The sequence below is a fragment of the Felis catus genome, chromosome B1 (genome assembly GCF_018350175.1).
Source record: "Felis catus isolate Fca126 chromosome B1, F.catus_Fca126_mat1.0, whole genome shotgun sequence".
Classification (NCBI taxonomy): Eukaryota; Metazoa; Chordata; class Mammalia; order Carnivora; family Felidae; genus Felis; species Felis catus.
In genome coordinates this window covers 92711850-92783938 of record NC_058371.1, presented here as the reverse complement: position 1 = coordinate 92783938, position 72089 = coordinate 92711850, and positions in this window count along the sequence as shown.

Below are 72089 nucleotides of genomic sequence, written 5' to 3'. Positions count from 1 at the left end.
TGCTACCTTTTTGTCTCTATCTTTCAGGTTAGAGGGTTTCCATAGATAATCTTCAGTTGCCTGATCATAATTAAGAGTTACAGGCTTGGAAGATCCATTAGGAGATATGGTTTGCCAAATGTACAACATATTCTAGAATATCCAGATAAGTGTTCTTTGGAGAATATATGTTGATATCATCTCTTTTGCAATTGTATCAGGATTGTTGGATTTTCTAATAAAGACTTCCTCCCTCTCACCTGGATGTTAATATCCTGTAATCCAGAATACTGGGATCTGAATAGCAAAAGTAGTCTGCAGTGCTCAGCATCTAGGCCACTAATTCTCTTACGATCAGGAAAAACAAACAAATGGGAGACACGATTTTTGCCCACATAATGTTAGAAAGAGCACCTAGAGAATCCTTTTGCTCTATAAACACGATCTGCCTTATTTTAGTGACACTCTACTAAGCCCTTACTTTTTCCTTTGCCTCATTTTTGTGGGCTCGTGATTTAAAAATCTACTCAATGTTCTTTAGTATGGGTTTCAGAAGGAAGAAAAATAGGTGTGTTCAGTATGTCATTTTAACCCAATTTTTTTCCACTTTATTCTGGATGTTCTCTAAACCAAATTAAAAAAAACTTTGGGAAATATATATTACCAGGCTTGTGATCACCTATAAACTATCATTGATTTAAAAGTGAATATGGTTTCTTCCAATATTACCCAAATTTTTGTGAATTTAAGATTATAACAAGTATACGATATCACAAATATATTAAAATTAATTATAGCTATATTGAAGTGTTACTACAAGGCAGAATAGGAATGCAGATTCATTTTCACTGCATTTATACTTCTTGGGGCCTAAATAATGTGCTTCATAATTAAATATAAATATTTTGAGAATTGACTTGATTCTATACATGTTTTAAATTTTCATTTACATTTTATGTAAAGTCAATATGCACAATTATACTTCAAGTCAAGATAAAATTGTAAGAGTAATGAGCTTATAGATTCAAAAAGACAAACCTCTGTGAATTCTGCATTAATTTGCTTTTATTTAAATATAAAATTATTTCACTGCCTAATTCAAGATTTTCTAGAAAGGTAGATAAAAAATAGTGGATTCTCAACCCAATTAACATTTTTTTTTTTTCTAGAAAGTAAAGTCTCTTCTGGTTTGCATAAGTGTTCTACTTCAATTGCTGTTCAAACACTAGAATGGTTGCATTTGAGTTTAAAGACAACGGGATTAATCTCCAAGTATTTAAAGTTTAAGGTTTTTTTTTTTTTTTTTTTTTTTTTTAAAGCTGAGTGGGTTTTAGTATCGTAAGGGAATTAAGTGGCTTTTGAGAGTGATTTTTATATCAACATGCTTCAAAGCTTCTGTAGGTTTCAGGCAACCATTTTAAAGATATTTTGTTCAAATAATGGATTTGTTTTATTCTCAGATAAGTCACCCAGTAATCCCTTGCTTTGCAGCTTACAGCAGCTGTAGCCAAGGTTAATTAATTAGAAATATTAAAGCTTGGATTAACACTTGGACCTGATTCACAAATCATTTGCTTGAAAATATCTAAGTTGCCCAGTAAATTTATTTTTTAAAACTTAATGCCAGGCTAGAAAAAATTAGATTAAAAAAAAAAAGAAGAAAAAAGAAAAGAACAACTTTTGTAGTGTACTAGGTAAGCTATAAGAAAATAAAAAGAGAGTTTTTTTATCTAGTTTTCCACTAGCCAAACTGTCATAAACTATACTTACTTGCAGCTATTTCCAGAAATGGCTTTCAAAGCATTTTTAAATATATGGCTTATTTTTTTTGGAAATAAAAAAATCAATTTCTAAACAACATAAAAACAAGTATATGTGTTCAAATAGGCATGGGATTTTATACTGAAACGTAACACATATAATTCCTAATGTATTTTAAAAGATCTGTTATATATCCTTGTAATATAAAATAAATACATTCTAGGAACCTAAGAAAATCAATGAGCTGGAGTTGGCATGTCAACACAGCTTCTGAAGATAGTGTTTTCTACAAATTAGAAACTCAAGATTTATTAGAGGTTACCCCCCAGGGATGTTATTTACACAGTGATAATTTGTAAAGTGCCATTATCAACGTATAGACAAAGAAAATCAAAATTAAGTTATGCCTTCTGAATTATTGGTAAGAGAAAATCAAAGTATAGAACATTTCATCAAACAGGTTTGCAAAATAAAGATATTTTTGTATGCTAAATAGGAAAAACAAGTTCCAAAATATAACCCATGTTGGGGTGCCTGCGTGGTTCAGTTGATTAAGCATCTGACTTTGATCTTCGCTCAGGTCACGATTCCTTGGTCATGAGACTGAGACCCACATCGGACTCTGCTCTGAGCATGGAACCTGCTTAAGATCCTCTCTCTCCCTCTGTCTTCTCCCCATTTATACTCTCTTTCTAAAATGAAAGGAACTTATTTACATTTATATTTCTATTTCTGTTTATGTTTACATTTTAAAATATAATCCATGTTGTCATGCTGTTTTGGGTCAAACAAACAATCAATGACTCAATAAGAGGTCAGCAATGGGCTACATTGTAAATATTTTAAGCTTTCAATGTCAGATGATTTCTATCACTCAATTCTGCCACTGTACTGTAAAGGCAGCAATAGCAAAATGTGGGAATAAATGAGTGTGACTACATTTCAATAAAACTTTATTTATGGTCATTGAAATTTGAATTTCATGTTATTTTCATATGTCACAATTCTTTTTTTTTATTATGTTTTGAAATATTTAAAAATGTCGAAACCATTTTTAGTTCATGTCTAATGCTAAATCAGGTGGAAGGCTAAATATTTTCCATACCTACTCCAGTACTATGTAAAGTATTGTACTTAATTCTGAGCTATCAGAGTACAAGGTTAGTGAACATTGTGCCAAGTCTAACTCATTGCAATTTCTCAAATATTTGCTCAATAAATTCATGATTTAGATTGCTTACTTCTCGAGGTCAATTTCTTCAATAGGCATTATTTACAGAGGGAAATATATATCAAAATTCATGGATGCTTAATATCTATTCTATTATGACATTTATACTGGAAAGTTTAAATTTTACATTATTTACAAGAGTAGAGTTAAAGCTTTTATGCTTAGAAGAATACATTTTCATTTCCTTTTCCAGTGATGGAAAGCTATTTTATTGTTAATTAATCTGCAAAGGAGAACTTAAAATGTTTCTTTTTCTCTCTCTCTCCCTCTCTAATGACACTGTTGTCTGGAAATTAGTTTGAAGAAATTGAAAAGCTGCCAAGGTACTAATATCTTGAGAAAAGGAAATCCTACAAAGAAGAGAAGGCAGAAAGTGAGTCTGACATTCGGTACTACTTTCTCTTTAAATCATGTCCTAATTCAAGAAAAGAATGTGGGAAGCAATAAACTTGAGTAAAAACTCCTTCTGAGATACTGAGGAGTTGAATAGAACTTATGTCAGTGTGTTAGGCTTAAGTGTAAATATTGGAGTTTAGAGTTCCCTAAAGAATGGAAACACTATTACACAGTAGTTTTTTACTTGAAACACAAGGAAAGTTGCTACTATTGAAAAAAGAATCATTAAAATAAAAACCTGGTCTTAAATATATTAACGATCTAATATGCTGTCTTCTCCTTCGAGCTTCCTTCCCAAAAGCAAATCCAAATTATATCTAAAAACGTAATAACATTATTAATAGCCTCCATTTTTTTCTGCACATAATAGCTGGTATTTTATTGTAAAATCGAATAAAATAATCAGACATACCAACAATTGGCACAATTTAAAATCAAGAAAAAAGAATAAGGAATAGAAACAATGATGAGAGAATACAGTAAAACCAAATACGGAATTTTCAGAGTAGAGATTTTTAAATAACTGATCAGTGAGATAATGTAATGAAATAAGAGAGATTTTCAGGAGATAATTAAGTACTAAAAATCAATAAAATTTCCTATTTGACAAAAACAAGTAAAATTATAAAATCAAAATATTTGCTTAAGGACAAATCACAACCTAACAGAGGTATAAAATATTCCACCAGTAAGCACAGAGATTGCAACAGATAGAAACTACATAAAAGAGCATTATCCACAGGACAGAAAACGTAGGACCCAAAGTTCTAACATATGGGTAAATGGAGTCTTATAAAAGCATAAAAGAACATGAGGCAAAGGTAAAATGTGTCGTGTTAATTACTGAGAATTTTCAAAGTTAAAAAATGACATCAGTATACGTTATTAAGAAGCACTATGAATGTGTCATTGCAGTAAAACACATCTAGGTATAATAGAACTCGTGGTTTCAAACCACAGAACACTAAAGGGAAGGAGAAAATATTTAAAGGAATCAGAAGAACATTCATTGCCTTCAAAGAAGAAACAGTAAGAGATTTAGAGGTGACTTCTGAACAGAAATGGTGGGAACTAGGAACCAAATGGAACAATGTCGTCAAAATGCACAAGGAAAGTAACGAACGAACCAGATTGTGAATCCTAATAAAAATATTGCTCAAGAGCCAAGAAGAAATTAAGACATTTTCTGAAAAATAGTGATTGAAAAAAAATTATTCTCAGAAGTCCTGTGCTAAAATAAAATTCATAACAAAGGAAAACTGCATGTAGATGAAATTGAGGCATTGCAGGAAATGCTACAGAAGAAAGAGAATGCTAAAATGAAGGCAAGTATAAATTCATAGCCTCCTTTGAATCAAAATATATAGAAATGAATTACATATGTACATAATTCATACATATTATTACAATACCGCCAAGTATTTCATTGTCTAAAAGTGGAATACTTTTATTGTTTATTGTTTATTGACACAGTAAATCGCAGATACACTGTATAATCTTTAAGATAATCAAGATGGAATAATGAAAGGAAATGAAAGTGTGTATTAGTTTTCTGTGGTTATTCTAACACATTACCACTTACCTGATGATGAAGTCTACAGGAATTTATTTTCTTACAATCCTAGAGAATAGAGGTCCAAAATCAGTGTCAATGGGCTAAAATAAAGATGTTAGTAGGGTCACACTCCCTCCAGAGTTTTAGGATAAACCTATTCTTGTTTCCTCCAGTTTCTGGAGGCTGCCAGCATTTCTGGCTTGTGGCTGCATCCCTCTGCCTCTGTGGTCACATCAAAAATGAATGTGAAATCTTATAAAATATCATTTTAACATATTTTTAAAAAGAACATTTCTAATGAAGTAACTATACCTAAGATATTTGCTGACAAATTTAAAACATTCTATTATCCAGAGATCTCTGCCAGGTAAACATTTTGGATTGAATTCATGTGAATAATACAAAAAGCAATAAAATATGAAATGATGTGCATAAAATCTGTGCATTCAAAGTAACATCACACCAACCTCAAGATGTTTACTTTGACTTAGAATTTTGAGTGAAATTTACATAATATACGGAAGAACAGGTAGAAAATCAGGGAAGCTTGACACAGCTTCAGGGATAAGAAGTATTTTTTGTAATGTTTATTTATTTATTTATTTTGAGAGACAGAGACAGAGCACGAGCAGGGGAGGAGCAGAGAGAGAGGGAGACACAGAATCTGAAGCAGACTCCAGGCTCTGAGCTGTCAGCACAGAGCCCGACGCGGGGCTCGAACTCATGGACCGCGAGATCATGGCCTGAGCCGAAGCCAGACGCTCAACCGATTGAGCCACCCAGGCGCCCCAAGAAGCATTAAGAAATTAGTAGCTGGCAGTAAGTTGGGTGACACTAACGTAGAAAAGAAGAAATTCCAAAAGTGAAATCTAATTGTATATAGAGAGCAGAGAGAAAAATATGACATGTTTTAACATTTTCTGACATTACCACAGTATTCTAATGGTGATTATTACTTTGTAGGGTGTATTAGTGATGAGTCCAGAGTATAAACTCAAATTTGCTTCAAAGACCCATGCTCTTTTTACCTCCAAAGAGGTACTATTAGCTCTGTTTTCTTGTATGTAAAATGAGAATGATAATGATACCTACCTCAACGTTACAAAATTACAAAAAATTACCTCAAATTACAACCTCAAATTACAAAAAAATATTAAAGGTAAGTGCACTTAAAGTGACCTCCATGTATGTAATAAATGCTACCATTTTTATTACTCCAATAATATTTTAAGCAGTGATGCTATGGCATCAAATAAGAATCAGAATAGTATACTTCCCTTTCAAAAAAATGGTAAGTTAGTAGGAAACATACCTATAATGTATAATAGAATTTAGAAATTTTTAATCTTTCAAGAGCCAAATTTCAATTATTTGGCAATATCATATGTCCAAAAAAATCCTTAATAAACTTCAACAAAATATGTATGTTTAAAAATATTTTTTGATAGTGATGATCCACAGGATTTAATCTTTCTGTTTTTAAGCACTAGAGAAAATATCACTCTGCAATCTGCAACTATTCATATGAACAGTAAACAAAATCAATGTGGACTCTAAATTTGAAAAACAACAATATACCTTGATCTTCAACAAAGAAATTTGAATTTTCAATATTTAGAACATATTTCTATGCTATTTAGGTACATTTTGTGTTTGGACTCAACCAATATGGGATTCATAGGCTATTTTCTTAATTTTTAAGTTAAAATCATGCAGGTAAGCTGAGTACAGGCCTGAAAATTATAAATTTATAATGCAATACAAATTTAACATATAAAATATTTTTTAAAAATCATAAAATGTAAAACACATTTCCTATTTTGTTTTACTTTTTCCATTTTATTATGATAAAAATATATCAGCAGTACCTTTATAAATTTTTCAGGTATTGCATCAAACTAGTATTTAAATGTGCATATATCTAGCTATGAGATAAAATGCATGAATTAATATAAGAAAATGCTTTAAGATATCACTCATTTTGGGACTATATTCTGGACAAACAGCATAGAAGAAGTATTTGATTTTTGGTATTACAATACCCATAAATGTATCAATTTTGTCTTATTTCTATGTGTCAAATTTGTATTTCCTCCTAGAAAAAGTTAGTTTTTCATATTAATGAAAAGAAGATACTTTGGAAGTTTTCCTCCTTTGAGCTTCCACTCACTTTATAGGTAATTCCAGCCAGGACACTGCTATCCTTCTCCTTTGTGCTGAGAAATAGATTGAATGAAACATTAGAAGAAGTAAGACAGGGACTTTCTGCTCCTGAATGAATGCTTATTCAGTATGGGAGGGATGGACAAAAGAGCTTTTCAGAGTTTTGCATTGGTGCTCATTGAGGATGGTGAAAAGATAAATTGTGATTTCTTATGAGCTATACTGAGAGGCTGCAACACTTCACAGAAGAAAGGATGCACACATTATCAGCTGAAGGGGCCCTAGAATTACAATGCCTCAGAAAGCAGAAAAAAGGATACAGGAGTATTTCCAATCACAGACCATGCAAATGAAAGCAAAAAAACAATGGCAAGATTTCACTGAATATATCAATTTGATTCTTTGATCAATGCAAGAATCTTCCTTCAATAAACATGTACATGTTTAGACAGTATCTTAAGTGTAGATTTGGTTATTAACTGTATTATTTTTACTATGAATAGGAACATATATATACATTCTTGTATGTAAAAATATATACTCCTCTATATAAATGAATATATAATATACATATGCATATATATAATTTTTTGTAGTTCAGACCAGCAAAGTAGGCAACATGGCTTTCTTATTTTTGTATGGAACAAGAAACTATTTTGTCTGCATCCCAGAGATACATAGTAAAAGATTTGAGGTAAAGTAGATGCAGAATATGGAATGGTGACTTACTTAGTTAACCCTTTCCATAACTTCCAGTGGTATTCTCCTGATTAGGGTTTGTATTGAGCCACTTAAGTGGGTCTTAATAGAAATGTTCACATGGTCAGGAAGATAAGGAAAGGGAAAAACAGTATCAAGCCTGAAAATGTGAACTAGGTTTCTTCCTAATAAGAAGTGTAATCTTTATCTAGCAGATAGAACTTTTACCATTAGTATCCAACAATTATTTTGAGCATTCTCTAAATATAGTCTTCAATAATTTCCATAAAATTTCTCTGAAATACTTCACATATTATCATACAACTGGACATTGCAGTTTGCAGATTTGCCTATCAGAAATAATATATTTTCTTTTTGGTATGTCATGGTAAAATACATAATTTTAATTAAAATATTTGGATATTATAAAATCTGTATTTCCTCTTCCTGTCATTAGTAATTTTCATTAACAGATTAATCTGAAAACCTTTTGCAAGTTCCCATAGAAAAGAACAATTGTTCTCATTTTAAATTGGCAGAAACAAAGAATAAAATTATTCTTATATAACCCTTATTCTACCCTAGTTGAGAGTCAAAAGTGGACGTGAAAAGAATAAAATTCATAACGCTCCCTTTTGAGCTTTTCACACTTGAGACTCTTCAGGGATAGAATCATTAATTCAGGATTGTCTCTTTCAATTTCTGTTTCCATCAGGAGGACATAAGGTTATATTCTCTCATAAAGCAATTTACATAATAATTCAAAATAAAGTTTTCAGGCTAAATTTTGAAAATCAGAAAAAAGTTCTAAAGGGATTAAGTAGGTGCCTGAATAGCTAAGCTGCTGATGACATCAGGAAATTAAAAATTATGATAAAGGAACCAACTTCTTACCCTGTCTAGGCCTCCATCTTCCATTCATTTTAAAATCCACACTTACTCCAAGAGGGAAATTGACTTTTCAATACCACATGATGTTAAAAGTGATGTGAAGTTTTAAAAGCCATTTATCTAAATTAGTAAGGGTAAGAATGAACTATTCATTTGTAACTTAATTAAATTCTAACCCCATAGTAGGTCTGTAATAAAAATATTCAGTGAAAAAATTACTTTTAATTTCACGTTAGGTATCAGAGAATAAAATACAAAATTTGTTTTGATTGTACTACTAGAAGAATCACGTTAGACTTCAAAATAATTAAGTGCATCACTAATGTCAATTTTGAACATATTCAACATTCATTTACTTTACGTAGCAGCCTATTTCATTTGACTGCTTGTTAATATTATGGTTTTAAACTTACAGTAACTACCAATTGTTCAAAATTTAAGTACATATCTTATGGCTTCTAGTGCTCAGCTATATTTTTCTCATTTTGTTTGCATTTTCCTGAACTTGTTCAGGACATTGTTTTAAAATCCATGCTTAAAAATTCTATTAACTTGGTTGCTTTTGGGTCTCTTTCTGTTGTGTAGTACTTCTTTTGCTTTTTGGTGATATTTCCTTGATTTATAATATCTATCTATCTATCTAAAGATATACTAATGTATATGCTAATGTACTTGGCATTGTATATGAAAAAATTGTAGTAAAATTTGGGGAATAAGATGATGTTACCTTCCTTCAGAAGTCTTATGTTGGCTTTATGTAAGTGGCCATAGGCACAAGCAATCTTAGATAAACACAGTACAGTTTTCTAAGAATGCATTCATTTGAACTAGACTTCCATTCCTAATTGAACTGGACTATTTTCTGTTCAATTTTTATTTTTTACTTTTTATTTTTTGTTAAAAAAATTTTTTTAACATTTATTTTTGAGACAGAGAGAGAGCATCAACAGGGGAGGGGCAGAGAGAGAGGGAGACACAAAATCTGAAACAGGATCCAGGCTCCAAGCTGTCAGCACAGGGCCGGACGCTGGGCTCGAACTCACAGACCATGAGATCATGACATGAGCCGAAGTCGGACTCTTAACCGACCGAGCCACCCAGGCACCCCTTCTGTTCAATTTTTAATCCTGGATGGTAAACTAAAATATTCTAGATTACTAAAGGTTCATTTTATGTGATAATACTTATATTATCATCAAATCTCTTTAAAAAAAAAAAGTTTTATTTCTCAGGTTTACTTCCCTGGGTTTTATTTATCTTCTATGCATTTGCTGTCTAATGTCATAAAACAGAAGTTGCAGGGGCGCCTGGGTGGCGCAGTCGGTTAAGCGTCCGACTTCAGCCAGGTCATGATCTCGCGGCCCGTGAGTTCCAGCCCCGCGTCGGGCTCTGGGCTGATGGCTCAGATCCTGGAGCCTGTTTCCGATTCTGTGTCTCCCTCTCTCTCTACCCCTCCCCCGTTCATGCTCTGTCTCTCTCTGTCCCAAAAATAAATAAACGTTGAAAAAAAAATTAAAAAAAATAAATAAAAAAAAATAAAAAAGAAGTTGCAAAAGTTAACCCCCCACACACATCCAATTTAATAGTTTTTTCAAGGAAAGTTTTATTTCATATTATGGTCTCCATTAGAAGGTCCCTCACGGTTCCACACCCTTTGATAAACAAAATTTTAAAATTGTATTGTTATGAAATAATCTAATTCTTTGATAAGTGTTTTAAATTTTTAGATTAACTTGAAGAGAATATATATTTTCACATTGTTGCGTTTCCCATTTAGAGTGCAATAGCGTAAAGGGTGAATTGTATTCCTGTGTTTTATCATGTTGGAAGATACATTTTTTAAAAAGTGTCATGTGTATGTATGTGTGTGTGTGTGTGTGTGTGTGTGTATACATATAATGTATTTTTAAAATATATGTATTTTTAAATTAGTCTTCTGGCGTAAGAATTGCCAGAAACTCTGGTTCAAATCTAAAAACTGAAATTGACTAAGTAAGATGAATATTTAGTCCTGAAAATCATTGAGATACACATTTAAACACTTATGCCTTCAATTGAAATGCTACATATGAGGATTTATGAAAAATATATATATGTATATGTGCATATGCATATACATATATGTATGTTTTTTAAAAGTATTTTATTTATTTTTGAGAGAGAGAGAGAGAAAGAGAGAGAGCATGAGTGGGGGAGGAGCAGAGAGAGAGACACAGAATGTAAAACAGGCTCCAGGCTCTGAGCTGTAAACACAGAGACCGATGTGGGGCTCGAAATCTGGAATGAGATTTTGACCTAGGCTGAAGTTGGACGCTCAACCAACTGAGCCACCTAGGCGCCCCTCATCTGTATGTTTTAAATTAGGTCATCTGACATAAGAATTGCCAGAAACTGAAATCAGTGAGAACAACTAAAAAACTTTCACTATTATTCAATTATTTAAGATAAATATCTGAGAGGCAAGAAAAGATAATTTTTGAGATATTTTTGGACATGCCAACAATTACTTTGTTGCCTAGTAGTATATTTTAAATTATTTTTTGAAAACGCCGTTTTTTTAATGTGAAATGTTTGGGGTACACAGCATAAACCACATATATGATTTGTTATGTAGCAGGAATATATCAAGTTATTAACAGAGTTTTTATTCTCATGGCCATAACAGTTTCTGCTGATTGAAAATTAAATGAAATACAAATGTGGATTGCAGTTAGTGGTATGATTTCCTAAGACAACCTGGCAAAGAGTAAAATTCAGCAGATGTCATTAATGGAAGAAAATTTGCACTTAAAAACTGCTATTCCAGTAACATGATGAGTTCAGTATTATTTTTGTTTTAAGACTCATACATAAAGGTAATTATTCTGCTTCAAATCTAAAAACTTAAATGGACTAAATATGGTGAATATTTAGTCCTGAATATCATTGGGATACACACATAAGCATTTATGTCTTCACCTGAAATGCTACATACGAGAGATTTATGAAAAATACTAAGAAATGTATAGTCTCCATTAGTGTGTATGCATTTAAAATGGTAATTGCTTGATCGTGCTTTTTTTAAATTTAATAATACTGATTTTGGCCTTTTGGTCTTCCAGAGTCCATTCAACAGCCTCGACAAAATGTTTATTTCCACCAAAAAGAATAAATAGGTAAGTCTTAGAGCTAGAAATTTTGTTAGGAACATCCATACGTCTGCTTCAATAGAAAACTTCCTTTGACCTTCGAGGGTAAAGAGTATAAACTCCAGACAACTTAGGGAAACTTAATGCAGTTAAAAAAGATGTGGTCGGAACTAGCAACCAAAGCTGCTAAGGAGATGCCGGTGGCTGTGGGGCACCATGGACAGTGCCAGCCAGGCTGCTTCCACTGCATGAAGACGGGCTTTGCGATGCGCCGCTCAGTGGGCAGGCAGCCGAGGCAGTCTTTTCCGAGAGCAGGGTCCAGAGCTGATGGGCGGCATGGAAAAATCATGACTTAGAGTGGCGGCACTTTTGGCACATTCATAACCATTGGGAGGGGTAATCAGGGCAGTGGTTGCCCACTACAGTTCCTCCCTCCCATCAGGCCCAACTCACCTACTATAAAAAAAAAACAAGTCTCTGGAAAAAAAAAAAAAAAAAAAAAAAGCAGTTATTCGTTATGACATTAAACTAGACACATAATTTTAATTTTTTTTTCTTTTTTTTTTTACATTTTCTTTTTTGAGAGACAGAGACAGAGCACAAGTGGGGGAGGGGCAGAGAGAGAATGAGACACAGAATCTGAAGCGGGCTCCAGGCTCTGAGCTGTCGGCAGGCACAGAGCCTGACCGTGGTGAACTCACCAACCCTGAGATCATGACCTGAGCCGGAGTCGCATGCCCAACCAACTGGGCCACCCAGGCACCGCATGTATATTTTATTTTAGAGAGAACACAAGCGGGGGAGGGGCAGCGGGAGACAGACAGAGAATCTTAAACAGGCTCCACCCTCAGCACTGAGCCAATGCCACCAGGCTGGGTTCATGATCTGAACCAAATCAAGAGTCTGAAGCTCAACAAACCAAGTCACCCAGGTGCCAGACATTTTAAAATATAATACAGCTACCTTAAAAAGGCAGACAAAGACAAGTAACCTCTGCCTAAATTAAGCAGAAGAAAAGAAATAATAAAAAGTATAGCAGATATCATTCAAATTGAAAAAAAGGAAAACAATTTTAAAGATCCATAAAATAAAAAGTTAGATCCTTGAACAAATTGAATACAATTGATAAAAAGAACTCTAGCCAAACTAACCGACATAAATAGAGAAGACAAAATTTATCGATAGCAGAAATGAAAGATAGGTCATAATTATTGATCCCACAGGCATTAAAAGGATAATAAAGGAATACGATAAACAACTCTGTGCATACAAGTTTGATAACTTACATGAAATAAACTAATTTCATAAAATACACAACCTATTGAAACTCTAGCAAGGAGAAATAAATTATCTCAGTAAGCCTTATAAGTATTAAAGTAATTTCATCAATCATTTATATAATCTTAAAAAATACATATACAGCCTAGATAGTTTCACTGGTGCATTCTCCAAAACTTTGAAGAAAGAAATCATACCAATTATTCCTTCCAGAAAATAAAATCAGAGTGAATACTTCTCAATTTTGTCTATGAGGCCACGGAAGGAATTTACACAACCGGTTTGAAAATGTATGGCCTTTAAAAACCTTCACATAATTATTTATAACATTTTTATTCATAATTAGCAACAATGGAAAGCAACCAAGAAGTCTTTTAGTAGGTGAATAAATAAACACATGCAATGAAATATTATTCAACAATTTTTAAAAGGCCCATAAAGCAACAGAAAGACAGGAAAAAAATATATAATTATAATGGTAAGTACATATTTTTTTCTCTGTCAGCCAAGAAGTTTTTGAAACAATGATGCCCAGTAGCAGTAAACACATCTGCTCCTCAGCTTTTGGTTTCTAATGCCATTCTCCAATTAAAAAAGAAAAAAAGAAATGAGGATCCCTTGGAGAAATTGTTGATTCTAGAACTCAAGCAAGGAATATGCAAGATGAGACTAGAGTCTCCTATAGTGCCAGAAGGCAAAGAAGTGCTTAAAATCAACCCACAAATGACCAGTCTTACATGGGAGTATGTCAAAGTGGTAAAAGAGCCAAATGAAAGTGGCTTCAAAGTCTAAAGTTGGAATTTAAGCAAGAAAACAAATAACAAACTATTGAATTGTAACTCAAAGTATAAACCACATATCCTTTAGCACATAATGAATCAGTAAATGAGGGAGAGGAGACAAATACCCTATGCAGAAAAAATTTTTTTTTCATTTTTTTAACATTTATTCTTTTTTGAGAGACAGGGAGAGACAGAGCATGAGTGGGGAGGAACAGAGAGAGAGGGAGACACAGAATGTGAAGCAGGATCCAGGCCCTGAGCTGTCAGCACAGAGCCTGATGCAAGGCTCGAACCCACAAACTGTGAGATCGTGACCTGAGCCAAAGTCCTGACACTTAACCGACTGAGCCACCCAGGCACCCCAAGTGCAAAAGAATTCTAAGTTACTTTTGTGAAGAGTCCATTCTAATTGGAGGAAAGCATAATAACTCACTCCTTTAGTGTATCTTGACAGTGATTCCCTTCCAAAGAGTACAGTACAAAAAAGGGAAAAAGTGTATACTAAGCAGTAGAGCCAATGTTATTCCATGTGAATGTGTCATTATATAAATTAAGTACGAAACAAGAAATACACTGCTTCACTGGGGATAGAGGATAGAATGTGCAGTCATGAATTTGAAAACCTTAGTGGCAAAATATCTTAGTCTTTTTGATAGTCTTTGTGAATACACATTGATGCAGCATAGTATGTATTAATTGACTTAAATTAGTTTTCATTAAATAATCAAACAATAATTATTTGAAGTAAGTCAAAAAAAAAAAAAAAAACTCAAGTCTTGTCCCAGAACATGCAGGACAGCTAAACTAATTTGAAATTCACAATGCCACTCATAAAACAAGAACAAAAACAAAAATAAAAAAAACAAAAAACAAAAAACAGGGAGGAGTGTAGGGGATTCTGGATGGCTCAGTCGGTTAAGTGTCTGAATTCGGCTCAGGTCATGACCTCACAATTAATGTGTTTCAGCCCCACATCGGGTCTGTGTTGACAGCTCAGGGCCTGGAGCTTGCCTGCTTCAGATTCTGTGTCTCTCTCTCTCTCTGTCCCTCCCTACCTCATGCTCTGTCTCTCTTTTGCTCTCAAAAATAAACGTTAAAAAAAAAAAGAGAGAGAACAGACTTGAAGAAGAAATTGAAAAATGGAAAACAAATCTTGCAAGAATCAAGTTTCTGCATTTTAAATTAAATTTGAAATTTTTAACAATTAAAATTCAAATTAGAAATCCTATGTTCCTGACAAGACACCTCCTGAACAAACTTTAGTCAGGTTTCTCTGACTGGCCTTTTCAACCAGGCTTCTACCTTTGAACTTCTGTGTTCATCTTTGGATCACCCAATTTTAACAGAAATTCTGCTGAATCAGTTTAGCAAGAATCCCCACCCTGGATATCTGAGCAGATTTCTTGTTCTCCACTCTTAGTATCTGATTACCTTGTCCAGCTTCCAGCATAAATCCTCCTTACATACCCTTGAAGCTCCCCCCGCTTAGTAACTTTCCAATCTCTGACCCCCACCCACCCTGCTCCTTGGCTATAAATCCCCACTTGTTTTTGAAATTGCGTGTGGTTCATCAATGATGTCTCTTTTATCCTTATAGCATTAGTTCTGAACAAATACTCCTGGTTTTACTGATTTAATTATGGTCTAGATATGGTTTTTCATTGATACTGTCAACAAAGAGAAAATGGATATATTTCCGACTATAATAATAATAATAGTACAAAAGTTCTAATTACACCTGGAATAGATAATCTAAAGCTACACACAATCTAAGAAAGCAAAGAAGCACCATGTGGTTTGTCTTTTTTATTGTATTTTAAAAATATATTTCCAGAGAAACTTGCTTCACTAAAGCAAATTGTGATAGTCTTGGAAATGAAATTCAAGGTGTTAAAAGCAAATTCATATCAAACTTGAAAGTGTACCTTATAAGAAATCATCGAAGCTCCCCCAAAAATGAGGCATGTAATTCTTCTAGAACAGTGTTTCTCAACGGATGGATAAAAACATTGCTGTATTTGAGTTACCCGGAATAGTCATTTGAAAGAAATTCTGGATTCCACACTAGTCAACTGATTCAGAACAACTGAGGGCATTTCTTTTTCATCTGGATTAAGAACAACTCACTGTTCAAGGGCCACCAGATTGTGAAAGTAAATAAATACTCCATTAATTCCACAACTATTATTATAAAATGGAGGCGGCCCTGAAATAGGGATATTTGTGCAGAATAGCATGTTTGACTGACTCTACTGATTAAATTCACATGGCAATTATTATTCAGTTTTTTATTTCAAATGTTTTGTGTAAGTACAAAATTTAAGTGGAAATTTCCCAAGTCTGATAGAATGATCTAGCATTCATTTTGATACTTCTTTGCACTTTCTATCCTGGTTTTTCTATATTAACTATCTAGTCATATTTCATGCACTAATAATAGCAATTGAAGACATTTAGGTTTTGAAGCAGTAGCTGTAATTATATTACTTTTCCTATAAATAACATAGGGATTGATGCTTTTATGATGAAAATGAACCCAAGTGATTGAATATTTATGAATTAGAATCTTTTTGGAAGAGAATATGACAGCATTGAAAACATGCAATTACCAGAGATACCTACAGTGATTAAAATGTTAATTAATGACAGTTTCTTTTATTAGCATAAACAAAATCATACTACATATAGGAAAATGAAATTTTTATAATTTTTAAAACTCAAATTTATTCATTCATAGAAGAGAAAATACTTTCAAATCAAATATTTCAAGGAATTGAAATAGTCTGTTTTAATTTCCTTCCAGACATCAAGTAACATAAAACTCACTATCGAATGCTCGTATAACAGACTGACCTCAACACTCACAAATTATTATAAAACATTTTAAAACTACTGAAAATTTGACTCTTGTTATTCCTCACCATTAAAACAAAATACTTGGGAATAATTTAACAGTAACATTCAATACCAATACTAAATTTATTCTAATAATTTGCATGAAAGTCAATCTTCTAAACTAGAAAATATTTTTGTTCCAATTAATTCAATACACTAACTCAATATAATTCCCTATTTATTTTCGTTGTTTCTTGAGTAATGTTTTTCTTTCTCTATCTGCTTATTCAATCACAATTGAAGGTTTTAATGCTTCAACCACTCAAGTGTTTCAAGGATTTGATAGTTGAAAGTATAGGTTTCATTACTCTGATATTCTATGATATGTGTGTTTCTCTTTAGGATACAATAATTTTGATATAGTGGGATTTATTTTAACCTTATAAACCCAAAATGTTATGGGCATATCTGATATAAAACATTTATGGTTCAGGGTGCCTGGATGGCTCAGTCAGTTAAGCATCTGATTCTTTATTTCTGCCCAGGTCATGATCCCAGAGTCATGGGATCATGTCCCACATCAGGCTCTGCACTGAACTTGGAACCTGTTTAAGCTTCTCTCTCTCTCTCTCTCCCCCTCTCTCTCTCTCCCCCTCTCTCTCCCCCCTCCCTCCCCCCTCTCTCTCCCTCTCTCTCTCCCTCTCTCTCTCCCTCTCCTTCTCCCTCTCCCTCTTTCTCTCTCTCCGTCTGCCCCTCCCTCAAAAAAAAAACAAATAAAAAAACACTATGGTTTAATAATCACAATAAATTTGACAAGGTGCTTATTTATTTAGTGGAAGAGATTTTTTTTTTGATACTTCAGGAGTCTCATCTTAGTATAATATGGTTATTTCATGGATTGAGAATCATCATATATATGTGTATATATCACTGTACTTCATTTGAAATGTCATATTCTGATATATAATTCATTTCTTTTAAACTCTAACATGCCTTCACTTGTCTTCTTTTTAAGTTTATATTCCAGTGTCCATCAGAAATAATTCCTGACACATATCCTCAAACTTTTTACTTTTACCTAAAGCCCTACCAGATTTTCTACCTAATGTGCTCACCTCCTCTCTTCTCTTTTCTTCTTTTACTTCACTGCAGCAATAATGGTTTTGTTGCTTTTACTCGAATAAATCCAAGACTTTTACAAACAATATACTTGTCCTTGATCTTCCTTCTGTGTGGAAACATGTTTCCCGATTGATTCACTCATCTCCTTCAGATCTCTGATCAAATGTCACCTTTAAAAGTGAGTTTTTTCTGTTAAATAAACTTTAAAAAAAAGGCAGGGAGCATCTGAGTGGCTCAGTCAGTTGAGCATCCTCATCCAACTCTTGATTTCAGCTCAGGTTGTGATATCATGGTTCATGGGAAGTGTGGAACCTGCTTGAGATACTCTGTCTCTCTCTCTCTGCTTTCCCCCTGCTCACACTCTCTCTGTCTCTATCAAAAATAGATAAACTTCAAAAGTGAGACTTTCTGTGACAATACTGTTTTTTAAAAAATAACCTCAAGCAATGTTCTGTCTTCCCTGACTACCTGATTTTTCTCGAAAGCCCTTATCACCATCTGGTTTACTATTTATTCTTATTCCTACTATTTATTCTTAAAAATGTCTATATTATTGGTCCATTTCTATATGAATATAAGCAAGAATAAGCAAAGTAGATTGTATTTTTTTCACTAAACTATAACACAATGTTTGTATTCAAAAAATATTTGTTGAATGGATTAACCAGATTTTCATGCCGCTCATTAATAAGTTTTCCCTCATGAGACAAATGACTAGAAGATGACTATCAAGATATTTTAGATATAGACTGATAGATGAATGAATGAATAAATAAATAAGTAAATCAATCAATCAATCAATCAATCAGGCAGTCAATCTTTTATGGACTTCCTCTGGTTTTCAATGGTTGAACTACTTTTGTGTTTCAAAACCAAACTATTTGAAATGTTAGCGGAAAACACATATTATTTAGTCTCTTTGAGTCAGATTCTTCTCTTTGGTGCAATAAAAGGCTACATGTTTCTTCAATTTACATCTATATTAAATAGTACTAAATACTATATTTTTAAAAGCTGGTACAATTTTTGTAGGCATTTATTTATCTTTTTAGGAAACTGGATGAAAATCTTGATATTTACTATAATCAGCTTAGATTCAACTTCTTTCAAGGCCCCTTCCTTAGTCTTCGAAGCTGTTTTCTAAGACAACCTCATGTATCCTTTTAGTAATTTTCAGTTTACTTTTCTTTATCTCACCTTAGATATCAGTGTTTTTTCAGAGCAATCAGCATCAATTGTTTAAGTTAATCACTAGCAACTTTCACAGAACACAGGACATAGTAAAAACTCAGTAAGTATGTACTAATTATAGCAAACACTCAGTCTCTTCTATTGGACAGACACTGTTCTAATTGTGTTACATATACAAATTCACTTAACACTTGTAAAACCCTACAATGTTGTTGGATCAACAAGGGGTTTGATAAACTTTTCAATTTATGAAATAAATTGAGAACAAAATTATTTAGTGCGAGACAATGGAAAATTTAAGGTTGAAAGAGGTGAATGAAGTAGAAAGAAAGAGGCTTTGAAACTCACTGTTAAAATAGTGAGTCTAATCTAACTTAAACAAAAAAAACAGGATAATAAGTTAAAAAAAACTTTTTTTTTGTTGTAGTTTGTATGGAGATATAGAACTGGCTAAGGAAAAAAGCAGTTTCCCCATGAAGGAGAACTAAAGGATGTTTGTTACAGTTATAATGGTTTCCAATAATTAAATATACATATGAAAATTCCTAATTATTGCTCTGGAGTTAAATAAATAAAATTTGAGCACTTCCACAATTGTTACACGTTAACACAACAGTGAAATGTCTGATCGTTTAGAAATCACTTGAAAGTCACAACACTTAGTAAAAAGTGTAACTAAAATTGGTGGGTACTTTGCCAGCCATTTTTACAATCTTCACCGTCACTGCCCAGAGAGGTCAAATTTATTGACTGAGGTCATATGATTTTACACAGTGGGGGCTTGAAATCTTATCCATCTGTTTTCTAGTTCTGCGATCTATTAACAATATGCTAGGTCTTATCCATTTTTAAGCAACAGATACTATATTGATATTTATTTATTTATTTATTTATTTGTCTATCTATCTAAGCAAAAAGTGGAAAGGACATCATGTAAGTGAAAGAGCTAAAAACTCATTTACTACTTGTGGAACACCTCAATGGAATCCCTAAGCAACACTCTTCTATCATACTTCCTTTCTTATGAGAGCTCATCTTACTAAAAGACTCCATCCAAAAACATTTCCTAGAAACCTAAAAGTGTTATGTGAAGCTAAATAACAATGCTGTCATTACTTTAGGATAAAAGCAGATGTGATATTAATTAAATATGACATTAATTAAACGAAGACTAGATATATTTTGTGAACACCATATACAGAATCAGCTAACCAATAGCTTCACTACTCCTAGATCTTCATTCTGTTACTTTCCAGAAAAGTTTCTCTGAAAACCACTATAATGCAGGTGACTGCTGAATATTCTCCAGCAGTGGTGTTGAGTTGGTTCCTGTCCATCTGCTTTACACCAGAGGCATCGTGTACATTTCTTCTCTGCTCAGTTTAGTGGCATCACATTGATAGGGAGGAATCAGCCACCATCAGAGACATTACATCATTACAATGGCAAATCCTACAAGCCATCATTGTTTTCATAGAGTGCCAGTTAACATTCGCCAGCACACCAATGAAAGCTGATCCGGTCTTTTAAAAAGAGAGGGAGAGAGAGGTTGAGAAGCAGTGGTATATTAAGTTACTTTATCTCATTTTAGAATATCTCACTTTTTTTTTTTTACTTTTTAAAAATTGTAATTCCGATATTGTTAACATACGGTGTTATATCAGTTTAGGTGTACAATATAGAGATTCAACCATTCTATACTAGAATATCGTACCTTAGAAACATCTCTTGGACATGTGGAAAAAGTCCTGGTGCTGAAAATTGCCATTGCATACAGGTTTGTGACAATGGGCTAATTGGATTCAGCGTTTATTTATATAAATCAAAAAGTTTTTGATTGTAAGGGCATACTTATACTTTATGAACTGACGTGAAATGAGTGTTATATTTCTTTTTCATTAACTTTTCAAAATGATCGATGTAGAATTTTAATGTGTTAATTTACAGAATGAATTCATATTCAAATAGGTATGCTTGTTAAAAAAGTGAAATGGTATGAAGGCAGATTAAATGAATGCCTGAAATAACACTAGACAATCTGAATTACTGGTCTGAATAATATTTGATTTTTCATTGATTCTTGCATTTGTTAAGAAGCCGAAATATTCAAGAGTGAAAATAATCAAACACAATTTAAGGAGCAATTAGTAAAAATAGGTATATGTTTGTGATTAACAGTCTTGGAATATCAGCCTATATGTTAAACCCTCATTTTCTTTTATTTCAATAAGCAGCATTCAAATTTCAAGTTATTTAACTTTCAGCAATATAAGAAGTTAAAACCTTATATTTAAATCTGGAATCCAGAAAACCTTATTGAAATGTGTCAGCTTTCTATTCATACTTCTAGGCAAAGATTTAGGTCAGGGTGAGAGTTTAACATAAGTATTATTCATTGTCTTCACTCAACTTAGTAAAGTACCAATAAATTTTTACCTTCAATAAAAGCTAACCAATTTGAACATTTAGTGTAAGTCAGGTAGTCTTCTAAGCATTTTCATATATTATGACATTTAATACAAAAGTCAAATAAGGCAGGATAGTTTCTCAGTTTTACTGATGGAAAGACAATGACACAGAGCTTATAGAACTTGCCCAAGTTCACATTGCTAGTAGTTGTGAGAACTAAAGTTTTAACTGAAATAATAGTATTGTAATGTTCCTTGTTTTAACTACACCACCATACTGGTTATCAAATCACATGGTAATTCATTTATTTGAAGGAAGATGTGATCATTAATAGCATATATATAATGTAAAGCTATATATTTATTGTTAAATTAATTAGGAATAAATAAAAATTATTAACATTAATGAATTTATTAGCAATACATTTGTCTGGCAACTAAAATCATAGGCATAACAAAGAGGACAGCATGTTACCCAGAGATATTGCTTCTGAAGTTGCTTATACCAACTGGATGGAGCTTTGGATTTCCACATGTTGGAAAGGATGGAAGAAAGTTTCATATACATAGAGACATAGTAAAAGTTTTTATTTAGGGGTGCTTTGGTGGCTCAGTTGGTTAAACCTCCAACTCTTGATTTCAGCTCAGGTCATGATCTCAGGATAACAAGATCAAGCCAGTGTTGGGGGCTTGGGATTCTTTCTCTCCCTCGCTCTCTGCTCCTCCCCCACTCTCACAAAATGAATGAATAAACTTAAAAAAAAAGTTTTTATTTAAGAGGAAAAATGTAAATTAATGGCTTATTGGCCAAAAGATTTAAGGTAGGATTGTTTCCATTGTATCCATTGTATACCCCTTTCCTTTTATATTTGGGTGTATATGTGTATATTGTTATGACAATTCAGAATGTTTTATGTTTTCTGACATTCAGCCAGGTCATGTAGCTTGGAATTTCTTTCTCTGATTGCTTCTGAGAAAGTATACTCTTAGTCATGCATACAGTCTTCTAGATAGCCAGGGAAGTTTGTAATTTTATTTTTAAAACTGGTTTCCTAAAAAAAAAAAAAAAAATCCCTGAAAGACTATAGCTTATCTTTCAGCCAGTATTTGGCTAGAGGTTTCACTTAAATTTCTTGTGCCAATAAGGTTGTATCTTTGGTTGATGGATGTATGTGCAGCTTGGGTAATACTTTCAAGTTGGCCCCTATCCTCCTCGGATTGCTTTTGAATAGGTTCAGTCTAGTGCAAACATAGTATTCCCAAACTCAAGATTGAATGTAATCTCAGAAGGGTTCTCACTGCATGTTGCTTCCCCTGGTTGTCTCTGTTAAACTACTAGATGCTCTGCTTTTATTTGTTCTCCACCACTGTCTCCATTCTTTACAGCAATGCTCTCAGGCATAGAATTCTTCAAGCTGTGGTCCATATAAAGCCAATCTTCTCTAATATTGCTGTGAAGCTTCTTGTCCCTATGGCCTACCTCCCACACTAGGTAGAATTTCTGCACCATTTCATTGGACTGGGGTTAAGGACAGCAGCTGACTTCTCCTACAGTGACACCCACACATGGTCTACCAGCAAGCTCTGGATTGGGTGATAGTTTTTTATCTTGTCAGCTTGCCCCTCTTAGTATGAAAACTTTGCTCCATAAATGGGCTAAGGCTGGAGCAGAGGCAGGGACGACAATCATGGCCCAGTACCTCAACCTGCTGTTCCTAAGGCAAAGCTTCTATTCTAGGTGTACAGTTTGGGTTGGGAGATGGATTATGGTCTTTTCAATTGTACCTGCATGGAATAAAACTTTTCCAACAAAGACCTTATTTTGGATTGGAAACTTTTCACCTGCCATTACTGAGTGAAACTATAGTCCTAGACAAGGAGCTAGTGGGGAGAGAGAGTCCTGGTTTTCTTGATCCTACCCACCTGGAATATAGCACAGGATTAGTTTTCATAATATGGAACTAGATGTCTGCCAGAAGAGAGCACTTAATCTTCAATTCATCTTTAGACATGTATTTTAAAAATTCTGGATTTCAATTTGATGACCTAAATCTCTGTTCTCACTGTGATCAGAACACATCATTTAAATCTCCAGGCTTCAATTATTTATATGGAACAAGAAAAAAATTAGATACAAAAAATTTCTAAAATTACAGATCTAACTACAAATTCTACCATTTTTAGTTGTTAACTAAATGTAATTCATAATCCTCTATTCTATTTCAGAATCATTCATTTACTCATGTGTTCATTCATTCAACCAACAGGTTTTGACTGTTTCTTCTATGGCCATAACACAGCTACAAACACATTTCAACAGCCATTTTAAGAAATCACCTTTGATTTCTGAATTATAACTTTAAATACATAATGAAGCATACACTTAAACTCAAATTATACTTGGATTAATCAAACATGTCTTTAAAATAAAAAACACTAACAGAATAAAATGGAATTATGAGGGGGAAATAATGAGGCAATTTACACCAGGAGTTCCAGAAATTTCACCAAAACTTGGCAAACAGAACATGTTAATTTATCAATTATTTATTCATTTGATTGAACTTCTGAATTATATTAGACAGTCCTTTCACAGTAAGAAGATTACAAAATCCATCATTGTATATAAATGCATATTGAGAAGATTTCAATTCCACTAAAAATAAAAACTGTTTGACCCTCAAAACTTCAAAGTGTTCTTATTATGTTTTACAGATTGAATCCCCATGTAAAATGAATTAATATTAATATTCATGTACACTCCCATGTAAAATTTAGTAGTTTTTATCACAGTTTTAATATACAGCTTAAAATACGTCATACGTTCTTTCTAGTATCCCCATTGTATTTAGCTGCTGAATACTAAAGCCATTTTTGCCCCAATGGGCTGGTCTTACATATTTGCTATTATTGTGAAAGTTTCAAGTAACATATCTTATTTTATATTTGCAATTTTATTTTAGGAAAACATTTTATGATTCAAATGTCTCACATGCCTTGAGTTAGAAAAATAAATGGTTGAGGTGCTTGAGTGGCTTATTCAGTTGAGTGTCCAATTCTTGGTTTCAGCTCAGGTCACAATCTCGCAGGTTGTGGGATGGGGCATCGCATCATGGTTTTCAACTGACAGTGAAGAGCATGCTGGGAATTCTTTCTCTCCCCCTCCGCATTCTCCCCCCTTCTTGTACTCTCTCTGTCTTTGTCAAGGTAAATAAATAAACTACCCCAAAAATCAAGAGCACACTTTACACACTGTATGTTAGCCGATTTGACAATAAATTATATTAAAAATAAATAATAAAAAAATAATAAAAATAAATTTAAAAAGTAAATGGTTTATTATTAAAGGATAAATAAATGAAAAATTACAAACTTCTACAATAGCTTGAATTAATACGTATGCTAGATGCTATAGGCATAAAATTAAAGCACTGTCTACTACCATGAGGTGAGTTCAATATTAAAGACAATCATATGAATTGAGCATAGATATGAATATGAGCATAGATATGAATATATATGAGCATAGATATGAATCAAAAGAAAGAACCCAAACATGGATTTAATTTTTTTAATGGAAATACTAAGGTTTTGGAAAAATAATTCTGGTTGGCCATTATTTATATACTGATTCAATTAAACAAATAATGGAGAGCCCATTTTATGCCAGGCATTTTACTCAGGAGCTGGAGATGACCTTAAAATTGTTGTTTCTTGTAAAACAGAAAAATTTTGAAAACTATATTAAAGAGTAATATCTGATGATTCATTAATATAAAATGTGCTCATGCGGCTTAGAAGATGTAACATTTCAACTCTACTTTGAAGAATGAATTGAAAGATCTCAACTAGTGAACAAATTGAGATGTGTATGCAAAGCAAAAGGAATGGTGTTATCATTGGCAAAGGGTCGCATAAGCTATTTGTAGACTAGTAAAAGAAAATTCCGCCTTATTATGTAGGTTACAGGTCATTGTCAATAATTATGAGACAAATCATTTAAATTAGATAATAATTGCCTCAAACACATTTTCTTTCTTTCTTTTTAAACTAACAAGTGAGAAACAATTTTAAATTTACTTTAGCTATTGACATATTGAGTTGTTGTATGCAATTTTTCCATGTTTTATTTGACAAAACAAAAATAAAATATCACTTTAATAACTCTTTAGAATAATAAAATCGCATTTTTCATTACCTGTTAACAAAATGAAGAAAAACACATCATCATTTAAATTAATGTAGAAAGAACACTAGACGAAATGCAACCCCTTCAATGATAAAATACTTAACAGACTAGAAGAAATAGCCTCACCATAAGGAAAGCCATATATGAAAATACTCAATAATATAAAAGTGAAAACTTTTCCTTTAAGATCAGAAACAAGACAAGGATCCCTACCTTCTCATTTGTATTTAACACAATACTAGAATCATAGACAGAGCAATTACACAAGAAAAAAAATAAAATTCATTAAAATTGGAAAGGAAGCAGTCTCTGTTCACAGAAAATTAGATCTTATGTGAATAAAATCCAAAAGGGTTTACACATGCACATACACAAACACCTATTAGAATGAATAACAGAATTCAGCAAAGTTTCAGGATACCAAATCAACACTCAAAAATCATTTGTGTTTTTATATTTTAACAATGAACAATCCAAATAAGAAATTGAGAAAACAATTCTATTTATGATAGCATCAAAAATAAAATGCAATACTTAGAAATAAATTTTACCAAGCGGGCAAAAGACTTGTACATTGAAAACTATAAAATTTTCCTGAGACATATCGAAGAAGACAAACGCACACACACACACACACACACACACACACACACAGGCATGTCATCTTCATAGATTGGATGATAAAATTGTTAAGACGTCAATACTACCCAAAGTTTCCACATATCCAATGCAATTCTCATCAATATGCCAATGACATTTGTTGGCAAAAGATAAAAATCCATCTTAAAGTCAATATAGAATATCAAGGGAATCCAATTAGCTAAAACAATCTTGAAAAAGAACCAGCTTGGGTGACCACACTTCCTGATTTCAAAACAAATTTCACATTTATAGCAATCAAAAGTGTGATGCTGGCATAAAAATACATATGTAAACAACTGGAGTGGAAGAAAGCTCAGAAATAAAGTTTCCTGCATATGGCCAAATAATTTCTGACAATCGTGTAAGAGGAAAATATGTTTTCAGCAAATAACATTGGGAAAAGTGGATATCCACATGAATAAGAATGAAGTAGCATTTTTACAAATACATCATTCACAAAAAGTAACTGATTATGGATCAGAAACCAAAATAGAGCAAAATCTATAAAACCGTTAGAAGAAAACATAGGGAACAACTATGTTATTGAGTTTGGCAATGATTTATTTGCTTATAACACCAAAACCACAGGCAATAGAAGGAAATAAATAAATAAATTGGATGACACAAAAATTAAGAACTTTTGTGCAACAAAGAACACTATGCACAGAGTTTAAAGGTAACCCATAGAATTGGAAATATTTTAAATCATATATCTGTAATATATGTAATATTTTAAATCATACATATTTTATAAATATTTTTATAAATATTTGTAAATCAAGTATCTGATAATGGTTCATATCAAGAATGTATAAAGAACTTCTACAACTCAATAACTATATCAACAACAAATTAATCTGATTCAAAAAAAGAATAGAACTTGAATAGTCATTCTCAAAAAAATATGCAAATGGCCAATAGGTATATGAAAAGATGCTCAACATTACCAGTCATTCAGGAAATGCAAATCAATGGATACCATTTCACACCCATTAAGATGGCTATTAAATAAAATTAAATAAAACAAAAGAAAATAAGTGTTGGTGAAGATGTAGAGAAATTGGAATGTATGAGTATTGATGTTGGGAATGTACAACTAAACAGCTGCTATGAAAAACATGGCAATGCCTCAAAAATTCAATATAGAATTATCATAAGGCCCTGCATTCCACTTGTGGGTAAATACCCAAAAGTATTGAAAGCAGGGACTGAAACAGCTATTTGTATCTCCATGTTTATACCAATATTACTCACAATAACCACAAAGAGAAAGCAACGCAACTGTCTCTCAATGAATGGATAGACAAAATGTGATCTACACATACAATGGAATACGATTCAGCATTAAAAAAGAAGAAAATTCTGACACATGGAACAACATGGATAAACTTTGAAGACATCATGTTAAGTTAAATATGCCTGTTACAAAAGGACATTCACTGCATTATTCTACTTATGTAAATAATATCTAGGGTAGTCATATCATAGAATGGTGACTGGCAAGGACTGGGGAGAGGAAAATATGGGGAATTAGTGTTTAATGGGTATATGGTTACAATTTGGAAAATGAAAAAGTTTTGGAGATGGATGGTAGTGATGTTTGCAGGACAACATGAATGCATTTTATTCCACAAAATGGTTAATATGACATATTTTATGTTATGTATATTTACCACATTTATTTTTTTAATGTTTTATTTATTTTTGACAGAGAGAGAGAGAGAGAGAGAGAGAGAGAGAGAGAGAGAGAGAGAGAATGAGTGGGGGAGGGGCAGAGAGAGAGGGAGACACAGAATCCGAAGCAGGCTCCAGGCTCTGAGCTGTCAGCACAGAGCCTGACACGGGGCTCGAACTCACAGACCGCGAGATCATGACCTGAGCTGAAGTCAGACGCTCAACTGTCTGAGCCACCCAGGAGCCCCTATTTACCACATTAAAAAAAAAAAAAAAAACTAAACTAAATCTATGGAGTTCACAATATATCTAAGACTATCCACAGTTTCACTTTCCACAGTTTTGATTACCTGTGGTCAATTGCAATCTGGAAGCAGACGGTTCTCCTTCTGATGTATTGTCAGAAGACCTAACGCTACGTTATAAAGCTGACATCATTCACGTCATTTCATCTCATTATGTAGATATTTTATCTCCTCACATCATCACAAGAAGAGTGAGTGTAGTACAATATTTTGAGAGAGAGGGACCACACTCACAAAATGTTATTAGAATATATTGTCATAAGTGTTGTTTTATTATTGGTTATTATTTTTAATTTCTTATTGTGACTAATTTATAAATTAAACTTTCTCACAGACATGTATGTACAGAAAAAAAGTAGTAAAAAATATGGTTGGTATTATCTGTGGTTTCAGGGATCCACCAACTGGTGATCTTGGAATGTATCCACTATGGATAAGGGAGGGACACTACTGCACCTCTAGTTTATTAACTGATCGCCATGACTTATTCAATTTTAAAAGATCATGTTTTATAGTTTCCATTTTCTAAGTAATAAAGCGTTTCTCTTTAGTTGAATTTGTAGCAGATTGATAAAAAAAACAAAACAAAACAGTATTTTGTTGAAGATTTTAAACTCCATTCCCAGTAGTATTAACTCTAGGTCTGAACTTGACTAGTTATACAATGTATATTCAACTGTATGCAAATATACCCTGGAAGCAAATCACTGCATTCATCAATAACCCCTTCTCACAAATACCAAAATATCAGGTTCTGAAAAATTAAAGCCTCATATATTTTGAGATTCCATAAAAACTCTTTTTGTCTGAATTCTAAGTGCAAATACATTATCCCATAATCTGTGTTTAGGGGTTCATCTAGATGCAACTTAATAAAACTAATAAAGAATGTCTATTCTTTTACCACTCAAATATGGAACACATTGTGCCAGAAAAATATCCCAAAGGAGTGATTATCATATGATAACCATATCTTCTCATCTGTCTTACTGCTAATGAAATTAATTAATTAAGTGGTCTTTCCCCAAGTGGACTTGATTTAATGTGCTGCATGTTATGAGCAGCTCAGGAAATGGAAATGAGATGATCTGTTCATGGTTACACAAAGCCATGATCCAAAGGACTTTCTGATAATATAAGTGGAGAAAGAGATTTTGATTCTTTTTTTTTTTTAATAAAAGTGTTTTTTGTTGGAAAAAGATAACACTAGGAGAGAGTTATTTTTGGCCAGAGTCTACTAAACAGATATAATTCATATTTGTATAAAACTGCTTGAAGCAATAGAAGCTGTTCAGAAATACAAAACAGAATTTGTATATTAATATTAATGAAATACACTTTACCCACTAACAGGTAATATAACGATGTTTAGGAGGTCCAATTCTGGAGCCACACCTCTATTATTTCTGAAATAACACCTAATATTTTATGATGTATTTTTTTCAATTACTTCACTATTGTATTATTTTTTGTAGTGCTTATTTAAACTACATTAATCTTTGGCATTTTCTAAGAACTTTCAATTTTTATAAGCTTTTCACAATGTCCAATATTCAACATCGATAGATTAAAAATATATTGAAATAGATTCAACATAAATAGATTTAAAAATTTAATTATTTTTCTTGGGATTTCACTTTATATTATCTTTCTTAAGGATTTTAAAACTTCAACCAGAAACAGGCAAATCCATAGGCATTTTTCTTTTTTAAGATTCTTTGGCAACATAAAAACTTAAATTCATGAAGAATCCATGTAAATTTTCTATATCCTTGAATTATATGTGTTCATGTACACAAATTTTCTGGAAATTACATATTTAATGACATCTTCAAATATGTTGGCATGAAGAAGCACATTTATGCATTAAACATGGTGAAAGTTTTCACTTTTTCCATTGGTTATACCAGCTACTGTTTTCTTCATTTTGATAATTTTTTAAAGAACATTCCACTTTATATTTTTTATTTTATTATTTCTTCCTTTTGATTTTCTTAGGTTCTTTTGATGTTCTTCTAACAATTGTATTACATTTTATACTATTTATCTTTATGTTTCCTGTTGAAAGGTATACCATTTAATTATTCTATAGATATGGTTTTGCACCCATATATTTTAATGCAAATATTATTTTCACAAAATGTATGTTTATAATATTTAATTTCAAAGTGGCCTGAATCTGGAATTTTAATATTTTCTTTAACTCAAGCTATATTATATCAATATAGTATCTTTTCTTTAAGTCTAAGCAGTCAGATTCTGTTTATTTATCTTCATTTTAATATCCAGCTTAATTGAATTTGCCCAGACCTATACTCTCTATCATGTTTTTGAAATCTGTTAAAATTTTTTTTGAAAATTATAAAATGTGTCCATTAAAGAAAGGATCTTGTGTAATTGAAAAGCAAAGGATTATATTCTCTGCATCAATGAAAGATAAAGTATGAAATAAAGGAAACATAATCATCAGCATTTATAAATCCATTAATTTAACATCAAGTTATATGTACAAAGAAAAATTGACAGTGCATATTAACATTGGAATATTAATCTGTCTCTCTCATTTCCTCACAGACCAATTCAGCAAAACATTATTAAAATAACACAGAGAAGTGGATAATGTAATTAATATTGTTGGTTTAATCTATATCAACATTGTATATCAAAATTACTTGCCAGTCAACTTCTTATCTTTCACCTCTTTTTTCTTTGTCTTTGCTTTCAACAATTTGAACTCTTTTACTAACAGAAACAAGGTTTAAAATTTATAAATTTAATATCTGGTTTAGATTATGCTCTTGACTTAGTAAATGCTGTGTTTTTCTTCTTAGTTGAATTATAGAATCTTTCCAAAGGTCACATTTTCTTTTTCGTTCCTGATGTTGTTTTTATACTATTTATTAAAGCTTGAACATTCTTCCTTATTTATTTATTATTCCAACACTGTGAATTAATATTCTCTTATATCCTCTCTGTTCTTTGGAGTGTTTCAGTTCTATAGCTGAAATAGGTATTTACATACGTCTTTTATTTGTTTGTTTTTTGGGAAAGATCTGGAATCTTCAGTAATTTCAGAAACAGGTATTTTTTTTTTTCAACGTTTATTTATTTTTGGGACAGAGAGAGACAGAGCATGAACGGGGGAGGGGCAGAGAGAGAGGGAGACACAGAATCGGAAACAGGCTCCAGGCTCCGAGCCATCAGCCCAGAGCCTGACGCGGGGCTCGAACTCAGGGACCGCGAGATCGTGACCTGGCTGAAGTCGGACGCTTAACCGACTGCGCCACCCAGGCGCCCCAGGTATTTGTTTTTAACAATTTTGTTTTATTTCTGTCTTTTGTTTGTTGTTAATGCCACCATGCTCGCAGCCACCTTTCAGTATCTGTTACTACTCAACCCTCTTCTACTACAAGTGCACTGTGGAACTTGGTCTAAGATGTTTTGGGGGTTTCTTTCTCTTTCTTTCTTTCTTTCTTTCTTTCTTTCTTTCTTTCTTTCTTCTTTCATGTTTTTATTTTTCAGAGAGAGAGAGAGAGAGAGAGAGAGAGAGAGAGAGAGAGAGACTGCGAGCAAGGGAGGGGCAGGGACAGAGAGAGACACAGAATCCAAAGCAGGCTCCAGACACAGCTGACAGCAGAGAGCTGGATGCGGGGCTCAAACTCCTGAACCAGAGATCATGACCTGAGCCCAAGTTGGATGCTTAACTCGCTGAGCCAGCCATGTTCCCTTCCGGTCCTTTTCTTTACTCTCTCCACACCCTACCAAAACATAGAATGTAGATACAAATATTGTATCCCCAAACTACTTAATCAAGAGGTGATTTTTAAGCCATTATTGTATTATTTATCTGTGGCCCTGTGTTATATTTGACAAAGTTTATGACAAAAAAATGATAGTTTTCTCTAATCCTGTACAGTCAAGGCAAGATTTCCCTGGTTAAATATTTCTCTCTATCGTTGAGAGCAGAGATTTGGCGGTGTCCTCAAAGCACCACCCCTCAAGGTCTAGTTCCCTCAAATTCACACTAAAAATCTGCAAGCCCTTTTATTGAACAGTTGTTATGAAGCAGCATCATTGATGTTTTTCCTGTCAGAGTTTAAAGTTTTATTTTGTATCATTTGACTTAATATTTAGTATTACTAACTTTACTTTTGAATTATTTTTCTATTTAAACATAGGGTAGATGACATATTTTCTGCACTCATTCTACTGATGGGATATTTCTCCTTTCCTGGAAGATTCTAAATAAATCTGTTTTTAATTCATGTCTGTGTTGTTTGTATTATATAGGCTGGCCATCTCACCCAGATTTATTTCTGGTATTATATTCTTTTATCTAAATGATCATCAATGCCTTTTGCAATTCTGATTACCCAGAGGATTACTTGTCTCACAACCAAACTGCCTGCCTGGAAGGAAATTATGCTGTAGCTACACCAAGTTAAGATTTATTTTCTTAAAGCCTTACTAGGGTAAAATATGTCCTTATAATCTCAGCCATTATATTAGTAAAATACATGTGGAAATATTGAAATATATATTTATATGATATCTTAATCCCTACAGAACATTCTTACGTCAGCTCCGTATTTAATCCTTTAAACAAATATACAATACTGGCATATGTTCTACCAGAAACTAAATCTGTGCATATGTTAAGTGTTGAACCAGAAATAATATAATTAAAATCCTAAATAAAATATAGGATTTAAAAAAAAATTGTAGCCAACGCACTATCTCAAGACAATAGTGATTTTCTTTCAAATATTGTAAGAAGTACCTTTCTGATCATCAAAGAGACAAGTTCTGGTGGATGACTTCTTATTACTCAACAACATAAAAGCACTAATACAAGCTTTGAAACCACTAACATAAAAATTTCATTCTCTATAATCCATGACTATAAAATTTAGGTAAAACTTCATAGAATTTAAAATATTTCAAGGCAATTCATAGAAAAGTTTTCCCTAATATTAACCTAGTCCATTCTCTTTAAGGAAATACATATGTATGTTCCTTGAAGAAATATACTGGGATATAAGTATATGTTAATTATGTATATCATATATTTAATAAATCTATACTAAATATATTGCCATATTCATTAAGGAAATATATACAATAGTTGTGAATATTATTCCTATTATATTCCACTCAGGGAACATAATAAAGTGTTAGCTTTCCATATTATTTTACACTTTCCAATCCACTAATACTAACAATAAAAATATGCTAAATATATGAATCAGCTGGAAGTCTTTTTAAAACAAGTTCTTGCTCGTAGAAGAGGATATGCAATTGCAATTATATTTCCCATCTGATGAGAACTTTGAAATAAGTGCAGAAGTTTAATGCTGTCATCAGAAAGCCCGATATTTTTTATCCTTCTGCGCTCTGCCTTTTTGGGAATATGCCTATTGTTCTAACTATGTCTTGTCAGTCAGGAAGACCTGGAAGGACCAAAACTTTGCAAGCTATATAGCACATCTGTATCTTCTTCTGCAGTTTGATTTTTTTTTTTCATTTAACTCTACATTTTGGGGTTCTCATTAAATACTCCTAGACCTGTCCCATTCTTTAAAAACACTGCAAAGCATACTGCGACAGGAGTGTGTATCATTTAACATGTTTTATGTTGCCGAACATTCATATTTTTGCCAATCTTTAGCTAATACAAATAGTGTTTTAATGATTACATTTGCATTGTGTTTGACTGTATATATGTACAGATATTCGTGGGGAAATTTCTTAGGATCTGTATTGTTTTGAAATCTAGTGTGTACTGGGTGGTTCAGTCTGTTAAGCATTGGACTCTTGATTTTGGCTCAGGTCATGATCAGGTTTTTGAGTTCCAGCCCTGCATTGGGCTCTGCGCTGATAGCGTGGAGCCTGCTTGGGATTCTGTCTCCTTCTATCTCTGCCCCTCTCGCACTTGGTCTCTGTATCAACTGTATCAACTTGGTGGAAGTTTACATTTCCATCAATAATGTATTAAAGCGTCATCCTACCCACACTCGTAGATTCTATTTACAACACATTTTGACTTTTACCAATCTAGTAAGTGACAAGCAGTGCCCTGTGTGTGCCTTTGTCATTTTTGCCAGAAATAGATTCTTGACTTTCATTTTAATTAAAAAAAAAATTATTTCCTAGTGCAAGAGTGCAAGCAGGGGAGAGTGGCAGAGCGGGAAAGAGAGGGAATCTTAAGCAGGCTCCAAGTTCAGTGCAGAGCCCAGTGGAGTACTCAGTCTCACGACCCTGGGATCATGACCTGAGCCAAGATCAGGAGTCGGATGCTCAACCAACTGAGCCACCCAGGCGCCCTGATTCCTGCCTTTTTCTGAACAAATCCTGAGTACCTCAATCTAAGGTCTATTAAAATTTCTTCCTAAGCTTCCCCTTAGTCGCCCTGTTTTATCTCAATGTCTTTTCTGTTGCCAAATGTTCAACCTCCAAAACCTAGCTTCCAGTTTGACTTCATCACTTGTTGCCATGTGCCATACGGAACCTTTAGAGTAGGTCACTGCTAACTTCGGCAGTGAGAACGTTATGTCACCATTGCTTCTTATTTTATTCGTTGAAAGCTTTTTTTTTAAGTTCGTCAGTCTCAATATATCATTCAGCATTTATAAAATCTCTAAAACCTCAAGCCAGAGTTAAATAAACTGTCAAATCAAACAAAATAATCTTATCAACTTGAGCTGCCAGTATGTGTGTTGTTAGTCTCTCTCTACACTGCTCTCTTGTCCATTGTCCGGAGCTGTCTCCCTTCACTACTTTTGTACTCATAGCCAAAAATATAATAAATTTATCTACTCCGAAACCGACATGGTGAAGGAACCTCAGCTAACTACCAATAAGAAGTCAATTTAGGGGCGCCTGGGTGGCGCAGTCGGTTAAGCGTCTGACTTCAGCCAGGTCACGATCTCGCGGTCCGTGAGTTCGAGCCCCGCGTGGGGCTCTGGGCTGATGGCTCGGAGCCTGGAGCCTGTTTCCGACTCTGTGTCTCCCTCTCTCTCTGCTCCTCCCCCGTTCATGCTCTGTCTCTCTCTGTCCCAAAAATAAATAAACGTTGAAAAAAATAAAAGTCAATTTAAGGCCATTTTCGAGCCAGCTTTTGGAATTTCACCAATTACTTTTCCGCTTCTCGCAGGCAAACCAATTGTGAAAGATCTGTTTCTTAACAGTCTCGCGCTGAAATTCCATCATTCATCCCAACAAAAACTCTGAAGTATGAGTAAAAATTGATTCTAGTATCTGTCTCAAGTGTGCTGGCTCAAATTTTAATTTTGTTCCTGGTCAGATAATCAACCAATGTTACTTTCTCTGCCTCATTAGTTTCACATTTAATGTATAATCCTACAACATCTATTTCCTAATATTTTTGAGACGCTGTCATTTTTATGAGGAAAGAAACTAATACGACTCTGGAAGTGCTACTGAGCGAAAGCAAATGACGATAATTGCCGCAAGCTAAAAAGGTACACTGTCTGAAACTACTTGTCCAAGTTTCTTTTCCTCAGAGTACAACAGCACAACTCTACAGTCACAGGCAAAACGATTAATTGATTCAAAATAAGCAACACATTGCTACTTCCCCTGGAATGGAAGTCTGAGTCACAAGAGAAAACCAGACCAGTGGCACCTTTCTTTGATCCAAATGATTGTGGAAGCAGATAGATGTAAGGAGACACCTTTTACAGCATCATGCCAGGAAGGTTAACGACTTTTTATGCTTCAAAGTCACTCTCACTGTCTAGAGAACATCATGCCTAAATTGGAAAGGGCACATCTTTTTGCTTTAGCTGTTGTCGTCTGATTAATAGAGGAAGTCAGGCTAGTTGTTTTTATTGTTACTTTTAACCATTTATAGTCTATCATTCTACATTCTTTATTGACACAGAAACAGCTATACCATTTGGTCCATGTAGGTCCTATAAATTAAGTGCAAGTCAGAATAAAAGTTATCAAAACTTAAAATGTAATAGGCATTCATATGTTGTACTACATATAGAATTATAAAACATTTACATGCTTCTTTATTTTCCCTTTTGGAGGGCAGAGGAGAGATAGATTGCTGGTCTTTTAATTTGGCTTATGTTACAGTCAAGGAAAAAATGAAACATTTGTTGCTTCTTAGAGATAAGTTCCTTATGTGTGTGGTTGGAAGTTGGAGAAGTCCTTTTGCTCCTGTGGTCCTCTGCATTCAGACCTTTCCCTCCTCTACCCAAGGATATCAAACTCTCTTCTTTAGATTTTGAGTGACCTGGGAGCTAGTAGGTATGTCTGTTGGAGCTATTGTTTGTACTTTAGTGACTGCTGTTGTTAATCCCAGATGATCTTTAAAATGTAGATATTCTGGGGCACCTTGGTGGCTCAGTTGGTTTAGCATCTGACTTTGGCTCAGGTCATGATCTCGTGGTTCACAAGTTCCAGCCCTGCGTCTGGCTCTGTGCTGACAGCTCAGACCCTGGAGCCTGCTTCAGATTCTGTGTCTCCCTCTCTTTCTGTCCCTCCCTAGCTTGCACTCTCTCTCCCCCTCAAAAATAAATAAAAATATTTAAAAACCTTAAAAATAAAAAAATAAAATAAAAAGTAGATCTTCTGCCTCATTAAATGCACAGTCCTCAAATCCTGGACGTTTGTACCCTTTCTATATTGATTTCCTAGTGCCAGTATTCAGGTGTCAGCCAAGATCTTGATGGCATTTTAATATAGTCATTGTATGTAAAGATCAAAGAAATCTCACAATGGAAAATCCATAGATGTCTGGTGAGGAAGATTCGAAGGTCTTCAACAGGACCTGGATGCACTATAAAAGTGTATTAAGGGGTGCCTGGGTGGCTCAGTCGGTTAAGCGGCCGACTTCGGCTCAGGTCATGATCTCGCAGTCCGTGAGTTCAAGCCCAGCGACGGACTCTGTGCTGCAGCTCAGAGCCTGGAGCCTGTTTCAGATTCTGTGTCTCCCTCTCGCTGACCCTCCCCCGTTCATGCTCTGTCTCTCTCTGTCTCAAAAATAAATAAACGTTAAAATTTTTTTTAATAAAAAAAGTGTATTTATTTGTTATTAAAGCATAAAAGTTACCACAGGTTTTTCACCTTCAAATAATATCTATTTATTAGTGTTCAGGTCTATAAGTCAGAAGTCTGGGTGAGTTTAATTGATTTCTCCATTTATGGTCACACTAGGCCTAAATCAAACTTTTGGACAGTCTGGACACTTCCCTGGAGGCTCTGACAAAGAACCCCTGCAATCAGGTTGTTGGTGGAATTTAATCCTGTGTAGTTGTAGACTGAGATCCCCATTCTCTTGTTAGCTGTCAGCCAGTGGTCTGCTCTCAGCTCCAGTCTGCCCACGTTTCTTGGCACGTGGATCTTCTATGTTCAAAGCTAGCGGTAGTATCTTAAACACTTTGAACCTTGTGCTTTGAATTGAACCTCATCTTTACCTATCTTCTTAATACCAGAATATATTATAGCAACTTCATTTCTTCCTTTTATATCTAGAAAAATCCTAGAAATGGAGTCAGTTTTATATTAGACTAGAGAGTAAACACACCGCTATCTATCTCCTTTTGACCATTAAAACATGGCAATTTTCACTTTCCACTCCTTACGTGGAAAGTAATGTAGCAATGTCCTTCCTAAAGTAACTTCCAGGGTCAAATGATTCTTGGAAGATTCTGAAATACCCTTGAGGTTCTGAGACTGTTGCCAACAAATGTCCTGGAATATTCTGGATGAATTTCATTTCTGACTTCCATAGAAGAGATGTCCTTGGGCCATTACAGCTTTACAGTGATAAAAGACATAGAAATTAAAAAAAAAATGTATTGGATTTTACATGAACCCTCAGGAACAAGTAAATTGTGTTTTTACTAAGCATTCAGTATTAGTAACATTTTCAGAGATTAAATTTTCAGGGCTATTCTCCCAATACTATAGAAACTGTTGATCAGTATTAAGGGGAATTTCTCTATGCTTCTAGTTTACAGATAATTATCAGAGATGTTTTTTTCACAATCACAGTATTTGCCTAAAATACATATTACCCTTTCATAAGAAAAAGGTACCATATTTTTAAAATGGTGATGTTTTTAAAAAACTTAAAGAAAAAAACTCCACCAAAATATATGCTTTTACACATTGTACATCATTGCAAATCATCTTATGACCTTAGCATTAATTTTTAAATATTTTCATACACCCTTTAAAATTCTACTTTATTTGAGCTATTTACCAAATACTGATTTTATTTCAGTGCCTGATTTTCTTTCAATGATGCAATATTTGATCTCACCTATCTCTCTCTCTCTCGGGTAATAAAATTACAAAAGTTCACTAGAAAAAAGGGACTTATCTCATCCTTTCACGAATTTATTTGAAACCCAAATTTATTAGTTTTCCTTTGGTTTCTCATTCAGTTTTAGTCAATATAAGTCTGTTAATTGAACGTGGTGCAGTTTGACATTTCTTTCGGTAATATTTGAGAAGTCGATATCTGACTCAACACTTCTGAACAGGACAGACAACTTCATTTCAGGAGTTCCACGCATATCATTGTTCTCCTGCCGAGGCATCCATTACCCTGGGGGAATCATAAGTTATTTCTATCCTATGTAAAATGTAGCATGCATCCAAGGTGATGTAGTCCGTTTGGGGGTTTTATTATAGTTCACCTAACAAATTGTAAGGACAGTGAAGTCAGAATGAGATTTCAGAATGCAAAACAGCGCTCATGCTACTGGCTCACCCGATGTGATGTTCTATTACATGTTTGTCCTGGCCCATTGAGGGGATGCCTCCTCGGAGGGAAATATGAAAAGTATCACTCAGCTTTTCTCTCACTAGATACTACTTGTACAGTTGTGATTTTGTAATCTCATTTTAAGTGTCTCTTGCAAATTGAATCATGTCCTATGAGGACAGATACTGTCATCTGCAAGAAAAATACATAGTTAACCACAAACTGTACTCCTCACATATGGCTAAATATATTTTCTGATACATTCAGGTGAAAATAGTTGTTTCTTCTCTATGAGGCTGCATTTTTAAAATGTATTTTAGACATATGGCTGAGAGTGTAATACTTCCTTCTTATCTTAGCAAGGTAACACATTAAATTTGAAATGGTGCTTTCACGCAAACCCTTAAATATGACAATACATTTCCGAGTGACAGCCTTAAAGAGAAGCTTTCTCTTTTGTAACTTAAAACACTATGACTCGTGTTTTGACCATCTTATTATGTTTGTTGGATCAAATATTTTACATATTATATTGTTAATATGTATTATATACAATATTAATAAACATTATATGTGAATATGATATGTGTAATGTATGATATTATATAATATTTTTGTATATATAAATAGTGTGTACAGATGCTATCCTATACTGGTGGAATTACACTGTGAATAGAGAATGAGAGAATAGTGTTCTTGTTCTTATGAAACTTGTATCTAAATGGGGGAAAAGGTGAACACACACTACACTTAAAACAACAAAAGCTGGGCGCCTTGATGGCTCAGTCAGTTATGCATCCGACTTCGGCTCAGGTCACAATCTCGTGGTTTGTGGGTTCGAGCCCCATGTTGGGCTCTGTGCTGACAATTTAGAGACCGGATCTTGCTTCAGATTCTGTGTGTGTCTCTCTCTCTGCCCTTCCTTTGCTATCACTCTGTCTCTCTCTGTCTCTCAAAAATGAATAAACTTTAAAAAAAAATTTAAAGCAACGAAACTAAAACAATTGCCAAACAAAACGAAAAATTTAATCAGCTATTTTACTGGAGTAGTCGAAAATTCAGAAGCTGGAGAATAAAAGATAGAGTGTAAGTAAACATAGCCACAGAAGGATTTTATCTAGCAGATGTTGAGCTGCTTGAAATAGAAATATATTAAAATCAGCTCATATAAAGAAAAAAAACAAGGAGTAAAATTACATTTTGTAAAAACTGGATTATATATAACCGTTGTCACTGCACTAATTTTCTTATGATTCATGTGATCCATTGTTCCACCTATTGAAGACCTTACGTTGGATTGCATATGGACCAGCATGAACCTGTACTCACAGAGTTTCTCTAACATCAAAGCTTAAGCCCCCAGGGTTATTTAATGGAATTTGGTTTTCGTGTCCGAACCAAATTTGCAAGCAAAAGATATATTTGGTATTAGGCCCACTTTTTGATGACATGCCTCATTCCTGGAACAATCATTTGTGGTTAGGGGGAATGGAATAACTCAGAAAAATCATGTCCTATTTGGTTAAATCCTTCAGTAGGTAATATGGGTAATTCCTCTCAGTGAGGCTGTGTATAAGTAATGGCTGGCTTTGAAACTACAAATAGTCACATGGAAGAAATATGGAATGAACTTATTAAATAAGTCTTGGAGTGAGGTGTAAGGGAGAGACAGTTGGTTTTTGTATGTAGGGAGAATGTCCATTGTTTGATGATCTGTAAATTGACACATTTAAAAGTGGATGTGTGTGATACTAAATAGGTGAAACTAACTAAATTCATGAAAATAAAATATGGTCCTGTGAAACAGGAAGTGAAGTATCTTGGAAGTAAAGCTCCTGTATCTCAAGGATTTGACTTCTACTGGGGCTTTGGAAGCCAATGATAAAAGAAAAACAGGGGCGGTATACAGATAATGCATTGTTGAAAGGTTTTGATTATTTCGATTTTGTTTTGGGTTGTTCGTTTGCAGTGGTTTCAAAAAAAGATAAAGGAGAAGGAAGCGAAACTAGAAGATAATTTCCAACAATAGAATTGGGGCAAGGAAAATATGTGAAAACATTTCTTTATCTATAAGTACAATTTCACATTTTAGTACCTGGATCATCAAATTATTTTAGAAAGATTAGAGTTGTACAGATACAATGACTCCAATCATGATATTATCTTTCATTAAAATGCTTAATTTTATTATTGTTGTTGTTTCATGATCTCAGTTAACTGAAGCAGTTTTGACCACTGGTAGATCACATTTGAAATAAACATTGCTGGACCACTCCAAGCATCAGCTCTATAATATAATAGCTATTTCTAAGGAGATTATGCCACAGAATAACTATCCTCACCTGTCAATAACCTCTGCCCTCATCTATCACTTTATTCACGCAATAGACATTTGCCACAGCCTGAAGTACTCAACATTTACAAAAGGCAAGCAGAGCAGAATCTCAAAGAACTTCATGTCAATCTCTTGTAATCACCAGAATAAACGCTTGACAACTACATGTTTGTTCAAATGCACTCTAGCCCTTATGCCTCTGCTAATATCTTGCAGATCAAAAGGAGCTTTGATTCATCAGAGGTCTGTGACTAATTCACCATATATGGGAGGGCAGAAGAACACCCACTTTGCTTTAATACAACACTTCTTTGGATAACTGCCCTGAATTCATTCTCCTCCTTCATCCTCGAAAAGATCCAGATAATGAAATGCAGTTATTTTAACATATTTTTTTTATTATTACTGTTCCCTACTCTCAAAGCCTTATATACTGTGATACAATTGATGTTTTGATATTTAGGGGGAAAACATGGAAGTGAAAAGCTAGCAAGTAGGCAAGACAATGGGAGGAAAAAGAAAAGAAAAGTATAAATATTTCAGTTATTTCCAAGTCTCCTTTACAAAGATATGATTGAGAACATATCATTTTGAAGAGAGAAGCAAATAAAGAATGATAACTTTCTCTATTATTGAAATATGTAATTGTAACCTCTAACTGAAGTTAGCAATGTGTGCATAATTGAATCTTTATATCTTCCCACTCAAGTTCCAATGAAGAAAGTAAAAACAGAAAAACTTTTTTTTTAATACAGAAACTATTAAAATACTTACTCATCTCTAATCATAACAATGGAGCCAATTTTTAAGTAGTAAATAACAACAAAAAAAACTTATTTATCTCCAACTAAAATCTTGGACTATTTGTCCAATATGGTTTTCTTTTTGAAGTACGTCATCACTGGCTGCCTCCTCTCTCACTCAGGACAGAAAGCCAAATTGCACAAATATCCCATTAATACACAGATGCATTTATTAGAATAGGGGTTCATGGGACTTTTAAAAGTCGTCTATATTTTATATCCATCTGGGGGAAAAGTTTCAATGAATATTAAGATAAGTAACTTTCAAGTTTTTCTTGAATTAAGAGTAAGAAAGAAGGGCACTTGGGTGGCTCAGTCAGTTAGGCGACCGACTTAGACTCAGGTCATGATCTCATGATTCCTGGGTTGGAGCCCCATGTCGGGCTCTGTGCTGACAGTCTGGAGCCTGGAGCCTACTTCGGATTCTGTGTCTCCCTTTCTCTCTGCTCCTCCTCTGCTTATACTCTCTCTCTCTCTCTCTCAAAAATAAGTAAACATCAAAAAAAATTTTAAAAGAATAAGAAGTAGGGAAAGTAGGAAAACATTTAAATTCCTAAATTAACATCGCAGTGGAATGCTTGCTACAATTTGAAAATTTGACTATTAGCTGAAATTAAGGCTAGCCATGCACCTTGTCCATTTGTAAGCACTCTCTCCTTATAAAGCATGCATAAATAAGTAAAAGGGAGATCCATATACACTCCAAAAGAAAAAAATCATACAAACATTTAATGACTGCATTCACAAAATCATATTAAAAAAATGTTGGACTCCTATATGTAACATTATGGTAGATTAATGTACTAAAAGAGCCCCTCCATTCAGGATAAAATGAACTTAAAAATTGGAAATAGGTAATAAAAATGTCTTAATTTTTTTTTTAATGTATATTTATTTTTTTGAGAGAGGGCACTTACACACTAGCGAGGGAGGGGCAAAGAGTGAGGGAGACAGAGGATCCGAAGTGGACTTTGCACTGACAGTAGCAGAAAACCCAAAGCAGGGCTCAAACTCTCCAACTATGAAAACGTGTCCTGAGCAGAAGTTGGATGCTTAACCGACTGAGCCCCCAGGTGCCCCATAATAAAAATGTTTAAGTTAATCACTGGCTTCGGTATATGGAATCCCAGAAGCCAAAATCTAAGGAAAATTAAGAACTGTTTTTATTAAGCACATACCCTAAGCATCTTCACCCTCAGGGTAACAGGGAAAGATTTATTAACGCGAATCACTTTTTTGATGAATGGATGGGTAGAGACAGAGGTACAGTTTAAGCCCCTTCTTCGGCAATAGGGAGTCTAATGAAATACTTTTCCATTAGTCTAACTTTAAATGAAAACACTTACAGTGCAAAGGTGAACAAGAAGATCTGATTGTGCTCTTGAGAAGTGCTCATCAAGGAAATTTGCTTGTCTTGAATTTGTGGCTAGTATACAACACACACATACACACAATACTTGAATATTCATAAGTACAATCCAGGCATCATGTGAAATTAAGTAGAATATTACACTGCCTGTGCAATTGAAGTCATAGTATTCAAGCAATAGTGATCTGAGATAAACAGATACCACAGAGATTGGGAAAAGCAAATGCACATCCTGTCACAGCTTCTATCCAGGCCTTGTATATTTGCCAAAGAAAAATACCTAGAACATTTTGATAGTCAATATTCTCAACATGATGAACCATGAACCATGAAAGAGATACTGCAGAAGAAAGCCGGTGTCTGAATCAGATCAGCATTTATTTCAGACCTTAGGTTTATCAGGAACGGAATATAAAATATTTATGTACTATATATTAAGAAGTAAAAGAAAATATAAGCTAGAAATAAAAATTATACAAAATGGCAGACAATGCCATTTTGTGAATGTGATGTGAAAAATGTGAAAAAAGCAAATAGAATAGCTAGAAATAAAATATTTAATTATGCAATCAGAAAAAAAATTAGTGGACTATTTGCACAGAATTAGTGGATTATTCCATTTAATCCACGTTAGTGAAAGACTTAATAAGAAATTGTGAGAAATTTAACAGCAACCATTTCCCTCATAAATTTGCAAATTACTGGCTTTTTATTCTAGAGGAGATAAAAAGAATAAAGGAAAGGGAATATTCCTATGCATTCAAAGTATAGGTTACAAAAGAAAATGGTTAACAAATGAACCCAAAACATTAATTTAAAATAGATCTGAAGAAAGAATACACCCTATAGCACACATAAGAAAGGAAAAGGTAGCATACAACTTAAGAAACATGAAAGATACAGGGAGAAGAACTGATGTATGTTTACTTAGAGCTCTGGAGGATGATAATTACATTAAAGAAAGGATGAAGAAGGGATAATATTTAATAAGAAAATGCTCTCTGAAAAGCACCAACTCTCACATTCTGGAGACCTCAAATTTTAACAAAAATAGAAAATACAAACACATTTATAATAATTTTGATGAAGCTGGTGAACACCAAAAAAAGTGAGAGGACTATCTCCAGATATCAGGAAAGAAACAGCATAGCAACTAAAATGGAATGATCATAAGACTGAAGTTGAACTTCTCAATGGCATCAATCTCAACCAGAGACACTGAAATAAGATTTTTAAATTGGCGAGACAAATACCATGTATTTTGAATTATAAAGTCATGGAAGTTATCTTTCAAGATAAGTGTAAAATAAGATATTATTAGACAAATTAAAACTCAAAGAAATTATCAGCTTGGGATTCTCTGTCTCTCTGTCTTTCTGCCCCTCCTCTGCTCATGCTCATTCTCTCTCTCAAAGTAAATAAATAAAACAGTTTTCAAAAATAAACAAACATTGTTTTCTAGAAATAAAATAATCAATGTCAATATCAATGTATATCAAATGATATATATTGTTACAAGTTAACTTTGTTTAATATGGTAATTGAACTGATAAAATAATTCCAAATTTACATAGATAAAAACCTTGGAAATTCTAAGACCTTTTTGAAAAAGAATTGTAATGAAGGAGGATCTTCTTAATGGAAACTCAAATTATATTAAAATATACAAAAAATCAAAAGTTTTTATTGGAATAGCATATTTAATACAGTCTACATAAATACACATTTTGCACAGATATATGCATAAATAGCTACATATATATGTTTTGTAATATTTATATAAAATATTAATTATATATGTCATATATTATGTGTATGTTTTATAATATATGCCATATGTCTATAAGAATAACTTTAAAACATTTGATGCAATGTGTAAATATACCAGAAAAAATATCTAATATATTTTACATAAATAGTGTGTCTTATTCTTTATCTATTATAAGTTATGCATTGTGGGGGTGCCTGGGTGGCTCAGTCAAAGAACCAACTTCAGCTCAGGTCATGAATTCGTGGTTCATGGGTTCGAGCCTCGCGTTAGGGTCTGTGCTGACAGCTCAGAGTCTGGAGCCTGCTTTGGATTCTGTGTCCTCCTCTCTCTCTGCCGTTCTCAAGCTTGTGCTTTGTCTGTCTGTCTCTCAAAATAAATAGACATTAAAATTTAAAAAATAATAAGTTATGCATCGTATAGTATATATTCTACAATGCATCTTGAATAGTGTATTATGTACTATAAATTAAATATCATATTACTGTTTATAAACTGTGCTGTATTTTACATATCTTATATATATCCCTTTTGTATATGTACCTACTATACATAAGATGTAGTAGCCAGAGGGGCGCCTGGGTGGCGCAGTCGGTTAAGCGTCCGACTTCAGCCAGGTCACGATCTCGCGGTCCGAGAGTTTGAGCCCCGCGTCAGGCTCTGGGCTGATGGCTCGGAGCCTGGAGCCTGTTTCCGATTCTGTGTCTCCCTCTCTCTCTGCCCCTCCCCCGTTCATGCTCTGTCTCTCTCTGTCCCAAAAATAAATAAACGTTGAAAAAAATTTTTTTAAATAAAAAAAAAGATGTAGTAGCCAGAAATAATTACTAATTTATAAACTATACTGTATTTTACATCTTATTTTATCCATTTTGTATATATACATGCTATACACAACATGTATTATACAGAAATAATTACTGATTTATAAAATAAATTCAAGACATAAATTAGGGCATAAATCTACACTTCTTAACTTATACTTTAAAAAAATACAGCAAAGAACAAGAAGAATTGTAAAGCTAAACATAAATAAATGAAAAATAAATAAAACTCAAGCCCTGAACAAAACAAAATTTTAAAAGACCTATACGTAGAAAATTAACCATCAAATTCCAATGAACCATATTCTATTTCACACCCTAACCCCAAGTCTCCTCAAACAAGTCTTCCAAGTGCTATTTATGAAAGTAAACAAACAAAACAAACTATGCAGAAAAGAGGAAAAGGGAAATCCTACAATTAATCTGCAGCCAGGGCCAGCAAGAGAAAAATTTACCCCGATCTGTGGTAAATTAGCGCACAGGTTAAGGGGGGAAAACTTCAAAACAAGAAAGGGGCATAACGTGGTAGCTTTGGAAAAGTGATGCTACCTACCAGAGAGAAGATTCGATGGAAGAAAGAGGCAACTACTGAAAACTGTCTGATGAAACACGGAAGATGGACAGGGAATTTTAAATCCTTGATGACAAAGAATATCAAAAAATTAAACATGTGAAATCCCGCTCCCCACAGAGGCATTGAGTAAATGAATCATGTTTTCTCTCTTTAAAAAAAAAAAAAAAGGCATTTTTGAACTTGCGATCCTGTGTTCACACCGCCAGCTATATCCTCAGAAAGGCAGCCAGCGTACCTGCACACAAGAGTTATAAAATGAAGGATAAAAATGAGAGCCCACAGAATTCAGCTGATGGGAACGCTGAAGCAGAAGAAAGTTGTAACAACACCTCAAACTTCAATTCCCTGAAATAAGTATTTGGAACTGAAGGAGGGAACTGAATCAAAAATTCAAACAGAATGGTAGAAAACGATAAATAAAACCGGTATTGATTGACATTATAAACAGATGTAGAACAAAAGGAAAAAATAATATTAGTAGTAAAGACTAAATAACAAGCTGCCAGAGGGCTTATAGATTCAAATAAAAATGTAATGAAAGAAATTTAAAAAAGGAGAAAAACCCTCAGCTAATGAAAATGTGTTAAAGAAAGAAAGAGTAATTGGTTGAAATGAAAGACAAGTTAATATAATCTGATTTACTTATAACTGGACTTCTTGAAAAATAAATATAAAACAATGGGATTTCCTCAAAATACAGAAAGATTTTAATCTACAAAGGAGTAGATTCTAATACATCTACTCCTATGTAGATTCAAACACATACAAACTTGTTCCACAGGGAATAAGTCAAGAATTGACCTGCAATAATCAATCTCAGGATAAATCCTGATAAAACAATTATGCTTTAAAAATAAGGAATAAACACTTAGGGTTTCTAGGCAGATAGATGAAGTGACTTACATGTGTAGTAAAATGAAGCTGGCATTGGGATTCTCAAAATCAACACATAAATCAAATAAAAAATTGAACCACATTTTCAACACTGTAAGAAAATAACCTTTTAACCTAGGATTTTATATCAAGTGAAACTTTCTTTCCTTTAGCAAAGCTACAGAAAAATGTTTTAGATATCAAAGAGCTTGGTATATTTTATATCAGCGAACCATCCATTAAGGTCTACCACAAGAATCTCTTCCAAACATGTGATGACTGGAGAAACCAGCAACATGACTAATGAAAATAAGCAAAATCCACATGGTGGTGGAGGGAATGCCAAAATGAGCTGCAAATAAAACAAATAAAATCAAACAAATTGCAGTATTTCAATAGTAAAACAACCACACTGAAGATGAACAGAAAGAACTAAATCAATGAACTCAGGAACACAGTAATTAGACGCTATGTCCTAAGTCTAGAGAAGAAAAAGCCATTAAGCAAATTATGAGGCATGGCTGGAATGCTTCTTATTTGCAAAGGCATAGGTTAGCAATTCTGAAAATAATTTCTCTGCGTTTTAGGATTGAGTGCATAAGTAAACAGGTTGTAGATGATAAACAGATTTCTGTTGTTAGTTACAAATAGGAAAAGAAGAAGTGAACAACACTGCAGTGTCAAATTGAAATTTAAAGTATCTGAATTCGCATTTTGTTTTGTTTTGTTTTTTGGTGGGGGTGTGGGGAAGGTGAGGTGTTTAACTCTACCTTACGAATTTCAATGTGTAAATCCTAAAAGAAGTAATGAATTGGTAAAGAACGATATATTCCATGTAAAAATATTTACATTTTATAAAGAGAAATACTGAAGTGAATAACAGTCTCAGGTTAATGGCAGAGACCTAGTATATACACATGTACATAACAAATACAGCTGCTGAAGTCTGAAAAGGATTTCCAATTTCTATGACTAACTGTATCATGTTCCCCTGTATTAGAATCTTGCAAGCTGTCACTACCAATTGTCAAAGTCCTTTTTTAAAAGAACTGCCAATACTTGAGAAATCCTTAATGGAACTTTGTTGCTTGCAGGCAGAGCCCATTAAGACATATTTCGAATATTGCTAAATCAATATAGTGTTCATCTTTCAAATATTCCACATATTTTCCAATCTAAATGTACTGTAACATCCAATACATTGTAAATTAGTAGAATTTAGAGTACATTTACATCCAAATGTTTTATTAAAGTATTTTTTAGGGGCGCCTGGGTGGCGCAGTCGGTTAAGCGTCCGACTTCAGCCAGGTCACGATCTCGCGGTCCGGGAGTTCGAGCCCCGCGTCAGACTCTGGGCTGATGGCTCAGAGCCTGGAGCCTGTTTCTGATTCTGTGTCTCCCTCTCTCTCTGCCCCTCCCCCGTTCATGCTCTGTCTCTCTCTGTCCCAAAAATAAATAAACGTTGAAAAAAAAAATTAAAAAAAAATAAATAAAATAAAAAAAAAGTATTTTTTAAAACTTTCACTGTTTGATGTGACAGCACAAGACAATAAATAAAATACGACCCAATGTGATATATCACATATGACATATCTCTGAGGCACCTAGGCATCAATAAAACTAATTTCAAAAAATTATTTATGCAAATTACTAATACAAACACTTCAAAGAGATTTTGTTTAGATAATTTTGCTTTCAAAACCTATCTCTGCATACATTTTTTTTAAGCTAGAGAAAAGCATGAGCTTCCTTGGAAGTGACTTGGAAATAAGTATTCATTCACTGGTCAGTATAAAACTGGGAACTAGGTTTAAAATGAAAAAGTGGCAAGACTACTATCTCATTAGTTACCAAAAAGAAGTTAATATTAATTTTGTTTGTTAGTAGATTATATAGAATAAGAACAAAAACATTCTGAATGTGTATATGTGTTTATAAGCATTGCTTTTGAAAACAGTAATTTTATTTGGCGTTATTTAGTAAGGTAATTCAACATATAAAACACCTGGTTTTAATTTTATTAAAAATAAAGTATGTACTATTACCTATTTCATGTACACATTGAGTGGTGTTCCTAGAGCACATCACATGTTTATATGTTTTGTCTCAACAGAAAATGGTGCCACAACTAAATAATTAAGGAGTTGATTGGATTAACATACATCTATATATGCACATATATTATATATATGTATCTTTAAAATAAAAGATAGGATTTTTAAAAATCAGTTTTTCACAGTTTCAGATAATCTATATCTAGATGATTCAATGTGGAAAATTTAACAAATATATAGATTAGATCAGTTAATATAACTACTCCAGAAATTTCTCATTCACCCTTCCAAAAGTCTCCTTATTCAATATAAGTCAAATTATTTCCCTATATTACTTTCTTTGCTTAAATTTGCATTTTCTCACCTAAACATTCAATGTACTATGAATATAACTTTCATAGAGAAATTAACATTAACTTATATTGAAATACAATAAATGGCATTCTACACAATATCCGATTTGAGAAAAATAATTTCTATTGTCAAATCAAATTTACATTGACTTCCCCGAATGACTCGCTTGCCTGTGTCATCTGATTGTTTGCCTATAAAAATTTGCCATTTACAATTCGCTGTGTTTTTCCCAATGAAATCTATGAAAATGCAGAATATAATAAATATTAAATCTTCTTTAAAACATTAATTATGAAATAATAGAATACCAGGCAGATGTAAATGAAAGCAAATATATGGTACTTAAGCATATTGCTGAATATCCCATACCTCAGCATTCGCTTCAACCATACAAGACAAGCACAGATTTTGGAGCATAACTGTAACTAAAAACCTGCCGGAAACACGTGCGCGCGCGCGCGCACACACACACACACACACACACACACGTAAACCTTTTGAGTTTTTAAAAACTTTTTAAAAAGTTTTGAGTTATTAAAAAACTTTTGAGTTATTAAAAAACTGTATTATTAGGGGGAGAATAAACCCAAATGAACTTTCTTACTATCCTGCTGTCCCCAAAATCTAGGGGATGACAAGAACAATGATCTGGTGCTTGGAAAAAGGCATAAAAGGCATCAAGCCACAAATGTAGTGTATGGTAGTCATAGAATAACAGAATTTTCATGTCCCTGTCACAAACAAATTCAATTCGTCCATGGAAAACAACCCATTCACCCTAGGATTTAAAAAATATCTACAGAAATATTTTCAAGGACAATTGAACATGAGAGAATTAAATATAATTATGCAAGAGGATTAGGCTCCAAGGTGGTAACCATTAGCTACAGACCTGAAAACATTTCAGTTGATAACATTCTCAGTTATGAATCATTTTATACATACCTGCAACATCAAATGCTGTTGCTAATTAGATATATTGAAATTCTAGACATTTGAGACTGATTACTGTTTTTGAAGAAATTGATGCCTGGCTTAAAAATATCTGCAGTCAGAACAAAAGCAAAGTTGCTTAGTGGAACTGAAAAAAAAAAAGCAAAATGTATAAGAGCAGAATGGGAACAAAATGGAACTAAAACTTCAATGAGTGACTTAAAACATATTAGACACAAACGGAGAAAGGATTAGTGAAGTGACTATGACAGAAGAAACTATTTTATTGAGAATGCAGTGCAGAGAGGCAAAGAGATGGAGATATGAAAAAAGAGATGGACGTGAAGGATAGAATAAGTTCTGAAATATATTTAAGCACATTTCCAGAAGGAAAGGGGAGCAAAATCTGGTTTGAAGTAATATTTGGAAAGTGATGGCTGGGAGTTTTTCAAATAAGATGAAAGGTACCAGTATGAAATGTCACGTGACCAACAGCCACCCACCTCCAGGCAGTTTAAGTAAAGGATAATCTATCCTTTTGAAAAAGAAAAATAGAGAGAGAGAGAATTTGGAAAGCAGGCAGGAGCAATGGTGAAAAAAACAAATTACCTTTAAATGAAAGGCGATTAGCTGGACGACAGCAGCAGTGGAAACCAGTGGAATGGTCTCCGGTTGGTTGAAAGTTATACCTGCCACCGGCCATATAAAATGCAGTGCCTAGAGAAATTGTCTTTTATGAAGGAGTGCAAAGTAAAGATATGTCTACTTTAATTTACCATTGTGACCTCTAATACTATGTATTTAAAAATCCAGGCATTTGAAATATAAGAGGTAAACTTTATCATTTTATTATGGTTATATTTGTTTATAAACTTAATGATTTTATGATACAAACTAATACTTAGGTACGTTTAAAGCTTTCTTTCACACAAATATATATCTGTATATCTATCATCTATACCTAGCTAGCTATCTGTGACAGGGTGTGTACATGACCCAAATTCATAACAGAACAAGGAAGAATACTTATAACTGTTACAGTCTTCTTGTTCTCATTCATTTTTATTTTTTAATGCTTATTTTTGAGAGAGAGAAAGAGAGAGAGAGACAGCAAGAGCATGAATAGGGGAAGGTCAGAGAGAGAGGGAGACACAGAATCCGAAGCAGGCACCAGGCTCTGAGCTGTCGGCATAGAGCCCAGGGCTGGAACCGAAGAACTGTGAGATTGTGACCTGAGCTGAAGTCGGGAGCTTAACAAACTGAGCCACCCAGGCGCCCCTTCTTGTTCTCATGTTTAAAACTGGTCACATAGTCATAGTTCCTTTTCTTTATCATCTGTTCCATATTCCCTTTGCCCTAAGAAAGAAACTCAGCTGATTGTGTTTATTTTTTTTTTTTTCCTAGGTGAGATGACCCAAATCATATATCCTTCAAGTTCTGGCTATTAGCAGTCCTGTCTGAAGTGGATTATTGCAGTTTTCCATTGACTTCAGTAGCCTTATATGGTAGTACTAAGAGACACTGTAAGGGATCTGCTATATTCCAGACACAGTCTTACCTTCACTGTGTACTAGCAGTGAAATGTTGCATTAGTGATCAGAATTAATCATCCCGGCCAGTACACTAACCCACTTCTTTGCCTGTTGATTCAGATATATGAGGAGCCCCAAGTAGCCAGGTGGCACTTGCAACGTGCAGTGTAATGGAATCATTTTTGTGATTCCTGAGGATTACTAATTCTTGGTGGAAACTTTTCTCCTTTTTTGAAGTAAAGCCTCTGGACCAACAAAGCCTAAACTTAGATACAAGCAAGCAAAATTTTTGATAGTGGGTTATCTAGGGACAATAATGAGGGGAGCCACTTCTATTTCCATTGATTTCTGACCCAGTAAATCATTTTATAGGTAAAATAGCACCATTTGCTAGGCCACGCTATACAGCATATACAGCAACTCAGGGGAGAGTGCCCCAGCTCTGAACAGTATTGCTACTTAACTTGCGTTGTAACTCAGATTTCAAAAGGCTAACTCACCCTTCAATATAGGTAAGTATTTCATGATTGAGAGGGTAGTAATACCAGGAAACTCTATATTCATGGGCCTATTGTCACGTTTCATTTAATGTGAAACAAATTACTTGATTAAAAGCAGTGTAGAATACCAAGATGCTGGATAAAGGATTCTCTAAGTCCGTGGGTGGTAGACTTGGCAGAAGGCAATATGCAATGTATCTATTCCAGTAGAATAAAGCCCTGTCTTTTTCATGACAGAAGCAGCACAAAGTAATCAACCGACAGCCAAGTAGCTGGCTGCTCATCTCTGGGAATAGCGCTAAACCAAGAACTCGTTGTTGTTCTCTGCTGTTGGTAGATTGGACAATCAGCAGTGCTATAGCCAAGTTGACCTTGGTTAGAAAGAAGCCCAGTTCTGGAACTCTTACAAAGGTTCCATCTCTGCCACCATGGCCTCTTTATTCATATGCCCAGTGAGCAATGATAACAGTGACTGGGGAAGGAGGCTGACTGGTATCCACAGAATGGGTTATACTGTCCTATATTATTAAAAACCACTCTCTGTTAAGACCACCTTTGATGAGCATTTAGATGATGCACAGATGCCGTCATATTCGGTCCCCATTCTGAGAAGTGTATTTACATACTTCTTCCCCATATTTGCTTATCATTAATTTTATAATTATTCTTTCCTAGTCCTTGACCTTTCAGCATAATCATGGGGCACACTCCATGAGTCAATATAAACTTTTATGCTAGACATTTCTCCATCCAGGCAAAATGAAAAGCCATGTACATTGCTTGAAGCTCTTTCACTAGCAGGATTTCCTTCACCATCGTCCTTTAGGAATGTCCTAGATAGAGGCTATTGTCCACTTTTCTGTGGTGCATGCATATGATGCAGAGGCATCTGTAAATAAGGCCTAATTTTTTTCTTCAGTCAGCTGGCCATAGAAAACCCCCATGAGGCCAGAGGTGTGGATTTGGAGAAATTTGGAGGTGTGATTTGGAGAAAGAAGATAATGTAGCAGGAGCAGGGGCCATGGGCATTTGGGCCACTTCCTCATACAACTTTCTTGTACCCTCAGAACCTGATCAAGCCCAATGCCAGATAGGCCCATTAGAAGTGCACACCAACCTTGTGGTTTGATGGGTCAGACAGAACCCAGTTTATGTTGGCAGCTCAGGTTCCATGGAAACTCGGTGATCCATAGTTAAGCATTCAGTCTCTACTCAGGCCCTACAGGAAGCCTAACATCGATCCTCAAAAGGTGTGTCGTTACCTGCAGAGGATAGCATGAAAAAAATCTTAAGGGTCTACACAGTTTCATCTATAGGAGCTGACCAAAGACTCCAAACATGTGTTTATCTGCCACCAACACTTTAGGACTTGTCAGATCTGTGGGATCATATGGCCCGAGTGGCAAAGCAACTGCAGAGACTTAATTATTCTGAGCGACACTGAAAACAAGCAGATCACTGAAAACAATAGTACTCAAATGATGAATATGTTGCTTTCCAAACCTAAAGAGGGACATTAGGCATCATGTTTATTTTATGGTGGTAGGAAGGGCAAGATGCAACAACTTATCTTTTACCTTAAACTGAATGTGACCCTGTAGCTTATACTACTGAGCAGCTAATAATTTCACTGAGGTGGAAAGCTTCTGAAACCGGACTGTGGGATCTCTTTCCCATCCCCTGACATGCAAATGTTTTATGCCTGTATGTCTAGAAGGTTGCTGTTTTCTGTTCATTAGATTACATCAGCATAATATCATCACAGTAATGGACCGGCATGATATCTGGTGTCAAAGGGCTTCTAGTGGTCTTTACTTAGCAGGTATAGAGAGAAAAGCCTTTGCCAAATCAGTGGTTCCATACCAAGTATCAGAGGATGTGTTAATTAGTTCAAGCAAGGGAACTACATCTAGCAAAGCACCGGACATAGGAGTCAACATTTGAATAAGTGTGTATTATTATTAATGCACACTCATTCTCTAAGATCTGCCTGCTTTCTACATAGAATAGTTGAATGAGGATGTGGTGGGAATCACTATCCCTACATCTTTTAAGTCCTTGACTTTTGTGCTAATCTCTGTAACCCCTTCAGGACTGCAGGGGTCTACCCGCATTAGACTTTGAGGGTAGTGGCAGTTTTCATGAATTTACCTACCATAAGAGCCCTTACTCTAATGTCAAGGGAGCAATGTGAGGTTTCACCAATTGCTGGTCTATTCCAATTATGCATTCTTAAAAGTGCTAAATAGCCAGAGGGTTGGTTCAGAGACCCTACTGGGTCCACTGGAAAATAGACCTGAGCTAACTCATCATCTGACCTCTATAGACTCTATTCAGACTGGTGGATAACAGCAATATTTTGTGTTTTCAGGAATTACTGTTGATTAAGGGCCATTTGTCCAGGAATTCCTAAAAATTCTGATTATTTCCCTTTTCTTAGTGCACAGTCACCCTAGTAAATGGGCATAAGTCACTTTGGGGAAGTCTAAGAGTGAGATTAACTGAATAAATTTCTGACAGTGTAGCAGGGCCCTTTCTCAAGGGGATATACCCTCTCTCTAGGTCCATAAACTGGTTCAAATCTGGGAATTAACTGAAGCCTGTAACTTTCTGTTTTGATGATTAAAATTAGAATTCTGTACGTTCATCTTAGAACTCTTCTGCTTATAAAGAAGAAATTACAAGAAGAAGAAGAAGAAGAAAAGAAGAAGGCAAAGAAATTGTGTAGACTGTCCATCTGTTTCTTAGTTTCTTGGGATATTGTGACCATGATCAAACAGTTAATGCCATAGGTCTCCACAAGTCAGATCATTCATATTAGAACTTTGATTCCATTGTCTATTATGGTAAACACACACTCCTTTTAGCATTATGTGCCACCACTTGGCCCCCATTACCATCTATTTTTCCTATTGCATTTAGGAATCTCGGTTCAATAGTAGCAGTATACGCAGTGTAATTTCTGGTCTATAAAAAAAAGCAACCACACCATTCTTTTAAAGATGATGGAACTCACCTCACAAAATTTCCAAAAACCATGGCAAAATAAATAAATAAATAAATGTTCCCTGGGCCTTTACACCGCAGGGTAGTAGGTCTTATATAATAATTTAATGCTAATATTCCAATATCCATAAGCCTCTGCATGTCTTTCACTATAGTAAACAAAGGCAGCTCTAGCATTCCACATTTATCTACCATGGGGATACTGTGAGTGCATCTTTCAGCCCATCAAACTATTAGAGCCCTTTTTTTTTTTTTTTTTTTTTTTTTGGACAGAGAGAGACAGAGCATGAACGGGGGAGGAGCAGAGAGAGAGGGAGACAGAGAATCGGAAACAGGCTCCAGGCTCTGAGCCATCAGCCCAGAGCCTGAGGCGGGGCTCGAACTCACGGAGCGCGAGATCGTGACCTGGCTGAAGTCGGACGCCTAACCGACTGCGCCACCCAGGCGCCCCATATTAGAGCCCTTTCTAATCCCTTGAATTGAAACACTGCCTCCAGAAGCTCTGTTTAAGGGGACCATATCAATAAATTCAGCCAGATCCAACCTTATATTCTTTCTACCATAATTCCACATCCTTGAGATTAATTTTCACACATATCACAAGACTTATGTCTGTATAAATTTGAAAAGTCATGCAACTCATCATGAAATCACACCTTGTACCTCATACTTTTGGGCATGCTCCAACATGAATCTAGTTATAGATCCAAAAGCAATGAAAATGTCGGGGGTATGTCCTGAGGGGAATCAGCAGTACCTTGGATGGCAACTATTTTAGAAGAAGCCATTTTAAGATGTTTAGGCAAAGGAAGGCTAAACTACTCAGACATAGATGAGAGAGAAAATAATACCTATCAGAATTTGGAGGATCAGTGTCTCCAACTTCATCAGGATTGCCCCATATATCCATACTCCAATTTTTAGGTTTCTATTTCTTTCAAATGATGTCTTCAAATTCACAGATATTTGTGTTGTAATTTAGCTACTCAAAGAATTAAACTTTGAGACTTGGTTTTCAAAAGCATTGGCCAAAAAAAAAAAAAAGCATTGGCCTACAGCTACAGAAGATAAAGGATTTTGTCAAGGCAGATATAGAAAGTTTCAAGTAATATATGTGGATATTGGAATTTAGAGTCCTGAGCTCTTTTTTTTTTGCCCATTTTCTCAGTGTTGTTGACTACATCATTCTACAGTAGCAAACATGCAGTGACCCAGATTTTGCTGTCTATAAGTATTTGATTAGAATTATTCAGTGGCAATTTCTATTGCCACACCATGCCATGGACTTTATTTTTTCTTTACCAATATAAATAGGCAGTGTGTGATGGGATTATTCACATTATCTAGAATAATATTCCTTACTTCTAGTTGACATTCTTAAAACTTATTGATTATAGATTTTAATCACATCTAGAAAATATCTTCCCACCAACAGCTAGATTAGGGTTTAAATGAATAACTGGGGATTCTTATCCAGCCAATTTACACATCAAATAGACTATTACACTATCTATGAAGAAAAAAAAAAATAATGTCGCATTTATAAGAATTTCAGAACAATGAAAATATTTACTTAAGTGTGTTGGTGTCTGTGTTCTACATAATTAGTGTCCTTTTTAGGGGCAATTGAGAACTTAAATGTTTGCATTCAAATTCAATACTTATTTTCCATATTTTGAATATTTAACCAAGTAGTACAATAAAAACAAAGTCAAGTTTTGTTTATAATGCACTTTACTGTGACAAAAAAATGTAAGTAAACGATAGTGAGGTTTACTGGGGTAAACCTCTTAGCCTTAATATGATTTTAGGTAAATCTCTTTACCTGCTTACCTAAAATTTCTTTGCTTATTGCTCCTTTTGTAATTTAGGTCCCTTCATAATTGTCTCACTGCCTGCTCCCCTGCTAACATGCTCGCTTTCTCTCTCTCTCTCTGAAATAAAAAAATAAAAATAAAACACAAAAAAAGGAATACAAGATTACAAATTATTCATAAGTAAGTCAATGATTAAAAAATTATTGGACTCATTATTTCTATTGTGCATACAAGAATGTTCCTTCTATGAAAATACTGTATAGACAAAAACGAATATTCCAACATAATTTTAGTTATATCAAAAATGAGTATTTCCCCCCTTCGATTTTATTTCTCCACAAATCAATCTATTTTACAATTAGGAAGATCTAATGAAAATATTTAAAATACAGAAATTAATAATCATGATTTTACTGATTTTTTTCTACCAATAATTTTTATCTTTTTCTCTGCTTTGATGTAGCTCTTTGGATAATAAGCAAAGTGAATTTGCAAGTATTTAACAGCTACTTTGGATATTTCCAAGCTTTTTTTCCCCCCTTGGTTACACTTTTATGTGATTTTGGTTTATATTGTCTTGTTCTTAACGTATGTAATCCATGTCTGTATTAAAAAGATACTTGACCAAATTTAGTATGAATAGTATTACCATCTGGCTCCGTGAAGACAACTGTTAAGTCATCTTACAAATACTATTTTTTCTTTCATCTGAGAAACTGTCACTAATCCAGAGAGTGCTAAGAACCATAATAGCAGTGACTTTAATTAAATGTAATATATTGATTCTGCCAGAGTTAGTTTTTGAATTTTTATTCATAATTATTAAATAGAAATATACAGAATTACACAAGTATTTGATCTAGTTTCTCTAATATAATTAAAAAAAAAGAAGGAACAAATCAGAACACAGTCCTCATGATACAAATATCTGAATTCCAATATCCAAAGAGTGAAATCTATTTTGCAGACTTCTATCTTTTAAATAAGGTGTCCAGATGGAAACCAATTAATTAACATTTACTAACACAGAAAATGAAAATAAGAAAAATCTCTTTCTTTTAGTATTTAGTCTGTAATTTTATATTCAGTATTTATTCTGTAATTTTCTATTCAGTTCTATCACCTTAACCTTACAGACTACATTTGCAGGTAGCATCTTGTTAAATGCTCTCTCTCTTTTCTCACCTCCACTTCTGTCTCTCTCTGTTATATATATTCAGTCTCCATTGAATTTTTCCTCCAGACTTTGGTAACTATCAACCTGCTATATTAAAGGCATAAGTAAATGCCCAATTGAATAATTATAATTATGTTAAGATTATTAACATGACCCAGTTAGTTAATTTGGTGTGGATAAAATATACATCTCTTAAGTATATATGGAGAAATACTAAGAAATATAGAAACACACACGTAACACTTATCATGTGAAACACCTTTTCATTCTGTCTTAATTTTCCATTCTAATTATTTTCAATATTCGCAAACTGTAGTCTCATGCGATTCAGAATATTGACCTTGCTCTGGTTTTATTTTCCTATATGTTTCCAACTTCTCGCTATTACCTATCCATCATATATGAATTGTGCAGAGCTGGGATAATGTCTCATAGTCAGAAATGTCTTTCCAAATCTCTTCCAGGTACATCATTTTGTAAATTCCTCCATGTCTATATGTATCCCAACACAAATATATTTAGGTCTTTAATATTGTCTTCTCTATTATAATTCAAGCTTCATTAAGACAAAAGCATTAATTAATGCAGTATCAGATTTAGCACCTGCCTTGCGCATTATATCTGCTCAAAAAATGTGCTGGATGATGCAGTACATGCAATATTTTTAATAATACATTTTTAAAATCTTTAGCATCTTAAAACATCTATTTGGACAGTCTTCAATATGACTACTCTTCACAAACTTCTTTGTCCCTTCACATTATCCCCTGCCGATAGCAAAGTATTTTTTTACTTGAAGTGAAATTTACATATCATAAAATGAACTATTTTAATGTGTAAACTTAAGTGGCACTTAGTACATTCACAATGTCGTGCAACCACTGTATGTATCAGGATCCAAACATTTCCATCCCCCAAAAGAGAACATTATTCACATTAAGTAGTGACTTCCACTTCTCCCTACCTCCTCCAAGTTCATTGGAATCACCAATCTGCTTTCAGTCTCCATGTATTTAACTGTTTTTAATATTTCATATAAATGGATTCATGTAATTTGTGAACTTTTATATATATGTTTTTTACTTCACATAATGTTTACAAAGACCATCCATGTTACAATCTGTATCAGTACTTCTTTCCTTTTTACAGGTGAATAATATTCTATTGCATGTATGTGCTCCATTTTCTTCATTCATTTATTCATTGATAGGCATTTGGGTTGTGTTTCCACCTTTTGAATATTGAGAAAAGTGTTTCTATGAACATTTGTGCACACGTATTTGTTTGAATACCTGTAAGTATATACTTCAGAGTGGTATCGTTCAATGATATGGTAGTTCTCTGTTTAACTTTTGAAGAACCAGCAAAGCATTTTTCCACAGTGGCTACATCATTTTACATTTCTACCAGCAATGTGCAAATGTTCCAATTTCTCCATGTCTCCTCCAACACATGTCATTTGCCCTTATTTTCTTTAATCCTGTGGGTTGTCTTTCACTTTCTTGATACGTCCTTTGATACACAAAAGTTTTTAATTTTGATAAAGTCTAATGTTTTTAAAAAAATTCTAATGTTGTATTTATTTTTGAGACTGCAAGAGAGAGTGCTTTAAGGACACAGCCTTACATGGGTCTCGTACTCATGAACCTCAAGATCAGGACCTGAGCTGAAATCAGAAGCTTAACCAACCCAGATGCCCCTCTATTTTTTTTTTTAAACTTTGTTACTTGTACTTCCCGTGTCGTATCTAATAATCCATTGCAAAACCCAAAGTCATGATGATTCACTTCTATGTTTAGTAGTCACTCCTTATCCATGGACACCAGTGGGTGCTCAAAACCACAGATAATACCTAAATTTACACGTATTATGTTTTCTCCTATACATACATATATCTATGATAAAGTTTCATTCACAAATTAGGCACAGTGAGAGATCAACAGCAATGATTAATAACAAAATAGACCAACTATAATAGTATACTAAAATAAAAGTTATGCGAATGTGGTGTTTCTCTCTCAAAATATTTTATTGTACTATACTCATCCTTCTTGTGATGATGTGAGATGATAAAATACCTATGTAATGAGATAAAGTGAGGTAAATGCATAGGCATTGTGCCATAGTGTTAGGCTACTACAGACCTCCTGATGATACATCAGAAGGATCATTTGTTTCTCGACCATGGTTAGTTGAACATGGGTAACTGAAAAAGAAGAAGTTGAAGTATTTATTTATTAAGCTAATATTTGTTTATCTTTTTCCCAAGGCCAGTTTTGGAGGTAGGTACAATGTATGGTTTAGTGATACCAGAAAGGTATAAACACCAACTAAATTTCTGGATGTAACATTGGAAAAGAATACTTTCATTGAAATTGTCAGTGAAATGGACACACAGGGAAAAGCATGTGCAAATAACCATGAGCTCCTACACCAAGAATGTTTTAAAAAAAAATCACTATTTGTGTAATACTAAATATATATGCCGTAAAGTAATTCTGTGCCAAACATTTTCAAATTAAGTGCTTTGGCAGGTGGACATGTAAAGAGGGACTTACCATCATACAATACATTAAACGACATCATTAATTAATTGGTGATTTTCAAAGACCATTCTAATTTGAATTGATTTTTCCTAACATTATTTCCTTAAAATCATCCTAATATTAACCTTGCAAGCCCTGTTTAGCTAACTTTGCTTACCTGTTTCACCAATTTATTTCATTATAAATAAAGACACTTCTTATTAGGGTGATGGCAGTCTCTGACTTTTCGGACTTTGATAAATGAGTGATACACTCCACAGCTAATGAAATTCCACACCTCAGTTTAGATGACATCAAGTGTGCCACAGGTTGTTATTTTTTCTGAGTGTAATTAACAAGAGAAAAAAAAATCCCTCATATACCATAATGGTACTAAATAATGTATATCTTCATTGATATTTAATAGATAACTTACTTAAAACAACACTATGGAAGCTTATCTTTTTTAATTCAACAGATGTTGAGTTTACACAAAACAGAAATAAACCCATGATATTATATTTGGAATACCCATCTAATTTTAAGGGTAAGACTTTCCAGTAGCAGATGGTATTCCACACAGTCTTATAAAATAGGAAAAAAAAAATGTTTGCCTTGACACTGTAAATTAACAGATTGGTTACAACTATGCACATATGGATTAATAAATTTTAAATCTGTTTGTTATAGAGGTAGAAAGTTCCCATACAGGGCTATATTAGAATTATTAGGCATATCTTAATATTCCTTAAATTAAAAAGTCAAAATACATTCATATGCCTTGCCAAACATGTATTTATATCCTTGGATTTATATCATTGGATTTAATTAACAATAATCTGACTTTCCAGGAAGAAATTTATCATTTGGCAATATGCCAATTTTGTATCTGATTCTGAAAAGAACGTATATGGTGTCATATTGTGCAGTTCTCTTATAACAATTTAGAAAAACTATACAAAAATGTCTTTGACCACAGAATTACATCAAATTGGTAAATCAACTACTCAAACATTTTGTAGCATTTTACGTAAAGCCCTCTGCCTAAAGCCAATGTCCCTTTCTATTATACTACACAACTCATTTTTTCATTAGAAAAGAATTTGCTTTTAATCATAAGAGTAAGCATAAAATTGTATTTCTATTGCACTGTCACCATAAAAGGGGTTTAGTCTGTTATTTTTCAATAGTCTTTTGTATTTCCTTAGATTATCAAAGTTATATTACAAAAACATGCATTCTAATAGAAAAAATTAGGCCATTAGCTAAAGTTTTATATCCCCTGAAAGAAAGTCTTCTTTTTCTAAATTGCAATAGTAAGAGTTTTATAATTGCTGTAAAGTTTTTCTTTTGTATAAACATTTTTTTTTATTGAGCTTAAACCTCAACATAGTAAGGGATGAGTCCATTTAACATGTACTTACAAACAATGGCTTTTTCCTATATTCACTTGCAATAACTGTGGTACAATGCATTTAATACTTTCTTTTCATTCTTACTTCCACTAAAGAAAACTTGAAACCATTCAAATATATTATCTCTCTTCTATCTTTCTAATTACTTGAGATTATTTTACAAAACAATTGCGCTGTAAAGATCTGTGAGTATATTACAATTGTGTTTCAAATTGTCACTTTAGATTCATTTTACGTTATGAACATTCACACTTCTACTCAGCTAGAACAGTGGTGTCTACTCAGCTAGAGACTTTGATCCCAGGTGACAAGACAAATGAGGTGGACTTGAAGGTACAGGAAGGATCTGACAAAGCCATAGAGTTGACACACAATTGGGGCAACCAAGCCAGATGGGTATAATAGATCTGGACTTGATTCGCTTTTGGGGTTTAACTGATACATTGAGAAAGCATTACCCAGAGGATATAAAGTGCAACTTAGTTTATCTCTTATCTTCCTTTTCTATTGAATCAATGGAATGCTTTCCTCTGCCCAGGGTGATATATGGGACAAATATATGACTTGTCTCATTACTCTTAGTCAACAAACAGTTCCAAACAAAGGCTTAGTTGTCTGTTGGTTATTCCAGGAAGAAGTTTCAAATTTGCCAAATACACCTTCCAAGAGCACAGGATCTGAAAAGAGGGAAAGAGGGACAAAGAAATTTTATATTTAATTACTAATCAAAGTAGATAACCAATCCACCTCTCCTAACTTCCTGATTTGGGGGTGTGGTTAATCACAAGTCCACTAACTCCCCAATGCAGACAGATGTCATATACCTGCAGAAAAATACAATGTGACTAAAGATCAAGCCAAGGGGTCTTTACAACATGGCAAGAACTCTAATCTAAGAATTTTCTATGTAAGCCCTCTCTCCATTTACCTTCTCAACATTTTTGTAGTTTGGATCCTAGGTTTGGGGTACAAGCACTGTGATACCAATTCTAGCACCTATTCTGAAATTTATGTTTTGTTTTACAACCTCTCTTTATACCATCTAAACGCAAAGGATATTAATCAAGTGAACATATGTGCAATTTCCACAATCTAATTCTATTTTTCGTTTCTACTAATTACTAGTCAATCATGCAATTCTGAACCCCAGATTTCTCATTAGGTCCTAAATATATATTGCTCATCATAGTGTGACCTTTCTCACAATGGTCTAGAATGTCCTCTGTTTTCTCTTTACCACCTAAAATGCTAGAAGTTTTCTTAAACATTATGGTGTTATGCCCAGAATTCGTGATCCCCAAAGACCACCAGGGAGCCGAGTCCGATGCAAAAGCAAAGAGCCTTTATTCCAGCTAGCTCAAGCTCAATCCCCTACCTGCACCGATGCAGCGGTGAGATGCCGGAGAGAGAGAGCAAGTTTCAAAAGCACAAAAGTTTTATAGGGATCTAGGGGCAGTTGGTGGAGTGATGGTCATGGCCTTAGCCCATTGGCTGGGGAAGACGCAGAGTCCCGTTGAGCAGGTTGCCGGGCATGGTTTGAACGGGAAGTTTGAACAGGAAGTTACTCAAGGGGAGGAGGAGTGGTCTGAGGTTTGAGTGGGAATTTCTTTCTGCAGTTTTCCCAGAGAGGGGGCCATGTTGGGGACATAGTCACTCAAGATGGAGGACACAGAACAAAATGGAGTCGGCCAGCCTAGGTCTGCTCTTTCAATGGCATAGATCATCTAAACAAATGAGGGCTTGAGATTAGATGGAAAGATGACAGCTAAGTGAAAATGAATTCCAAATAAAAAAATGCCCAATTAATATATGTTTATATATTTAGAAAATAAAATTATTTTATTTGTATTACTATTTATGCTGCCTATTTCACCAATGAATTTAAAAGATTGGCTAGTTGGATAGGAAACTATAGAGTTAGATTAGTTACCTAACCAAGAGACCTTTCATGTACCTTAGCCTACTGATAATTAATTTAAAAAAATAATATGATATGGACAATTTTCACTATTCAAAAGTTGTATTTCATACATACTGGCCAGTTAATTCACTTAGTTTGAGTATGGTGCTAATAAAATTTGTATTTTATAAATATTATATAAAGCTTAGAAACATGAATTCAGAATGAAAAGAGAGTTTAGATATCTATTGCTACCAAAATAATACAAAGAATCATTTGCAGCACTCATAGAAAAATACAAAACAGTTTATTCAAGAAAACTTAGACATTTATACATTAGCAAATTCATTTATTCATATATTTATTACCCATATTTAATTAATATTAAAAATCGCTAACATAGGGGTGCATGAGTGGCTCAGTCAGTTAAGCATCTGACTTCTGCTCAGGTCATGATCTCCTGGTGTGTGAGTTTGAGCCCTATGTCAGGCTCAGAGCCTAGAGTCTGCTTCAGATTCTGTGTCTTCTTCTCTCTCTGCCCCTCCGCCACTCACACTTTGTCTCTCTCTCTCTCAAAAATAAATGAAGATTTTTTAAAAAAATTAAAAATCACTAACATTTATAATACAAAATAACGCAATAAATATTAACTAGTACTTATTGAGCACTTTTCAATATCATGGGTATATTTCTAAATTCTTTACAGGAAGCATTAATCTTCATGACTACATTATGTCACAGTTATTCTAATATTATATGTAATTATATACTAATATAATAGTTAGAAAAGTATGCCTAGAGACATTAAATATTTTTTTCCAATCTCAGGCAGTTAATTAGCAGCAGATTCAATTATTAAACAGAGGTCCATCTGATTTAAAAATCTCTGCAACAACCTTAATAGACACCTCACAGAACCAGTCACAGAGATAGCAAATAATGTATGAAAAGATGCTTCACATTTTGTGTCATGAAAGCAACCATAAGATACCACTCCACACCTATTAGAATGGAAAAATCTGAAACACTGATAACACCAAGTGCCAGTGAGGACACGGAACAAAAGAAACTCTCATTCGTTGTTGGTGGAAATGCCACTTAGGAAGGCAGTTCTGCAATTTCTTACAAAACTAAACATACTCCTACCATATGATTCAGCAATGGATATTGCTTGGTATTTACCCAAAAGAATTGAAATGTATGTCTGCACAAAACTTATACACGGATGTTTACAGCAATTTTATTCATAATTGTCACTACTGGGAAGCAATAAAGATGCCCTTCAATAGGTGAATGGATAAATGAGCTGGGGTACATTGAGACAATGCACACTAAAAATAAATGAGCTATCAAACCATGAAAAGACATGAGAGAATACTTAAATGCATATTAATAAATGAAAAATGCTAATCTGAAAAGTCTCCATGTTGTGCAATTCTAACTATATGACATTCTGGAAAAGGCAAAAGTATGGAGATCTTGAAAAGATCACTGGCTCCACTAAAAGTTGAGCAGGAGCAAGAGAAATGAATGGGTGAAACACAGAAAAATTTTAGGGGAATGAATATACTCTGCATGATACTATAATGATGAATATATATCATTATGCATTTCTCAAACCCTACAGAATGTAAAACACCAAGAGTGACTCATAATGTGAACTATCGACTTCAGGCAATTATTATGTGTTAATGTAGGTTTTGTCAATCATAACAAATGTATCAATGATAGGAAATGTCGATCATAGAGAAGGCTCTGTATTGGTACAGGTATAGTTCATATGGTATATCTCTGTACCTGCCATTCAGTTTTGTTCTGAACCAATAATTGTTCAAAAAATGTCTTAAAATTATATAATAGCTTTCAGTTTTTGACAATTATTGCCCATAAACTGTACTTGAACCATCATCAAAGAAAAGGGATGTCTGTAATTATGAGAACCTTGGTGGGATAACTTTTGAGTGGAAATATCAATACTTAAGCAATAGGAAGGGTCGCCTCTGATCTTCTCTGAAAGGTGATTTCTCTACCAGTCTCAGTTCAACACCACAAAAGGTATATTTGAAAAACAAAAATACGAAAGTCTATTTTTTCTTTTGTCATGTATAATTTCAGTAAAAAATAAATAATGCAAACCAAACAGCCAGTGGTAAAGTGTGTAAATGTTTTCCAAATATGCCCATACATTATTACATTTTATACAAAATTCAAAAAATGTCCTTGCTCCTTTAAAGGACTTTAAGGCATAACAACAGGGGCGCCTGGGTGGCTCAGTAGGTTAAGCATCTGACTCTCGATTTTGACTCAGATCATGATCTCACACGTGAGTTCAAGCCCTGCATGGGGCGCTGCTCTGACAGAATGCTCAGCAGGGAGTCTGCTTGGGATTCTCTTTTTCCATTTCTCTGCCCTTCCCCCACTCGCTGGTGCGAGCTCTCTCTCTCTCAAAAATAAATAAATAAGCATTTAAAAAGGTGTAACCACAAATATCAGATGCTTTGTATCAATACAGATACATGAGCTGCTTATATTATGCTCTGATTTTTTTCAAAGAAAATTGGATTATGTGGAAAAAATCAAAGGGGATACATAATGGTTCTGTCTTTCTCATCCAAATAAAGTGTTCAAAAAGATTTATAACTAGAAATGGGAATTCACCTCAGCTTCTAGTTTACAGTTGCATAATATCAACCCAAGTTAATTTCATTTATTTTATTTGCCTTTAGTAACACCCGTAGACATTTCTGTAAATCATGTGGAATCAGGTAAGAGATTAAATGGCTTCAATTCATTTAATGTGGAATCACTCAGACCCCAGGATACAATTTACCAAAAGAGAAGGTGCTTATATAATATTTCTAAGATATTTGAATAAATTTTGCCTTAATAAATTAGAAAATGATAAGGCAGGCTCAGTTTCTCTCAAATAGAAAAATAAAATACCAGTTACTGAGTTTTTTTTTTTTTTATCATATTCATTCCTCTGTAATAAACTTTAACTCAGCCTATCCAGACTGATTATGGGAAGTGGAAAAATAGAGAGTGAAAATTGCAACTTGGTGAGTGAAGCATCATAGAGCACACATTCCAAAGAATCTGTACAGAGGGAAGCATCAGTAAAGGCTGCACACACATTCACTGACAATGGGAAGTAAAGAGCAGATCGGGAAAATGTTGCTTAACCAAAACAGAAATATTAAGTGAAAATAACATAGTAATTGTCCTGATTTATATTAATCACATTTCTTCAGGGTTAAATCAGATGCGATTTCCCCCTTTCTGCCTTGCTACTGTATTTATACCAACAACTCAAGTGAAATGTGACCAACAGATAAACTTCAATTAATTCGCCATGGTTTGAATGCCAAATTCTAATGTATAGTGTCATTTTCATCAACCTCCTCTCTTACCCCAAACCAATTACCCTCTCATTGCCTTTTGTTTCAGGACGTGGTAAAGTGCTTGAAGGAAAGTCAAGCAATCATAATTTTTTCCATCTTAAATTAAAATAGAGAAAGTAAGACGTCACAGCTCCGTTTACATAGTTTTCTAATCTGGAAAGATAAAAAAAATATTTCAAGAGAACAGCGAGTATGTATCTTTACCATTGGGTGCATTATGAAGGAGCAGGATAATTATTCTTCAGCTGGGCACCACTGGAGTCGGGAGAAGTCCCCAGTAGAGGATTTTCCCAACTCTCAATCGTACTTGGACAATTTGTTGATATTGTAAACTGGAGTGGAAGTTGAGCCGGTCACAGGGGAGGATGAGGTTGTCAAGGTCTGTCAGGATGCTCTTCTCCATGCAGAAGCTAAAAGTATTGTTCTGGAATATTCCACCAGCTATGAGTTGTCTGGAAAATGTATTTGCATTTGGGCTAAATTGTCTCATAAATAAAATGGAAATAATATTAGTATTTAACTTTTTAGTAAGTGCTCAATACATGGTTTCATTATTATTTTCCTACTACAAGTAATGATACTAAATGGTAATAAAACATTCCAAAATAAAAATAAAATCTATCATTATTGTTAATACTTATATTTTCAATGCATAAAATTCAAGGCATAATTATTGTGCCATGGGATCTATGATTCAATAAGTATTAATTGGACCTCAGTTTGCAGTTTTGTTTTGTTTTTTAAAAAGGCTCACTTGCATTTTCTAAGTTTGAAAAAACACAAAAGAGAAAAAAGATAGCAGTTTCAGGAGAATACCTCACAGAACTTTTAGGTAAATGATTCTGTTCCTTTATAATTTGGAAAAAAATTATTCTGTCTTCTGCAGGTATTTTCCCTTTGAGTAAAAACTTATGGATTGCTAGAGGTTCCTAATAGAACCTGAATCATTGTCCATGGGTACAAACTGTTAATTAGTGGTTAATCTTATTTCTCAGTGTTTAGAGAGTATCAAAAAGCAGTGTGAGTCAGCTTAAAAAAGTATGAACATCCACTAAAGATGTGACATATCCTCTATGAAGGGAAGGTTAATATGTGTTTAGATGTATAGGGGGTAGTAATATCATGTTTGGGGAAAACCTTATTTTATCATTCCTTATTTCAAATTTAAATATATTCAAAATGGGGGCACCTGGGTCGCTCGGTTGGTTAAGGCTCTGATTTCGGCTCAGGTCATGATCTCACGGTTTTTAAACTCGAGTCCCATATGAGGCTCTCTGCCGAGCCTGCTTCGGATCCGCTGTCCCATTCTCTGTCTCTGCCCCTCCCCTGCTCATTTCTGTCAGTCTCTCTCTCTCAAAATAAGGAAATACACTTACGGAAAAATTATAAAAATATATGAATAAATACATAGGATATATATTCAAAATAAATGATTAGCCATCCTTTAGTTTTCACATCTCACCTATTCTTCCTCAAAAACCAGTGAGTTCTACAAACTAAGATAACCACCCCTTTCCAATGCTCATGCTTCTTAAAAAAATTTAAAGGAGGGGCGCCTGGGTGACTCAGTTGGTTGGGCGACCGACTTCAGCTCGGGTCATGACCTCATGATCCATGGGTTCGAGCCCCGCATCGGACTGTGTGCTGACGGGTCAAAGCCTGGGAGCCTGCTTAGGATTCTGTGTCTCCTTCTTTCTCTGCCCCTCCCCCACTTGTGCTGTCCACCTTTCTCATAAATAAATAAACTCCAGAAAAATTTTTTTTCAAAGGAAACCCCCTACTCAGAGTTGGTTTTGGTCCAGGGACAGGAAAATGCAGAATGCAGAACTGTTTGACTTCACAATTATTTGTTGCTTTCTCAATTACTTTGTCTGAACAACAAGATTAAGGAAAAGTTTATATTATTTAGATTCCAGGAAATATTTCAAACCACCTGAATAACACAAATGTCTCCAACAGACAAGACAGTACATGATAACTCAAGTGAACAAGACAAATGGTTAAAAATAAGCACGATAGGTATGAGGAGTCTAGCTCCTGACAAGAAAGGTAGGTGTGATTTTCCAAGCCTACTCATAGGCAAATACACAGCCTTCATCTGGCAGGCCTCATGAGGAATATAAGGCCTCTCCACACCAGACTTGAGGCATAACTAGGGCTTTGCAGTCTCTGAGGAGAGTTGCAGGGAGGACTCAAGTCTCTCTGGCTGGTAATAGTCTTATATACCTTCACATTCCTGGGCCAGACGTTGTTCAGGAAAGGTCTTTGTGGTGCCTCTGCAGAAGCCTCCTTTTGTATATGTGCTTGGGGCAGGATGGAGGGTTTACAGACAGAAAGGGGACATTTTGAGGATACTTTCCTTTTTTCTCTTTTAAAAAAAAATTTAATGTTTATTTTTGAAAGAGAGAGAGAGAGAAGGGGAGGGGCAGAGAGAGAGGGAGACACAGAATCCAAAGCAGGCTCCAGGCTCTGAGCTGTCAGCACAGAGCCCAACGTGAGGCTTGAACTCACAAACTGCCACAGACATCATGACCTGAGCTGAGTTGGATGCTTAACCAATTGAGCCACCCAGGTGCCCTTTGAAGATACTTTTCTTAGTACTTTTCCATTTCTCTTCCTCCCCCATACCAAGATTTGACTATTTGGCATTCAACTACAACACACATAATAAACAAAACAAATAAACAAAGAACACTGTCAAGGCATCAAATATTCAACAGAACAAGAAACACAAAATAGTAGGATGTTGGAACTCTCAGATAAGGGTTTTAATGTTACAATGATTCATATAATACAATGTCTGATAGAAAAGGTGAACAGGTATTAACAAATGAGAATTTCCACTCAAGAGAAGGCAAATATATAAAGAGGCAAACAGAATACCTGAAGTGAAAATACATGATATCAGAGATGAAGCATCTGTTCAGTCAGTTTATCAACAGAACATCAAGAAAAGAATCAGTAACCTTGAATATAATTCAATATAATTTTTTAAATGTTTGTTTTTGAGAGAGAGTGGGAGAGCACAAGTGGGAAAGGGGCAGAGAAAGAGGGAGACCCAGAATCTGAAGCAGACTCCAGCCTATGAGCAGGCAGCACAGGGCCTGACGTGAGGCTCGAACCCCAGAACCATGGATCATGACCTGAGCCAAAGTCAGACACTTAACTGACTGAGCCACCCAGGCGCCCCTCAATATAAATTTTCTATGTTAAAATTAAGAAGATAAAATAAATTTAAACGAAAGTAGCATCAAAGACCTATGAGAAAAAATCAAATGGCCTAATATGTATTTGGAGTCCTGAGAAAGAAGAGAGAGATGTTAGAATCATATACTGGAGTATTTGTCTTGTACAGGGAAATTATAAATACTGTTAATATCAAGAGCTTCCTAAAGGCAAATAAGCGTTACTACAGGCTCAAACTTTAAGGAAAATACCAAAATAACTAAAGTAAAATGTAACAAAAACAATGATCTATCCAACAGAAAACATGAAAGACAGACAAAAAGATAATAAATAAAGTAAATGTCGTAAGTAATTGTCATAAAAACAAAAGTTTGATTTATATATTTATATATTTATGTATGTTTTATTTATTTATTTATTTACTTATTTATTTATTTATTTATCTATCTACGAGAGAGGGACAGAGCGAGAAAGGGAAGGGAATAAGGAGAGGGGGAGAGAGACTCTTAAGTAGGCTCCATGTCTGATACAGGGCTCTATCTCACAGCCAACGGGTCATGACCTGAGCTTAAATCAAGAGTTGGGGCACTTAACTGACTGAGCCACCCAGGAGCCCCCAAAATGGGTTTTAAAACCAACTATAAGTCTGTGAGATGTGATAAAATTTTTTTTCTAATAATATGTTGCATATAAAAGATACATATATCCAAAATATATTAAAATATCTAAATAAATGAATTGAAATGTATTTTTCATATAAAAATGAGCTA